The sequence below is a fragment of the Mercenaria mercenaria genome, chromosome 10, assembly GCF_021730395.1.
Source record: "Mercenaria mercenaria strain notata chromosome 10, MADL_Memer_1, whole genome shotgun sequence".
NCBI lineage: Eukaryota > Metazoa > Mollusca > Bivalvia > Venerida > Veneridae > Mercenaria > Mercenaria mercenaria.
In genome coordinates this window covers 31,744,219-31,796,739 of record NC_069370.1, presented here as the reverse complement: position 1 = coordinate 31,796,739, position 52,521 = coordinate 31,744,219, and the positions used below count along the sequence as shown (strand labels likewise).

Sequence of the window (52,521 nt, the reverse complement as noted above, 5' to 3'; positions counted from 1 at the left end):
CAATCAACATATTGAGCCGAATAAAATGATGTCCAAACTGGCTTAATTTTGAATACGCCCTATCAAAGTATAATTGAAAATGTGTTCAGAACTAGGCCCTACTCGAGATATTTGATTTTTTTTAAAGAACTATTAAATAAAAAGCTACATAAAACTTACATCGTTATCAGTCGGTAAGGCCTTCACAATAATTTCCACCGCGGTCATTCTACTTTTACACGAACTATCCATCGAATACCAAAGTACTATCATGAAACATATAAAACATTTAAATGGAATTAATTAAATCATTTTCTAACAATAGTAGTTGATGCATAATGTATAATATGTTGTTCATACCATGCATTACACTCAAGAGAAATGAAAACGCAACCGTGCATTTGTGCTTGCAATTTGTATGTAATATTGTGGTTTATTTTGTGACACTCGAAGAACGACCTTTGTCACAAGTGCACGTGGAGCTCGTGCTGTAGGTCATGTAAATACAGCATTCATAGGATGTATTTACAAAATGTATATGAATAATACTCGTTTACCAGCCGATATATCTTCAAAACTGGCCAACATACATTTCCAAAAACTACCGCATTTTATCAATATCGTTTTCTTTTAGTGTGTGTGTGTGTGTGTGTGTGTGTGTGTGTGTGTGTGTGTGTGTTCGGGTTTAACGTCTTTTTCTTTTTCGTTTTCTTTTAGATACGCCTCAAGACCAATTAACAACGGTGAAGTCTCAACAGGCTGTCACACAGGAAACCTCATGTGGCATCATTACGTCAACATTTTCCATTACGTCAACGTTATACGAAAGCATTTTGCAACGTAAAACAACTCGTACTTTTTGTAACTGAACATCTTAGTCATTTTAGACGGAAATTCGATATTCCATAGCGTCGATCGAATTTCTGTTTATTTAAACAGAATTCATTATTTAAGCTCCAACACGAGCTCCACGTGTCACACGTGGCAAAGATCATGTTTAACAAAACAAAAATGGATGTTACGTTTTTATTTTCCTTGAGTGTATATCATCATTCTGAATTTGCATCGATATACAATGACAGCTTAAACATGCAAACTGAGATGCATACGTTCACCCGGTATACAGCGCACGCTTCATAAAGCTAGTAAACGATCCATACTCTGCAACAGCTCGTTTCAAATTTCAAATTTATTTATTTGGTCATGACATATTACATGCATGAGACTATGACAACATAATACAAATAAAACAGCAATGCATATGGTTCCTACTCATAACATACAATTAGTATAAGTATTAACTATTTCAATCGCTTCAAATATTTATATTGATTTCAATGACTAGAAAGGTTGCAAGACGTGACATTGTCAGTAGGTAACAGTATCATTATGCTAGGGAGAATCCATGTCAGGGAACGTAATCTGGAATCTCGTAGAGGAGAGGCTCGTTTGCTACCCAAATTACGTTCCCTGAGATTTTCCCGTGCATAATGATACTAGCCGATAACACATTTGTATGTTAAAGTTTTACGTGTAGAATCTAAACTGTGCACTGTCACGTGCAATCTGATCACCTCGGCCTTAATGCTACACAATTATACGGAGAATACGGAAAAAGAATCTACCCAATATTTCACGAGCGCTGCCAAGTGATGACAGAATCTGATATGACGTTACAGGACCTGCAGTATCTCAGTACAGCATAGATACGGGTGACACTGACCTTCATTTTATGACAAGTACAGGAATTTTAGCAAGCAAGATACCGAAACGGACATTTGAACATTTCTGCTCAGTATTTTCAAAATATATTCTAATAGTGCTCGATCTCCGTGTTTTATGGTAGTTTTTCTTGACCACCTCTATATAGGTCCATTTAAGGAAGATCCTACGTAATGTTTTGCTCCATGTCGTCTGTAGCACTATAGCAGTAAAAAGTACTGGCCAGCCAAACACTGTAACTAATATATGTGATCGTTATGTCCCCTTGTAAATAGGTTTTCCATGTCTATGAAAATGCTTTAACTCCATTTAATTTGTACCCTGCTATATTTCTAAAATGGACTGGTCCATCCTTCAGTTTGTACGGAAGAGCATTAGTGGCAGGTGTATGTTATTAATTAACCCGAAATTTCGAGTTACTAACTCGACATTTCGAGATTAATGATTTCGAGACACGTAACTCGAAATTTCGACATAAGAACTACAAAGGTTTACGTTGATGTATAGGTCCTGGCCAAGATTAGGTACCTGGTGTATCCATCGGGTAGCCCTACAGGGTCATGCGGGCAGCGTTTGCTCATAAAATATATCATTATTTAAACCATGTTTAAGTCTGGAAGGTTTTCGACGTAATCTGAGCCCATATGGCAAGGAAATATAGAGATACCCTACATGAACGTGTAGTAATGAGTCTGACCAAGACTGGGTACCTGGATAGATCTAGATTTTGAGGCGAGGTCATAGAAGGTGATCGGAAAGTATTAAAACTTAGAATATTTCTCTTTTTTGACCATATCTGAAAGGTTTTCGACCTAGTTCAAGCCCCTACCACCTGAACATACTATACATGTAAATGAAGGTATATATCCTGGATACAGTTTGAAATCTGGAGTAGCTCTATAGGCTATGGGGTAGGTCATACATTGATGTATGGTAGTACATGTTCAAGTCGCTACTGTTGGGTACAATATATGGATGTGTAGATAGATGATTCCACTTCGAAGAGTCAAAAGTCGTCCACTACATTTTTGGCCTTTGACAGACAGACAGACGTTCAAATTTTGCGGATACGAAGTCGAAATTTCGTGTTATTAACTGGAAATTTTGAGTAACTTAATTCGAAATTTCGACTTATTAACTAGAAATTTCGAGAAACGTAACTCGAAATTTCGACTTAGTATCTTGAAATTTCGACTTAGTAACTCGAAATTTCGATATATTAACTCGAAATTTCGACTTTAGTAATTCGAAATTTCGAGTTGATTAATAATAACAAACCTGGCACTAATGCTCTTCCGTAAGTTTGGACATTACCACTTAAATTCAAATGTATGTTCACTGAAAATTTACTGACTGAATAGCGAACAGTGCAGACCATGATCAGCCTGCACACTTGACCTTGAACTAGACCACTATGTCTCAAACGCGGTATGTAATCACGCTATGGTAGACATATCAAGTTTGATGAAAATCCATTGAGCTGTTCATAAGGAAGTTGTTTTCTGACAGTCCCTTAAAGGTGTAAGGCGGGAACATTGAACAAAGTTCAAGGATGTTACAAAGTTTCCTAATAATCCATCAAGTTGTTCATGGGGAGTTTGTCTATTTTTAGCTCAACTCAAGGACTTGAGATGTCCATAAAAGGTTGATACAGACCAAGTCAATGGATTTATAACCAGTTGTTTCAAGAATTTTCTAGTTTCTCTGTCAGCCTCTAAACGGAATCTAGTGGAAATATTTAACGATCTCGTGAGGTCCATACAACGCAACCAAGTTTGACGAAGATCCATTGATCAAGCACTTCATGCCTTGCTTAAAAGTGGTTTGTTTTTTTTTTTCGTTTTTTTTTAGCTCTTGCAGCCTCTAAACGGGCTCAAGACTAACCGTTTGAATAAAGTGTTTTGTATAAGGATGCTACGGATCAAGTTTGTCAAAACTCCAGCGAGTGGTTCTTAAAGATTTCTATTTTCAGAGGTAGAGCGAAACCATTTAAACAAACGTGAGCAAGGTCTATGCCAGGGAGGGCGAGACAGATATTATGTTCAGTCACTTCAGTGTTACTCCAGCTAGTAGTTTCAATGTAACAAGAAGTCCAAATCGGCCTAAGTCGCTCACCTGGAGAAGACTGCTTCCGACAAAGTTTGGTGAACATCCTTTAAGAAGTTCATTGAAATTAAAGTTCGCCCGAAGGGTTATATCAGAAGATGGAAACAAAATTAAAAGAAAAAGCAAGGTTTAATGATTTTTTTCGTGGTGGTGGTGGTGGGGGGGGGGGGGTGCGAAGCAGGGTGTGTGTGCTGTAGCTGTAACAGGATACTAAAAGGCAAGAAACTAAATTAGTTTTTCCGGGGATGGGGGTGGGATGTGCATGGGTAATGTAGATTGTTGCAGTCTGCACATCATCTCATACCACCTGTCTATATTCAAAGTTTCGAATCAATACCTTCGATATTCTTTAGGCTATGCTATGCTTTGTACACCAAATATGATAGGCAGATTTGACTTTGACCTACCGCCCTCTGCATATTGTCTCATTACCACCTACCTACATCCCAAGTTTGAAGTAGACATCTTGAATGTGACATCAGATACTAAATATGTGTGACAGATCTGACCTCTTAGCTCCAGTTGTGACCTTGACCTTAAACCTACAGACCCCGTTCTAGACTGGCTCCCGTCCCTATGTTGGTCATATTTCTAATATATAAGGTTTCTTCATTAACAGTGGAACTAACTCCAGCAGGTCGTTTCTATATTTACATTTTATTGCCCCTGGCTCCGAACATAGGTTTAGCCATCTCTATTTTAGAGACTAAATTAACTCATACAAGAGGTTAATGATGACCCTATATCGCTCACCTGTTAAACTTGGCATTGGAATCATAAAGATAAACATTCTGACCAAGTTTCATGAAGATAGGGTCTACTGCGTTAACAAGCTTTTCCTTTGATTTGAGTGGTGACCTATTTTTTGACCCCACATGACCCATTTTCGAACTTGGCCTAGGAATCATCAAGATAAACATTCTTACAAAGTTTCATGAAGATACGGTCATAAATATGGCCTCTAGTGTTTACAAGCTTTTCCTTTGATTAGAGCGGGTGACCTAGTTGTTGACCCCACATGATCCAGTTTCGAACTTGGCCTAGGAATCATCAAGATAAACACTCTGACCAAGTTTCATGAAGATAGGGTCATGAATGTGGCCTCTGCAGTGTTAACAAGTTTTTCGTTTGATTTGAGTGGTGACCTAGTTCACGACCCAGTTTGGACCTTGGCATAGGAATCATCAAGATAAATATTCTGACCAAGTTTCTTGAAAATAAGGTCATAAATGTGGCCTCTAGGATGTTAAACAAGCTTTTCCTTTGCTTTGACTTGGTGACTTAAGTTTTTGAACGCACATGCCCCAGTTTCGAACTTGGCCTAGAGATCATCAAGACAAACATTCTGTGCAGGTTTGTATCAAATCAAAGCATAAATGAAACCCCTATAACGCTGAAATGACCAAGATAGAAAATGTCACCCCTTTCAGGAATAGTAACTCTAGAACCCATGACGGAATCTAGCCGGTTTTCGAAAGGAACCGAGATCTTATTGTGACTTAAGTTATTTGTAAGTGTGGTTAAAATCGAATGTAAAATGTCAATTCTATCGTGTTCACAAGGTAAAAATTAAGACATTTCGGCTCTTTCAGTGGTCAATCAGGGGCCATAACTCCGGAACCTATGACTGGAAATGACGATTAAATGGAATCCAAGATATATTGTTGTTAAAGATATTTTGCAAGTTTGTATGAAATCCAACCATAAAATGAAGTCTCTATAACATAAGTCTGCAAAAGTCAAAATAGCAAATTTTGGCCCTTCAAGGGGCCATAACTCTGGAACCCATGATGGGATCTGGCCAGTTTCCGATAGAAACCGAGATATTATGCCAAACAAGCTGTGTGCAAATTTGATTAAAATCAATTGCAAAAACAAGAGCTGTCGCAGGAGACAGCGCGCTCGACTATTTCGATGCTGGATAGTGAAAATGGGCACAGCTGAGGAAGCTGGAGCAGTCACTGGAGTGTTTAATGACTCCAATGTGGATGATGGTATTGGACAATAGCTTATGTTTGTGTCAAAACAAGTAAGTAATAAGAGAGATAAAGGTAAAGGTATCAAAACTTTAAATAAGTATAATTCTAAGCAAAAAGGGGGCATACTTCATGAAATATTAGTGCAAGAGTGATGCACCTTGTGTCATATGATGTGGATGATGATGTGTAACAACTACTTTAAGTTTGAATCAAATCCATTTAGTAACAAGAGCTAGTAGAACACGAAATGCCCCCCTTGATGCATTCAGTAATTGCACAAGGAACAGAAATGATTTGGTCACTGTACACAAAAGTTCTACTGTTCTGAGTCAATGTGACCTTTGACCTATTGACCTCAAAATCTTTAGGGGTCGTCTTCTGGTCATGATCAACCTCCCTATTAAGTTTCGTGGTCCTATGCCCAAGCATTCTCGAGTTATCGTCCGGAAACCGTTTAACTGTTCCAGGTTACTGTGACTTTGACCTACTGATCTCAAAATCAATAGGGGTCATCTGCTGGTCATAATAAACCTCCCTATCAATTTTCATGATCCTAGGCCCAAGTATTCTTGAATTATCATCCGGAAACCGTTTAACTGTTCCTGGTCACTGTGACCTTGACCTTTCACTCACTGACCTCAAAATCAATATGGGTCATCTGCTGGTCATGACCAACGTCCCTTTCAACTTTCATGATCCTAGCCTGAAGCATTCTTGAGATATCCGGAAACTGTTTAACTGTTCCGGGTCACTGTGACCTTAACCTGTGACCTACATATCTCAAAATCAATAGGGGTCTGCTCGTCATGCTCAACCTCCCTATCAACTTTCATGATCCTAGCTAGGCCCAAGGGTTCTTGAGTTATCACCCGGAAACGGTTTAACTGTTCCGAGTCACTGTGACCTTGACCTTTGACCTACTAATCTCAAAACCAATAGGGGTCAACTGCTGGTCATGACCAACCTCCCTACTAACTTTCATGATCCTAGGTCCAAGCGCTCTTGAGTTATCATCCGGAAACAGATTGGTCTACACACCGACTGACCGACAGACAGACCGACCGACATCTGCAAAACAATATACCCCTCCTTCTTCTTCGGAGGGGGGCGTAATAACTGAGACAGAAAAGAAAGTGCACCAAAACTTTAACCTGAAATTCTAAGTAAAAAGAGGAGATAATTCATGAAATACTGGTGCCAGAGTTATGGTCCTTGTGTTATATGATGTGAATGACGATGCTGAACAACTGTAATAACAGAGATATAGTGAAAATGCATCAAAATTAACCTAAATTCCAAGTAAAAGGGGGCATTATTCACGAAAAATTGGTGTCAGAGTTATGGACCTTGTGTCAAACGATGTGGGTGATAAGGTGGAACAACTATTTTAAGTTTGAATCAAATCCATTTAGTAATAACTGAGGAGTGAAACTGCTCCAAAACTTTAACGTGAATTTTTAAGTAAAAAGGGGGATAATTCATTAAATATTGGTGCAAGACTTATGGCCCTTGTGTCCTATGATGTGAATGATGATGTGGAACAATTATTTTAAGTTTGATTAAATTCCATTTAGTACCGTAATAACAGAGTGAGTGAAAATGCACCAAAACTTTAACCTGAAATTCTAAGTAAAAAGGGGGCATAATTCATGGAAAATTGGTTCCAGAGTTACGGACCTTGTGTCATATGATGTGGGTGATGATGTGAAACAACTATTTTAAATTTGTATCAAATCCATTCAGTGATAACTGAGATAAAGTGAAAGTGCACCAAAACTTTAACCTGAAATTCTAAGTCAAAGGGTGGGGGGGGGGGGGGAATAATTCATGAAATATTGGTGCAAGAGTTATGGCCCTTGTGCCATTTGATGTGGGTGATGATGAGGAATAACTATTTTAAGTTTGAAACAAATCCATCAAGTAATTACAGAGATAAAGAGAAAGTGCATCAAAATTTTAACCAAAGTGCAGACACAGAAGAACGCCGACACCGGGTATAGTAGGATAGCTCTCCAGACTTCGTATAGTCAAGCTTAAAATGTTTCGTGTTTCTAAGAAAATAACCATGCAGCCACGTTAACCCCGTTCATATTCTATGCACATCATCTCATCACCACCTACCTACATGATAAGTTTTAAGTCGATATCTTGAATGGTTAATTAGGTTATGCTCTGGACACGAAATATAATGGACAGTTTCAACCTTTGAGCTAAATTTGTGACCTTGACCTTAAACCTGCAGACCCCGTTCTAGACTGGCTCCCGTCCCTATGTTGGTCATATTTCTCATATATGTTTTCTTCATTAACAGCAGAACTAATTCCAGCAGGTTCTTTCTATATTAACATTTTTATTGCCCCTGGCCATCATCTCATCACTACCTACCAACAGGCCAAGTTTGAAGTCAATACTTTGAATGAACAAGTGAATGAAGTATTGACATGGAATGCACCTAATTTTCTCTACTGCAGTATAACATAATGAACTGATATTATGTCAATGATATATAAACAATATTGTACTACATGTATATATACAATATGTTATATCAAAACACTTGGATTAAAATTTGCATATATAAAAACCTACAGTTGTTTTCATATGGAATTTTTTGGCCGATTATAAAAAAGTTACCATGTAAGTTATTTATAGTAACAACAAAGGGAAATAAATCCTTAAAAAAAATCTATATGATGTAAGTCCACAAGAAACTCTTTACCAGGTAGAGATAGGTCAAAATACACCTAAAACTGGATGTAACATGCATGTTGTGCAAAAGTATTCTCGATTTTTCCCTACGACCAGAGTAATAAAACAGTTACAACATAATCTATTTATAGTAAAACAAGGGATGTAATTCTAAAAACAAAGGTGCCTCATCGTGGTGAATATTTGTGCCAAGTTACATCAAAATCTCTCCATGCATGAAGAAGAAATGCTCCGGACAAAGTCATTCTTGTATCTGACCTTTGGCATCTTAAGTGTGACCTTCACATTAGACCTAGGGACCTGGTACTTGCGCAATACACTCCGTCTCCTGGTGGTGAACATTTGTGCCAAGTAATATTAAAATCCTTTTAAGAATTGTTGAGTTACACACTGGACAGGAAAAAACCCTTTGGCCTTTGACTTCCAGTGTGACCTTGACCTTGCAGCTAGGGGCCCGGGTTTTGCGCATTACAAGACGTCTCATCCAGGGTAATATTTGTGCAAACTGATATTTAAATTCTGTTTTGCATGACAAAGTTATAGACCAGACAGGAAAAAAATCTTATTGACCTTTGATCTCCAAGTGTGACCTTGACCTTTAAGCTAGGGTTCTGGGTGTTGCGCACGACACATCGTCTCATCATGAGGAACGTTTATGCCAAGTAATATTGAATTCCCTTGATGGATGACAGTTCTGGACCGGACAGGAAAAAACCCTATTGACATTTGACCTCCAATTGTGACCTTGACTTTTTGAGCATGACACATTGTTTTATCATGGGGAACATTTGTGCCAAATAATATCAAAATCCCTTTTTGATTGGTAGAGTTATGGACCGGACAGGAAATGAGCTGTCGGAGGACAGCAACGCTGGACTATTCAACAGCGTTGTCAATTGAATGAATACAAGTCGAAAAAGGGGTATAATTTTGTAAAATTGCAAAACAGGGTTATGGAACCTGTAGAATGCATATCAGCTCATGACAATGAAAAAGTGTGTGAAGTTTCAATCCTTTCCCATTAGTGGGTACTGAGATACCAGCTTACATACAAAAACTTAACCAACTAGAGTTGTCAAAGGAGTGACGAAATTATACCCCCACAATATGGCCTTGTCACAGAACTAAGTCAATGTCAAAGCTGCACTTGCTTGACCTTTGACCTACTGACCTCAAAATCAATAAAGGTCATCTGCTGGTCATTATCAACCTCCCTATGAAGTTTCATGATCCTTGGCCCAAGCATTCTCAAGTTATTGTCTGGAAAAAGTTTAAATGTTCCAGGTCACTCTGACCTTTGACCTTTGGAACTCAAAATCAATACAGGTCATCTGCTGGTCATGACCAACCTCCTATTAAGTTTCGTGATCCTAGTCCCAAGCGTTCTGAAGTTATTGTCTGAAAACCATTTTAAATGTTCCATGTCACTGTGACCTTGACCTACAGACCTCAAAGTCAAACTTGACCTGTATTTCATGATGTTACACCTGTGTACCAAAATTTATGATCCTAGGCCAAAGCGTTCTCAAGTTATCATCCGGAAACCGTTTACCTGTTCCGAGTCACTGTGACATTGACCTTTGACCTACAGACCTCAAAGTCGAACTTGACCTGTATTTCATGATGTTACACATGTGTACCAAAATTTATGATCCTAGGCCCAAGCGTTCTCAAGTTATCATCCGGAAACCGTTTAACTGTTCAGGGTCACTGTGACCTTGACCTTTGACTACTGACCCCAAATTTGAACTTAACCTGTATTTTCTGATGTTACACCTGTGTACCAAAAATTATTTAAATCAGTCAAGCCTTTCATGAGTTATCATCCGGAAACCATGAAAACCAACGTTTTGTGGGGGTATAAAAACTGCTAAGTCGAAAAAGGGGCATGATTTTGTAAAAATGAAAAAAGTAGGTTAAGGAACATGTGCATTGCATGTCAGATCATCACAGTGAACAAGTGTGTGAAGTTTCAATCCATTCCCGTATGTGGGTACTGAGATACCAGCTTACATACAAAAACTTAACCAACAAGAGCTGTCACTAATGGTGACAAATGCCCCCGCAGCACCTTGACCTTTGACCTGGTGACCCCAAAGTCAGTAGGGGTGGTGTACTCAATAAGTACTATCAGCATGTGAAGATTGAAGGTCCTGGGTGAAGTGGTTCGCATGTAAAGTGCCTTCATGCAAAAAGTTAACGTTGGCCCCTGTGACCTTGACCTTTGACCTGGTGACCCCAGTCAGTAGGGTTGGTGTACTCATAAAGTACTAACAGCATGTAAAGTTTGAAGGTCCTGGGTGAAGTGGTTCGCGAGTAAAATGCCTTCATGCAACAAGAGATCACAGAGTGATCTTGGCGCCCACCAATGTGCCATTTTTGAGTGTTCCAATTTCAAGATTTATTGACTAGCTCAAGGTCAAATTTCATTTCCGTACACAACACTGTGCATGTGGTCCAAATTCGAAAGCTGTAGCTTGAGAAATGTGAAAGTAGGTCACTAGGTCAAAATCAAGGTCAAATTTTATTTCCGAATACAGAACTATGCATGTGGTCCAAATTTGAAGCCTGTACCTTCAAAAATGTGAAAGTAGGTCACTAGGTCAATGTAAAGGTCAACGTTTGTTTCGGTACATAAAACCATACATGTGGTCCAAATTTGAAGGCCTTAGCTTGAAAAATGTGAAAGTAGGTCACTGGGTCAAAATCAAGGTCAAATTTCATTTCGGAACACGAAACTATGCATGTGGTCCAAATTTGAAGCCTGTACCTTCAAAAATGTAAAAGTAGGTCACTAGGTCAATGTCAAAGTTTTTTTCAGTGCACAAAACTATGCATGTGGTCCAAATTTGAAGGTTGTAGCTACAGAAATGTGAAAGTAGGTCACTAGGTCAAAATCAAGGTCAACTCATGTCAAGGTTCATCTTGCCACTCAAAACCATACATGTGGTCCAAATTTGAATGTTGTAGGTTATTGACAAGAAGTTTTTAAAAGCTTTTCCCTATATAAGTCTTTATGAACCATGTGACCCCCAGGGCGGGGCCATATTTGACCCTAGGGGGATAATTTTAACAAACTTGGTAGAGAACCACTAGATGATGCTACATTACAAATATCAAAGCCCTAGGCTTTGTGGTTTGGACAAGAATATTTTCAAAGTTTTTCCCTATATAAGTCTATGTAAACCATGTGACCCCCGGGCGGGGCCATATTTGACCCTAGGGGGATAATTTGAACAATCTTAGTAGAAGACCACTAGATGATGTCACATACAAAATATCAAAGCCCTAGGCCCTGTGGTTTTGGACAAGAGGTTTTTCAAAGTTTTTCCCTATATAAGTCTATATAAACCATGTGACCCCCGGGTCGGGGCCATATTAGACCCCAGGGAAATAATTTGAATCATCTTGGTAGAGGACCACTAGATGATGCTTCATACCAAATATCAAAGCCCTAGGCTCTGTGGTTTTGGACAAGAAGATTTTCAAAGTTTTTCCCTATATAAATCTATAGATGTAAATTATAGAAATAAACAAAGGGCCATAACTTACTAAAAAACTGTTGAACCAGTCTGATTTTCAGGGGGACATAACTAGGGTACCAATACATCATTCTGACAAAGTTTGGTCAAAATCCCCCTGGTAGTTTCTGAGGAGATGCGATAACGAGAAATTGTAAACGGAAGGACAGACGGACGGACGACGGACACAGTGTTTTGAATAGCCCACCATCTGATGATGGTGGGCTAAAAAGTTAATGTTGGCCCCTGTGACCTTGACCTTTGACCTGGTGACCCCAAAATCAGTAGGAGTGGTGTACTCAATAAGTACTATCAGCATGTGAAGTTTGAAGGTCCTTGGGGCAGTGGTTCGCGAGTAAAGTGCCTTCATGCAAAAAGTTAACATTGGCCCCTGTGACCTTGACCTTTGACCTGGTGACCCCAAAGTCAGTAGGGGTGGTGTACTCAATAAGTACTATCAGTATGTGAAGTTTGAAGGTCCTGGGTGCAGTGGTTCGCGAGTAAAGTGCCTTCATGCAAAAAGTTAACGTTGTGACGAACGATAGAACTAACTAACGAACTAACGCACGAACGGACGGACAGTTGAAAACTAAAATGCCTCCGTTCCGGGGGCATAAAAACTGCTAAGTCGAAAAGGGGCATAATTTTGTTAAAGTACAAAGTAGAGTTATGGAACCTGTGCATTGCATGCCAGATCATCACCGTGAAGAAGTGCGTAAAGTTTCAATCCATTCCTATCAGTGGGTACTGGGATACCAGCTTACACTTAACCAAAAATTTCCAAGTCAAAAAAGGGGCATAATTTTGTAAAAAAAGCAAAATAGAGTTATGGAACCTATGCAATGTAAGTCAGTTTATCTCAGTAAATAATCGTGTGAAGTTTCAATCCATTCCCACAAGTGGTTACCAAGACACCACCTTATATACAAGAACTTAACCAAATGACGCGGACGCAACGCATGGGCGAGTCCAATAGCTCTACCTATTGTTTGAATAGTCGAGCTAAAAAGCCCTGTTGACCTTTGACCTCTCATTGTGACCTTGACCTTTGAGCAAAGGGTCTGGGATTTGCGCAAGACAAGTGATCTCATCATGGGGAACATTTGTGCCAAGTGATATTAAAATCCCTTCATGAATGACAGAGTTATGGGCCGGACACGAAACAGACCCTGTTCATGCTATGTTAACATTTGACTGTCAAGTGTGACCTTGACCTTTGAGCTAGGGGTCTGAAAGTAGTGCTTGACAAGTCTTATTATGAGGTACATTTGTGCCAAGGTCTCCTGTCCCATACTTGGCCATATACAGCAGAAAACCGAGAAACTGCAAGAAGTAGCCAGATCAACAGGGCTAGAGGTCAACGTCAACAAAACTAAATGCCTCAGGATTAACCCAGGCAGCATGCAAGGCATCCACATAGAAGGACAAGCCATTGAAGATGTTGACACCTTCACATATCTGGGCAGCATTGTCAGCAAGACAGGGGGTACAGAGGAAGACATCAAGGCCAGAATAGGAAAAGCCCGCCATGCGTTTGCAACACTGAGACCAGTGTGGAAAAATCACAAGATCCACCTGAAAACTAAGATCAGACTCTTCAACACAAACGTGAAGACAGTCTTCCTTTACGGTGCTGAAACCTGGAGGACGAAACGCCTGGACCAGAGTCTGCAAGTATTCATCAACTACTGCTTGAGACAAATCTTGCAGATACGAGTAAGGGACTAATAAAGTTTTGCTCCGGACACAAAATATAATGGAGTTTTGACCACTGAGCTCAATTTGTGACCTTGTACTTTGACTAAAAGAGCAGTTTCAATCGCTCTGCATACCGTCTCATCCCCATCTACCTATATGTCAAAACTCTAATGGTTATGAAGATATGCTCCGGACACAAATTATGACGGATGGACAGACACACATTTTGAAACGGGCGTACAAAAAATAAACACCGCCATCTACCTAATTAAAGAACATCAAATTGTGGATGTCAACATTCAATGTGCAATGACAATGTAACTTTAACCTGGACACTTTGTTACAGCATTAACAAGACAGACAGACAGATTTGTTTATTATTTTATTTTTTGTGTTTTTCAGAGCGGTCTCTTTCGAGTGTCTCTATCATATCACAGTTGAACACAAGAATATTATATTACAAAACATTTCTCAACCTTCTACCAGTATCATTACAACACATTTACCACTGATTAGTATTCTAGTCTCCTGGCTTAAAACATTACAAAGAATTGTTCTCAAACAACTTCATAGAGTCTATGAATAATTCATAAATATAAACCATGGTTACTTTGATATACTAGCAAACGGCATTAGCTTGAAAGCCTAAAGTAACAAAATCTTTTCTGTTTACATGTATTATAAGTTTTGAAGAAGAATTTAACAAAATAAAAATACTCAGATCTTATGTTTAGTCTCCAATGTATTTTGTGAAGGAGAACTAACACTTCTTTTGCTTACTCATCTTTCCCACAGTCAAGTATACTTCATTAGCTATAAACCAGAAGTAAATTTCATTAACAAATAATTTAAGATCTACAAATTATCATTTTTTTTTAAATTTAAATTCTTTCACACAAAAACTGGAAAACAAACTTCATTTTAAATTTCTATACTGATGTTAGTAATGGAATAACTACAGAATGTAATGTTTTTAGCAGGTGCAAATGTACATTTCTGTTACACTGACAAGATAATTAAATATGTGAAAATCTACATTTGTTTCACTTTTCTCAGTATTTCAGCCGTGGGCCTGTCATTGCTTCATGTTGTATACTGATGATAAAATACAGGCAAAAATATTCTCAAAGGCATTTGCATCTGAACTGTCACATAATTGTGTAATATTGGTAGAAATTGATCAGTATGGCCTTAATCATTAAAATATTAATCATAAACTCCTTCCATATACATCAAAACAAGTTTCTCATTTTAAACATGATTAAAATTCTAACATAACTCACTGAGAAACTGCTTATCATAGCTAAAAATAGATATGACAAATCTGGACAATGCTAGTTCAAGTCATACAAAGCAAACCATTTTACATCTCAAACAGTAAAATGTGGTTCATGAACACAATAGTGGTATAGATAAACATAGCATGCATACAATCATACAGGGTGACACGCGGGACTCTATATCTAATACACTGTTTGTAATTAGGCAAAACAAAATTTTAACTAGTATAGTTCTGGACACAGATTTTATGTTTTGCAGTTGATTTTTTTCTTTAAATTTACAGATTCTTGCTAAACAAAAGGGGCATGATAGCCCTTAATCACTCCCCTATAACCTTGTTAACTTAAATTATTCCAATTCATATTATGTATCCCCAACAAGTTTTACTTAATCAATGGCCATAACTCAACCGATATTTAATCAATCATTCCCATTCTTTATCTTGACAAAGAGTTTACAGCAAATTGACTATGAACATCTATAGTTTGTGCTCAGCTGAGCTAATAAATACACAATGTGTTTAAGCTATGACAGCTCTCGACTGCTCACTAGAATTACTGGAACTAAGTTGTCAAAAGTTATTTTTGCAAATGGTTGCCTTTAAATCAATAAGGCAAATTAATTTCTTTTGAATTTGCCAGTTTGTTTCAAGTTCTGTTCAAATTCCAATTTCGTTTTTGCCATTTCCAACGAAGTGTTGGTCTTTAAAATTGCTATTTTTGGCATAGTAATACTATATAATAAATAATTTTTAAAGGTTTGTTTCAACTACTAAACACTAGTCTAAGGGGGTGATTTTGGCTAGTTGTCAAAATTCTATAAAATACAACTCGGGCCAGGAATGGCATTGAACCCATTTAGATTTAACAAAACTTGTCTGCACTAGACTCTTTACTGATAACACAAGACTATAATTATACTATATGTGGACAAACTGGATAAGACTATATAAACGACCAGCAACATGTATAACCTATTTCTAGTATTACAAGAAATACAAATATATTGAACAAACATTTCTCCCACAAGATTTGTCAAAACTTTAAAAAAAGAAGACATTTATTAATGTCTTTTGTACTACTCCCACATTTTTTTGGTCAAAACTTTCAGAAAAAAGTCATGTCTTATGTACATCAAGAACCAATGGTCTTCTAACCATTTCAAGAGTTTCATACTAACTGTTCTACTTAAGTATATGCATATGTTTTTGTAACATCTATTATGCTGTAAAAGACTGGAAATCTCTTAGTCTCTCTTGAGGTAGTTATCTGTGCAAAATAATTGGAAAGGAATAGAAAAAGGCAACAATGTGAAATTAATGGCGACTTCCACAACTGCACACTTACACATTAGATTTCTTCAAGCAATGTGTATGCACATTTCCTCAATTATTCTTGGATATTTAATGGCAATTAATCAATATGGTCCCAGACTTTTTATCAATGAAAACTACCCTGTGTGGAAAACATACAAATAATTCACAGAACACATACAAACAATGATAATGATGAAAGTTGAAACTAAAAACTTCACAAACTCATACAAAATGTTATTGAAAGACTTTGGTTTAGAACAAGCGGATGACTGGTAAAAAATATGATAAACAACCATGTGAATTAATTAGAAGCTACAAAAATGACTATGATTTACTGAAGTTGATTAATATAGCTACCTATTACTACTACATCTTACAAGAAACATGCTCAAATCTTGAAAACAAACTCTTTAAACATTTTTCATTCAAGTACTGCTTTTCATAACGCTTTCTTGTAACTTGGGTGCAAATACAAATTTCATAAACAGTCAAAGATAAATCGGGCAATTCCAAAGCTGTAGATAAAATTTTCTAATCAAAAACCTTTCTAAATTGATACTGTATTACAATATTCATATATTTCCTTGCAAAGTGCCTTAAAATCTACATATATTAATTAGATTAGGTTGTAATTGTATTGTGATGAAAGGTAGTGACTTTAGTTTGAATCACTGTTATCTGCTTCCTGGAAAATAAAGTACTGGCGTCACACGAGGGGAGGCTGTGACACAAGTGAAGTATCAACCCACAATTTCTTGGTCAAACAGCCAATGTCTTTAACACAAACAATAACAAGAGCTCGTCGAACACGAAATGCCCCCCTTGATGCATTTAGTAATTGCACAAGGAACAGAAATTATATGCTCACTGTAAACAAAAGTACTACCATTCTGGTTTAATCTGACCTTGACCTTTAACCTATTAACCTAACAAGAGATTACAGATTGATCTTGGCGCCAGCCACTGAGCCATTTTTGAATGTTCCAAATTTCAAGACTAGCTCAAGGTCAAAATCAATGTCAAATTTCATTTAGGTACAAAACAATGTGTATGTGGTCCAAATTTGAAAGCGGTGGCTTGAGAAATGTGAAAGCAGGTCACTAGATCAATTTCAAGGTAAAGTTCATTTCGGTAAACAGAACTATGCATATGCTTCAAATTTGGAGGCTGTAGCTTGAGAAATGTGAAAGTAGGTAATAGATAAAAATCAATGTAAAATTTCAATTCAGAACACAAAAATATGCATGCAGTCCAAATTTGAAGCCTGTACCTTCAAAAATGTGAAAGTAGGTCACTAGGTCAATCTTAAGATCAAAGTTCATTTCGGTACACAAAACTATGCATGTGGTTCAAATTTGAAGGCTGTAGCTTGAGAAATGTGAAAGTAGGTCACTAGGTCAAAATCAAGGTCAAATTTTATTTCAGAACACAAAACTATGCAAGTGGTCCAAATTTGAAGTCTGTACCTTCAGAAATGTGAAAGTAGGTCACTAGGTCAATCTCAAGATCAAAGTTCATTTCAGTACACAAAAGTACGCTTGTGGTTCAAATTTGAAGGCTGTAGCTTGAGAAATGTGAAACTAGGTCACTAGGTCAAAATCAAGGTCAAATTTTATTTTGGAACAAAAAACTATGCATGTGGTCCAAATTTGAAACCTGTATCTTCAAAAATGTGGAAGTAGGTCACTAGGTCAATAACAAGGTCAAAGTTTTTTTCAGTACACAAACCTATGCATGTGGTCCAAATTTGAAGGCTGTAGGTACAAAAATGTGAAAGTAGGTCACTAGGTCAAGATCAAGGTCAACTCATGTCAAGGTTCATCTTGCCACTCAAAACTATACATGTGGTCCAAATTTGAATGATGTAAGTTATGGACATGAAGATTCTAAGTTTTTCCCTATATAAGTCTATATGATCCATTTGACCTCTGAGGCAGGGCCATATTTGACCCGAGAGGGATAACTTGAACAAACTTGGTAGAGAACCACTAAATGATGCTACATTACAAAATACCAAAGCCATAGACTGTGGTTTGGACAAGAAGATTTTCAAAGTTTTTCCCTATATAAGTATATGTAAACCATGTGACCCCCAGGGCGGAGCCATATTTGACCCTAGGGGAATAATTTGAATAATCTTAGTAGAGGATCACTAGATGATGTCATATACAAAATATCAAAGCCCTAGGCCCTGTGGTTTTGGACAAGAGGTTTTTCAAAGTTTTTTCCTATATAAGTCTATATAAACCATGTGACCCTAGGGGTGGGGCCATATTTGACCCCAGGGAAATAATCTGAACAATCTTGGTAGAGGACCACTAGATTTTGATACAAACCAAATATCAAAGCCCTAGGCCCTATGGTTTTGGACAAGAAGATCAGAAACCATTTAACTGTTCCTGGCCAATATGACCTTGACCGTTGACCTAATGACCTCAAAATCAATAGGGGTCATCTGCTGGTAATGGCCAACCTAACTATCAATTTTCCTGACAATAGACCCAAGCGTTTTTGAGTTATTGCCTGGAAACCATTTCACTGTTCCTGGTCACTGTGACCTTGACCTTTGACATACTGACCTCAAAATCAATAGGGGTCACCTGCTGGTCATGACCAACCTCCCTATCAATTTTCGTGACCCTAGGCCTAAGCGTTCTTGAGTTATCATCCGGAAACTGTTTTACTGTTCAGGGTCACTGTGACCTTGACCTTTAACATACTGACCTCAAAATCAATAGGGTTCATCTGCTGGTTATTACCAACCTCCCTATCAACTTTCATGATCCTAGGCCCAAGTGTTCTTGAGTTATCATCCGGAAACCGTTTTACTATTCAGGGTCACTGTGACCTTGACCTTTGACATACAGACCTCAAAATCAATAGGGGTCATCTACTGGTGATGACCAACCTCCCTATCAACTTTCATGATCCTAGGCCCAAGCGTTCTTGAGTTATCATCCGGAAACGGATAGGTCTACATTCCGACTGACCGACCGACCGACATCTGCAAAACAATATACCCCTCCTTTTTCAAAGGGGGGGCATAAAAATTGTTATTAAATCTGTGTATATTTCCTCTTTTTATGTTTATCAAGAACATTAATATTAGTATCATCCCTCTTAATCAGGATTACAAGACTGAACTTATCCGACAGGTAAAAGGGGTCCAGTAAAATATTAATGTCAAATCGCTCAGGCCTTCGCTGATTCACGTCTAATTACTATCTGTTAAAGCAACTAAACAGGAAACAGAAAGGTGTCATATCAGGTTGCAGCAATTCATTTAATTTTGCTGCTCAAGACAAGTATTTATAGCATTTTACTTCATTAACAAGTGGGGAAATATCTAGATTATCTTGCTAACAAGAATGCCATCATGACCCTTAAATTATTCTGAATTAAGGTCAGCAGTTCAGATCTTTCAAAAAATATTTTATCTTTAGATATTTACTTCAAATGTTTTAAATCCTCATCAAATTTGGTAGAGTCACCCAAAGAACACTTCAGTGAAACCGTTTCAAAATCGGCCAGCAGTTTCTGGGTAAAAGATTTTTTAAAGTTTTTCCATTTGGCTGCCAAGGCAACTAGAATTGTGCATGGATGACGAAGATTTGAAGGAACCTGAGAGAGAACCGACCCAGCAACATTCCTGTGAAGTCTGGCTGAAATTGACTTAGGTGGTTTAGGACATGTTCTTAAAAGAAAATGTGGAAAACCGACGGACAGACATTCAATGATCTCTGAAGCTCTGACACAGCACTTCATGCTCAGACGAGCACAAAATTTCTAAAAGTTATCTTATCGATTCTGTCAAAATTAACTTTGCTAAGTTGTGAAATTCTTGTTTATTAAGGCAGGAGAAAAAGACATGTTTAAGCAGGTTTTAGCTTTTTTTTAAAACATCTAACAATAAAATTACAGGTCAGCCCATCAAACTTTAACAACAAAGTTTAACTGTTATCAGAGGTCCGTAAAACCTGTTCAAACTAAAGCATTGGTACTCCATCGACAATAATAGGTATATAAATGGCATTTTACCCCCATCAACCTTTTTTGAACCAAAAAAAAGACCTTTAGTAATTCCCTATTAATATTTAAATCAGAGTAAAACTGACTACCCACGACATAAAAAATGGTAAGGTTCCTCTTATTCATAATGTAATGTATGATTCAACCTAAATAGCAATTTTTTGCAGTGAAAACCCAATAAGAAAATGCACCCTGTCCAAAACTAGCATTCAACATTGTTTAAACCTTCAGAGTTACAAAAGCATCCCAGTTTTTCAATCTCATAAAAAAATCCTTCTTTCTGTTAAGCTTCAGAGAGCTTAAGCACTCTACAGACTTGACAAACAAATCCCCTAATTACATACTTAGACAGGCCGAGATGTACTTCAAAACTGAATCAATCCCTTTTTAACAAAACAAAAGCCATATCTATCATTACACTACTTAAATACTTCGAACCAATAAGAATATTATAAAACTTTTCAAGTAACCCTCAAGAATTTCCATACAAATGATCCTGTGAATTTTAATACTGCAATTGAGCCTTCTCACACTTAGCCTTGAATTCTTCCATGGAACGTCCAAAAGGAATAAAACTATGTATGCTTCTAATACCAGTTTCAGATTGTTCGTATCCTCTCCTCTAACAGTGACAGCTTCGTGTATAGAGAATGGTTTATGTCCAGTAAGACGGACATGCAAGTTCATTTCTCACTATGAAATCATAGTGGACTGACTCGTCTCACGTTACATCCATTGGCAGGACTTTTTCAATATTGAGGTTATTCAGAGATTTGGCATCTTCATGATTCTGTCTGAAATACAAATACAATAATTTCTGATAAATACAAGCATCAATAAAGATTATACAGATCATACATTCAAGACGCAAATGACGAAGCTTACAAATGCGTAGGGCTTTGGTCAACAGTACTCTATCCGGAAAATGATAAATAACAGGATCATCTATTTTTTCACCTTAAGGTTTTACAAGTGCAAAAAAAATAGTATGTCTTGTAAACAAAAATGTATTTATTTACAAATAATTGGTTATTTCTGACAAAAATGTTCAAGACCAAACAAATATATTTTTTCTGTAAAATATTTCATTTTAAATGGAAAGCTCATCTATTAACAGAAAGGAAACATACTTGATAGATGTTTGTAGCACTGTGTTTTGTGAGGCAGCCAACTTGTACAGGTTGGCTGCTGTGAAGCTGTTCCTGCCAGCAAGGTTGTTGATAGTTGTGAGCACTGTACTTGCGGGGACGGTCGACGACAAACTTGGCGATGAAGACGACGATGAAAGACTAGAGGTGTGTGATGATATGGCAGTGTTAGATGTGGTGAGGGACGAGATGACAGTTGCTGGCAGCAGCTGATTGTTGTTGTTGTTCAATGGGAAGTTCAGCTGCAGAATGTTTGCTGCTGGAGAAGTTGAAAGCCCTTGTGATTTGTCTACAAGAAAAAATGTTGCATTATGTTAACCCAATATTTTTACTATCACTACATGCTCACACATCATCAGAGGTCTTTGTCCCAAGACAAACCACTGATTTCTTGTGTTTATTTTGGGTGCATGCATACTCATAATTACTACCCAGAGGGTTTCAGCCAATCAATATTGTCCTATATAGATTTTCAACCTGATAAGCAACATTTAAACAAAATACTTGCAGACACACAGTAGGATTCAAATCAATAAATATTTACGCTTCTTAATTGTCTTATTCAGAAATTTACTAATAGGAATAGTTTCTTTTTCTTATTTGTTGGGTTTAACGTCACACAGACACAATTATAGGTCAAATGGTACCTTTCCAGCCTTGATGGTGGAGGAAGACCCTGTGCATTATTTCATCATGAGCGGGCACCTGGGTAGAACCACCTACCTTCCGTAAGCAAGCTGAATGGCTTCCTCACATGAAGAATTCAATGCCCCGAGTGAGGCTCATTCCCACATCTATGAGGGGCAAGTGATTTGAAGTCAGCGACTTAAAACCACTCGGCCACGGAGGCCCCTACTAATAGAAAGAGCTGATGGTAAACTTGTATGCCTAAATGATGGTCTGTCTGATTTTCAGTCAATTCATCACTGTGGTCTTGACCTTTGACCTACTGACCCCCAACATAGGGTCAATCTAATAACCACAGGCAATCATCTTATGAAGGTTCAAGACTGTAGGCTTAACTTTTCTTCAGTTACCGAGCAAAAACTGGTTTCAGTCTAAACATCATTGTGACCTTAACTTTAACCTACTGACCCCCAAACAATATTTTTTTTATTTTGTTGGGTTTAACGTCGCACCGACACAATTTTAGGTCATATGGCGACTTTCCAGCTTTAATGGTGGAGGAAGACCCCAGGTGCCCCTCCGTGCACTATTTCATCACGAGCGGGCACCTGGGTAGAACCACCGACCTTCCGTAAGCCAGCTGGATGGCTTCCTCACGTGAAGAATTCTACGCCCCAAATGAGGTTTCGAACCCACATCGATGAGGGGCAAATGGTTTGAAGTCAACGACTCTAACCACTCGGCCACGGAGGCCCCTCCCAAACAATAGATTTCATCTACTGGCAACAGGCAATATTCTTCTGAAGCTTAAATGCAAAAGGCCGCGGGATTCTCAAGTTACTGAGAAACCACTTTCAGTCTCTAGGTCACTGTGACCTCGACCTACTAACCTAAAAACAACTGGGATGATCTACTGACAACAGATAATCATCCTATGAAGTTTGACAATAGTAGGCCAGTGTTCTTTCATTATCGAGTGAAAACCACTCTCAGTCTCCAGGTCAGTATTACTTTCACTTACTGACCCCCAAAACAGTTGGGGGTCATCTACCGACCACAGGCAGTCATCCTTTGAAGAATGAACATGTTAGGCAAAGCATTCTCCAGCTATTGGTAAAAAACCAATGTTCTTACATTGGTTTCTATCTACCAACAATGATCAAAACAATATATAGTATATAAAGGTGGTGTATAATTATTCCTTGTAATTAAATGTTGAAATTCAAATAGACATGGTAATCCTTTTCAAAGACGATTTTGATACAATCTTGAAGATCTGCAGCAAGACGGCACTAATTGACAAACTCAAAATAACTGTAAAATGTGCCAGAGGTTCAACCAAGGATGGCAGACCTCTGGTATCCAAGCATACCAACATTAAAATTAATCAAGATCTTCTCTCCTGAAGTGCAAGTTTAAACATTCTGAAAGCAAGACATTTGCTGTTTTTCTTTATTAAGAAGTAACAATTGATATCAATTTTTCACTCACTTCCAACTTCTGCTTAAAGGGAAACAACTTAATTTTTTCAAACCATCTTGTGTTGTGTTGAAAATAACTCCATCAATTAGCATATAAACTACAAATTTGATAGGAATAGGTATTTTTCTTCTAAATGTTTCCAGCAGACTGTAACAGCTTTGAACTTGGATACAAAGAAAATTAATATTTTTTCATTTACACGTTTCTCGCCAGGCTATTATCCCATGTAAACTGTGACATGCTTTCAGGTTGTATATTCAACATCCCTTACTATTCCAACCATCCTTAATTACCCGAGCACCATGCCATAAAGCACCTAATAATAAACATACCAACTAGTCTGATAATGTATTTAAAACATTGCCATGTACCACATGATGTTTAATGCCAGAGTGATGTCAGTTAAATTAAGAGACTTCAAATACGTAACGAGTGACGAAATTTATTGGTAGGACTATTTAACTTTTGTACCTGAAATTTTTGTACAAAATCTTGAACCTGAAATTCAGTCATTATTATCAGAGAAATGAAAATCATGTTTTCACTGACTGAATCAAGACAATACCAGATAATAAATAAAAATTACACATCAGTAACAATTTTTTGGACATGTTTTTTCTTATGTATTAATCATGTTTTTACAAGCCGAATCACGTAAACAATGGCATCTCGAGGTTTCTTGCAACATGCCTTTTAAAATCTTCTGGCTAGAACCTTGATTCATATCCCAATATATTCTTACCCTCTTTCTTCAAGCAAAACTTCAAAAACTCAGAAACTGTAAACTTTCAATAAAGCTAAACTAAAGCTTACTTTCTGTGATAGCATTAATTGGTCCATTCAATAAATTGACTGTTGAGGTTGCTATGGAACTAGCACCATTTATAGTAGCTGTGGAGGTTGCACTTTGTTGCTGTTGCACTTGTGTTGAGTTTATAACTGCCGACACGGCAAACTTGGCACTGGCAGTGTCAAGTGTGAACCTTGATGTAGGTTGAGAAGAGAAGGAATGTTCTAATGTAGGGTATGAAGTATCGAGATCACAGGTTTGGTGGCGGAGAAGCTGCTCTTGTTGTTCTCTCTGCATCTGAAGCAGTTGTTCCTGGTGCGATGTGAAATGATCCATGTTAAACTCACTGTCCTGCGATGACGTGAATGATGGAGGACCCAGAAGGTGACTCGAGTCTGTATCTGGAGGTGGTGAGTGTGGACGAAAATGTGATCTAAAAAGAAAAGAACTTTACATGAACATATATTTCTCTCTAAACATTTTAACTTACCATCTCAAACTGATGTGAATGTAACTGCACTGGAAGCTGGTCGGTATTGTTAACAAATCTGAAATTTTACACTCTTCTTGATTCTGAAACTTCCTCCATACATAAATCTAAATATCTAAAAGTCAATGCAGTATGAAGCAAGTCTCAGCAAAATTCACAAGAATTTATTTTGTCAAACTTGCGAGACATAGTTGTGATGGGAAAACAATCAGGTGGATAAAACAGACTAATGTTACTTCTCTACCAATTAAAGGGAAAAAATCCAGATTTATCAAAAAATCAAAAAAATAATATGCAAGTGTTGATTCGTAAGCAGAAAGAAAAATCTTGTAAAGTGTCTTACATGCAAGGGAAACTTACACTTTTTTATCTCGTATGTAAGTTACATAGTCTCCTAAAATTCCTGAATATGAACCAGATCCTGACAAATCCACTTGATGTAAACCATCGTCCCATGGAGAGAATCCTCGATCCAATAATATTCTGTAATGTAAAATTACACTTAATAAACTACTTCCTCTACAGACCAACAGTTATTGTTTTTACCTAAATAGCACAAACAGTAAAAGTTGGAACTCTCTTAACAGTTGAATTGTCTTACACAAGATAAAATAGGAATACCAAGCAAGGCATATGTTCAATTTAAATACTTTGGAATTATTTTTAAGTTACATGTATGTATCTAGAACTTGAACAGGTCTAAGTGTGTGCGAGTTAAAGTAATGTACAACTTGCCCAGTAAGCAACACTGTCTCAAGTTTAGGTCAAACACTGCATAACAGACTGCTGAAAAAACTACATTCCAACATTTTTACTGATAAAGCACAATGAAGAAACAAACGTTGGCTCATTTTATTCAAAGTGTAAATTCGAAAGTCTGAAAAAGACTTTGATAAATAAGTGAAGGTTTACTGCTATGTTATGTTTGATACATACAAAAAATTATTCCCTAATACTACTGTAAAATACATGCACACTTCAGCACTTCATCAACAATTATGTAGTACACTACTGATTATAGTTAGCTATGCAGAAACCTGCAATAAATTATCTTGGTTACAATATTTGATGAACAATTCCTTAGTGCCAGTTCCACAAAATTGGTTTGTAGCAAATAAAAAGGCCCTCAGCTCTCATAATCATTTATCATAGGTCGCGCCGTAGCACCTATCCTACACCTAGTAAAGATAGAAATCGAGAAGGGTGGGATTTGACACAAGAGGGTTGTAGGAAAGACAGAAGAATGAAAAGAAAAACAAGACAAGACAAAGATTCAAAAGATAAAGACTAGGTGATTAGATTTTGGCTACCCCAACCTCCGATTGTATTTTACATCATTGGGCACTGCATCACTGTAATACAACAAGAAAATCTTTGAATGAAGAAACAATGTGATCTAATTCTTGCAACACTAACCTTCCGCCTCTACCAACTCTCCGCCGAGCAAACCCTATACATCTCTGAGGTTGTGAAAGTGAGGTTAATGAATACCGGTATTGTTTATCTCCAAGACCACCCTCCTCTGGACTGCACCAAGGCCAGTTACCAAGGCGATCTAAAATTGGCTGCAAGAAAAATGAAAATTTGTATTATATGTGATCTTATTGTTTATATATGAAACTGGGTGAAGGGAGGTAATTTTGTGTGGACAATCACTAGAAGAAGCTGGGAGTTGACTTTTTTGAAATCGCCTACATGCTTCAAATACAGTGTACAGAATATACCAACAATACCACTATAAACTTTATTGCAAGTTTAAGGTAAATATTAAACAATATTTCAACTTTTGATTCCACACTGTTTCAAAATGATCTTTAACCATGCATAAAACTTTGACATCCTCTTACAACTTTTCAGAATTTGATAAAATAATTCTATGTTTGCTACATTAAGTATACTACTTTTGCCAAACACTTCCAGTAAATAAATATCTCCAGTTTGATTAAAATCTGTTGAAAAGTTCTGCTAATAAACTGGTTATTACTTACAGCATAATTATAACAGTTCTTTTTCCTCTTTAACTTTTCAGACTTTGATAAAATAGTTCTATGTTTGCTACATTAAGTATAATACTTTTTGCCAACAGAAGTGAAATTCTCTTCAATTATATAAATATGTCCAGTGTGATTAAAATCTGAAGTTCTCCGAACAAACTGGTTATCTCACTTACAGCGTAATATGAACAGTTCTTTTTCCTCTTGAAGGCAAACATACCATCAGGATCATTCTCATCTTCATGATCTGATGGAGACATCTGGAAAAGAAGAAATATTACTGCTCACTGATTCATTTAATGACTAAAGAATACTGTTTGTTTGCTTTTCAGATGGAAAACAACTCTGGACATTATTTCAGCAAAGACAGACACCTGGGTACACCTGACCAAACACCTTCCTAAGCCAGCAGGATATTTTCCTCACCAGACACTACAAGCTGGACTAAACCAAAGAGCAGTACAGCAAATGATTCAAAGCCTGTTATTATTTGCCTATAGAGTCCAAAAATATAGATTTTAGATTAATCAAGCTGATAATGGAACACCACAATTCAAGGTAAAGCCATTAATACCGATAGAGATCAAACTATTATACAAGACCTGAAGTTCTTGAAAAATTTTAAGGAATAAACTAGCTTACCGGAGAGAGAACATCCTCATCCGAACTGTACAGATCAGATTGCAGCATTCCCATGTGTTCTGTGTTATTATATACAGGTTGAGCATTGGTGTTCTGGTTTGGCTGTTGTGATGTGGATACTTTATGTTTACGTTTTCTATATTCCCGTTTCTTCTTGCTAACAGACACCTCTTCCTATTCAAAGATATCAATGCAAAACAAATTTTTGCCACAGCATCAAGTATAATGGACAGAAGATGGTCTTCCGGCCACGCTAACAATGACAATTCAGACTCACCTTTTTATCATGCAACTTCTTCTAGATATTATGGGTCATTAAACCTCTGTTGGTAAAAGCTCTATGTTTAAAGTACTGTTTCACAATTTCAATCTTTTGTTATCTTTCTAATAAATACACTTCCATAAAATGTGTTGAAATATTTTCTGCAAAAAACAACAACATCAATTCGTAAGCAAACTTACCCCTGTGCCCCAGTCTTTCCAAGTATAAGCAGAAACAAAGGGCGGTAACTTGTGTCTGATAGATTCTGCATCTGAGAGCATCTTTCCATCATAGTCCTCCAAGTTGTACCTGAAGTAAAATTATACATGATATACAGAGTTCTAAGAAATATTCAACATGAAGATTCACATCTAGTTAGCATAGTTCATAATGTAGTATGCAAGCCAAATATGGAAAAGCAAAACCTTAAAATTCCATTCTTAAGTTTTATTTTTATACATTTATAGATAGCTTAATATATTGCTCCTCTGGATACTGTTATTCCTAAAGCCAAGTTAGAGAACCTGCTTTAGATCAGAACACTGAAACATCTAGATTTGAATCCACATACCAAGTATGTGTTGTAACATTAAAGTTACAGCCCAGCAAGATGCATGTCAATTATTGTTTAACAATGTGTTCCTAAACAAATCTTACAAAACTGGCTCTTCAGCAAATAAAAAGGCCCTCAGCTCTCATAATCATTTATCATAGGTCGCGCTGTAGCACCTATCCTTCACCTAGTAAAGATAGAAATCAAGAAGGGTGGGATGTGACACAAGAGGGTTGTAGGATAGACAGAAGAATGAAAAGAAAAAACAAGAAAAGAAAAAGATTCAAAAGATAAAGACTAGGTGATCAGATTTTTGCTACCCCGACCTCCGATTGTATTTTACATCATTGGGCACTGCATTCATTTACTGTTATGAATAATCTGGTGTTGAAGGAAGGATTCAACAAATATGGGTTGGATAATGGTTAATCTGGCCCTAATTTCATGAAAAAACTTAATTAATTACTTTGTCAAGTTTGTTATTTTACAATCGTGCTTTTGCTTAAATTATAGTTATTTAATGTTGATTTTTTCTTTAACAACGTATTTATAGCTAAATTATACTATGGTTAGTAGTATTTGTTTGCAGTATTTATTTCCGTCATGCAGATATGATATCTTTATTCAATCACTATATAACAAACTTAAGTGTTTGCTTAAAGTATATTTCTTACTTCTATACAAGTCTGAATTGTTGTGATTTGATCTATGAAATAGTAATATATGGTTCTGATATAGATGAGAAAGTCAACATTTAAGGCACCTAAAGGGCAAAAACAAGCATTTGAAAGAACAGACTTAGCTAAGCAGTAACTTACCTATAAAATCAAGATTCACTGCTGTATGGCAATATACTTGCCAACTTGGATTGTATGTCAAAATATTCCCAAGATACTAAGCCGGTGCAGGTTTTGTACTGTCACTGTGACCTTGACCAAAATCAATAGTGGTCATTCACTGCCCAAAGACAGATAATATTTTTGTCAAGTTTCAGGACAGTAAATAGGATTTAATAATCAATTGGGATCATTCCTCTCGCCTTATGATGAGAAAATAAATGCCAAAACAAAACTCTAACCCTCTGGCACCCCAATATCTTTCCTACCTTTTCTCTGCAACTTCAATAGCTAACTGCAGCATCTCTTTCTTCATTTTCTCTCTGCGCTTCACAAATTCCAACAAAGTTCTGAAATAACATCAATGCATATTTGAATACACATCTTTAATGAGAAAGTCAGAAATATTTAGACTGCAATTTTAAATGGGTTATTCACTTTTCTTCATTCACTTTGCCTAGGTATAACTTCTATTAGGTACAGGACCTCAAGTTTACATGCTCTTTTGCAAATTCATAAAAAATACAAAAGTTCAATGGCCACAATTGATTTGATTCAGATATCACAGTCTTCCAACACAACTGAAGTCAAATTTCAGCAGTCAAAAGACCCCTGCACAGCAGACAAAGAATTTCAATACAAAATCTGTGGTCATACTTACCTACCTGAGACAAGTTGTTATAGACACTAGAGAATTGTTATGCCACATAGAGAGAAGAGAGGGCTTAAAGTGCTAAATCAGTGCCAATCTACACAGGTAATGACACTTACACTGCCCGACTGAGATCTCTACGCAGCTTCAACATCTTCTCGTAGGATGTTTCATCATTCTTGCGATTCTACAAGAGGAAAGTTAATCAGGTGTACACTGTTTCTATTTTCTACTTACAGTGTCCCAAAAAATGTCATTAGTAAACTTAATCAACTATCAGAAATCTAACATAAGGCCATAAACAGAACTCTTTGGTTCAATGAAATATTGCCTTCACTGCAATTTACACAATCCCTGACAATGTTTATCTTCTGAATTGATGTCAGAAACAATTCTCAAGCATAGTTTATATAGAACTTTACAAAGAACATTTTCAAGATCTAATATTATTTATGCTAGTCCCCAATTTATGTGTAACAGCCACAATACCTAATGAAACGAAGTCAACTCTGCTTCAAGTTTTGTATTTCAAGACATACAGACATACCTTTCTAGTCTGCATCTTCTCTGTTCGTCGTCGGAAAGCAACATATGGGTTGTTGGTGGTAGATCCATCTCTTTTTTCAGTCTTAACACTCAGTATCAAAGGATGTTGCTAAAATAATTTGACAAGTTTCAGATACTTTTTTAATTTAGGAAATTTTTCACAATCATATATAAACTTTTTGTAAATAATGAGAGTAAACTTACAAAAAAAAACTTGCTTGTTCATTTTGCTGAATCTGGACAAGTTGTTTCATAATATATATAGTCAATATATATAGTCAACTATAACACAGCACAACTAAATCAGTCTCCCTAAATAATTAACAATTTATGAAATGGCTAATTATTATATCACTTGCTTTATAGCATTAAAATTAAACAGATGATCTTTTTTCCGGGAATTTTACAGCTGCTAACTGCATGTCTGCAAATTTCGATACACTCTACACAAAAATAAAAATGACGGAGCAAAAAGGAAATTTAGCATTTTAAAGTCTAAGTCTAAATTTTAATCTTAAAATATTTTTGAATAGGCAACACAATCCCCTCCCTCCCCGAAGAACATGGGAAGATAATCTTACAGTTCTGAGTCTTTTGTTAAGCCAGTAGTCATAGACAGCTATAATGAGATCATCATCCTCTTTCAGCAGTAGTTTAGCCTCTCTTATAGTGACCACTTGTTGACCACTTCCTTTCTCAAGTCTGTCAAGCATCTCCTCAAATTTTACGGGAGTGATCTCCATCTTTTTGGTCTGTTCATTCAACCAGGCTTCATCCTCTGAGTCCATATCATAATCCGGGATTTCTTGGTCCATACCAAATGCTGTTTAACAAAATAAAAAAATTTAAGCTGTAAATTAGAGATTGCAGCATACAGTATGTCAGAGAGGAAAAGAGCATCAATATCTTGCTGAATAAAAAAACAACAACACAATATATACACATTTTACATAAATCATTTCACCAACCCCACTCAAATCCAAATTATCATAAATAAAAATACAAAGAATGGTCATTTTTTAAAAATGAAAAGTCACTTCATCTGTACAGATTTCTTACTCTTAAATTTTTTTCATATAAGTATTTTTTCTTGTTGGATTTCGAACAAAAGACTGGTCAGGTTTATGGAATCCAGCTATATTGCTGAATTACACATCTAAATGCAAACTGTATCCCATACCCTGTAAATGAATGAACTGTTTCGGCTGTTTAAAGTCACTCGGATATAGGCCATCATAACGTTCGGATGTATCATCAACATCAGGGATAGGAATAGTTAAAGACTCTGCAGTACCATACACTTGCTGTGCCGAGAGAGCTCGCTGTAGATGGTGCTCCTGAAATTACAACCAAAGTTATAATATTTTACTTAATTTAAATAAAAACACCCATGTTTTTTATTCACCCTGGAAATCCGATATCCTGGTCTATATTTTAGTCTCTGCTGTCAAGGAAGGTCACTTACATTCTGGATGATGAATTTAAAATCAAAATGTCACACAACAAACAAATATTTAATTACAGGGATCATCCTAAAAGGCGATTTGAGCGATATCGTCGCTTTAAAGTCGGCCTAATTATCGCCTCCGGGCGAAATCCGAATCGCCGAGTTTACTTAAAGTTGTAAAACTTGATGCATATTCTAGATTAAATTATCGATAAATCCATAGTCAACCCCGCCTTCTCGCCTGTCAAACTTCAGCCAACCGTAGCGTTAATATCCCCCAGTGTCAATCAATAATATTGTAAGCTGCCGACATTTTGAAAATTTTCAATCGGCGTGTAAAAGCCGATAAACTTAACGAGAGCATGATCTTACGCAACAATTGTATATTATTCTTTCATTTTATTAAAGATTACTTCAAAATTTATTTCAATTACCATGATTACGGTCAATTTCTGTAAATGAATTGCTCGGGTACTGTGGATCAAAAATGATTACGCGGACGTCAGAACTGCCGTACAAAATATTGTAAAAAGATTGCCATTACCTACGAGTTTGGTATTATTTTCGAAAAAATAAATAAATAATTAAATTAAATGTATAAATCTGAACAAGTTGATGCAAAAATCAGGCATTATAAAAGCACGAGAATCGAAACATGAATGAAAAATTTCACGGCGTTTTGATCGTGCACCTGTTAAATTTACGAGTTTCGGACATGTAAATTTCGGATAAAAATTTAAAGGCGACTTTTTCATAGCTAAGTTTATACTTTATTTAGAAATTCATGAAAATGATAATGCAAGAATCAATTTCCTTAAATAATTACTGTTTATAAGTTACAGCTAGACCCATAAAAAGTGGATATATATAGGCAGGAAACTGAATGCTATCATTTCTCCTTAAATTCCTCAACTTCTCCCTAAATTCTGTGGAGGGAGAAGTCACTTCTCCCTAAAATTTTGACCTAGGATCAGGGTTTTCCCTCGTGTTTTTTATTTGGGAGTCCATGGACTCCCATGGTTGCTAATTTAAGGGTCCCTAATAATTTTTGGGGGTCCACAAATTATTGATCTTGAAAATGGACATTATTACTATAAAAATTTACCCTAAAACCGAATGAACTTGTATCTTTTTAATTTAGATAGCAGCTGATTCAATATTTCGGAATGGTATCTTTCAAAATGGCATGAGCTCCTCAATTCAGACCGATAACAAAAGGTGTGATAGTCTTTTTGTTATGATCAAATAGCCAGTAATTACCGGCAATTAACGTGACACCTCGTGTCAATTATGTTGTTCACAGTTTGATCTCGGTTAAAGATAATACTCGATCCTTAATTAGTATCATAATTTTTGTGATTTATTAATATTTTTTCATCAAAATACTTTAAATTTATATGAAATTAATTTTGTTTAATAGAAAAATAAACCATTCGATCTTTTACGGAACGTAACGGCAATCTTAGATTTTAGCGGTGACAGTTAGCGCGGAGAGTAGTTTCCCTTTACCAAAATGGCGAACATCGGTAACAAAACTTGTTTTGAAGTTGGAAAATCGTCTATACCTGTTTATAATGAGCACCCACGATTCAGGGATGGTCCCGGTGTTAAAAAACTGCGCATTAATTTTACATGGGTATCTGCACAAAGGAGGCTTCAGTGCAAAGGAGTTTCGTGACCGATTTTGCGGGTCCAGTGGACGCAGAGGCACTAAAAAATGCGAGTTCAAAGCAGTAAAAGCGCGTCAGGGACGCAGAAAACCTGCGTCCGGGAAAACCCTGTAGGATGATCCCTGAATTAGTTAATTGTTTGTTCCCAGGGCTCACACTGGCCTCCAAAATAATAGCCAAAATTGATGCGGATCTTTGTGTGCAATTTTTATAAAAATAAAAATGATAAATTTTAACATATATATTTTCTTAATTGCTTTAAAAAGTAGTAGGCGCCAACTGGGGCTGTGGGAATCAGGGATTCATGGAAATTACCTCCTTATATTGGTGGTGGGGTCCCACTATTATAGCAGTTTTAAATGCTATATTCTGATGGATTTTGAAGGCATTTACAAGACACATATTTAGTTTGTGTAAGGCAGCTAAAATGTTTGATATTGACTGACATTATGGACTGAACAATGGCTCAATTTTCCCCATTCATGCACACACAATATGGACACAGTTGCACACAATGGAAAGTTTACCAGGTCTTTGAGTATCATTCATGTTTATACATTTTCTTTATAAAGAAGTGTTTTCATGATTCTTTTGACCATAACTGCACTTAAATTGCTCGAAAAGTACGAAGCACTCAGGTCGCGAAAATATGTGATATTTGGCATCTATGCACACTATTGAATTACAGCTTTTTGTCAACAAGTTTTTGATGCTTTGTTCAATAGATATACTATTTTTAAGTGTTTTTAGTGTTTTAGAATGTTTTAACTTACGCTAATTACAGTATGCAAGCAAATTTATTTGTTGATTTTTTTTAGTTGTCCGTATTGTCCATGTTTCTAAAAATAGAAACAGGACTGGTTTTTCCAATAATTTTTTAATTAATGTGCAAAACAAACATTAATTATGCCAGAGTTATCTTGGTAAAAAAATAGACTATTAAAAATATCTGGCATGTAATATTTCAACAAGTTTCGTTCTTTACAAATTCTGAAAATTCAGAAAAAAAATAAAATTTTCACTTCGAACAATTTCATTTTAGATCAAGTACTCAACTACCATATGTGCAAAAGAAGATAAGCGCTGACATTTTATTTCTATTGTCATAAAAGCAGTTCTGTTTTCAGTATCTAGGGCTGAAGTCAAGATGAACTATTGTAAATGTGTCCGTTGCCCATTTATAGTTCATCTTCAGCACTCTGTGCTAAGGTAAGGTGAAAATAAAAAGGTCATTATCAATTTCAGTATATGAAACAAACTTCAATAAAAGTAAAACGGTATTTGTAAACAACTTGACTTCAGCCCTAGATACTGAAAACAGAACTGCTTTTATGACAATAGAAATAAAATGTCAGCGCTCATCTTCTTTTGAACATATGGTAGTTGAGTACTTGATCTTTTTACATCAAAGTCACTTTAAAGTTTAATATGTAAATAATGTATTATTTAGATCAACAACAATGTCAGCCTTATTTTGATATTGGGTTTCAGTATCACCAATCGTATAAAAGAATGACCTCTACATTGATGAATTATTTTCATACAGATACAAACAAAGAAGTTAGGCAATCCAAATTCTGTGACAAATTTCACAAAATATCTGTGTAGACAATTATGTCATGCTTTCAACTGGATAAGGCAGGGCTCGACACTAACGCTGGTCCGAGACCAGTGCTTTTCAGGGAGGACCACTAACTTCTCGAATCTGTGTGGTCCGATGGACCACCGAAAATTACAAGCAAGTCATTTTTAAAATAAATTAATAAACATTGAATTGTTCACGGTACTGCAGTTTAAAAATAGAATTTGGTTTTCCCCGTGTATTTTTTCTTGAAATTTGGAATGCCCGGATGTAACGCTGGTACTAAAACCCGGGAACGGAACACGGTAACTTATCTATCTGCTTGAACTATTCATTTACGAACTATTGAGGTATCAGTACAGTATCCAGCGTTCGGTAGACCCGAGGTTCCGGATTTTGACCTGCGAAAATCGAGAAAAACTCGTATCTGACTCGCACAGAAAATGCCCCATGCGTCGGCGTGACCCACGGAAATTTTCTTTGATGCGTCTCGAGTTTGTAAGTTCTGCCCCTGTGCCAATCAAAATCCCAGTGAATTTAAATATTGTTTGCCGCCATAAGCGGAAGTATGGCAGTTGGCGGAGCGTCGTATATTAATTAGCTACTGACATATGTCAATTACGCCACGCGCCGACTGACACGTTGTCATCTCGCGGTTTGTATTTAGTACAATTATAATGCCCGTCATTAGCAAAAGTGTTTATTGATCAAAAAGTTAAAAGTTAATTGATAACAAAGCAGCCTATTATCGTGTTTGTACAACTTGTTAATTAGCGGTATACAGCTTATGCTGTATTGTTATGTCTTGCCGATTATTACTTAACAACAAATTCATTAAAATCATTTATTTTATGTGCTTGACACGTTTATATAAGCCGGTCGGCCGTTACGATCTATAGCATTTTATTTAATTTATTATCATTACCGAGGCTTTGTTTGGGCAAAAACAAATAACAAGAGATCAGAGTGATCTTGGCGCCCACCAATGTGCCATTTTTGAGTGTTCCAAATTTCAAGACTTACTGACTAGCTCAAGGTCAAATTTCATTTCCGTACACAACACTGTGCATGTGGTCCAAATTCGAAAGCTGTAGCTTGAGAAATGTGAAAGTAGGTCACTAGATCAATCTTAAGGTCAAAGTTTAATTCGGTACACAAAACTATGCAAGTGGTCCAAATTTGAAGGCTTAGCTTGAGAAATGTGTAAGTAGGTCACTAGGTCAAAATCAAGGGTCAAATTTCACTTCAGAACACAAATCTATGCACGTGGTCCAAATCTGAAGCCTGTACCTTCAAAAATGTGAAAGTAGGTCACTAGGTCAATGTCAAGGTCAAAGTTTGTTTCGGTACACAATCCTATGCATGTGGTCTAAATTTGAAGCCTGTAGCTACAGAAATGTGAAAGTAGGTCACTAGGTCAATCTTAAGGTCAAAGTTCATTTCGGTACACAAAACTATGCATGTGGTCCAAATTTGAAGGCTGTAGCTTGAGAAATGTGAAAGTAGGTCACTAGGTCAAAATCAAGGTCAAATTTTATTTCAGAATACAGAACTATGCATGTGGTCCAAATTTGAAGCTTGTACCTTCAAAAATGTGAAAGTAGGTCACTAGGTCAATGTAAAGGTCAAAGTTTGTTTCGGTACATAAAACCATGCATGTGGTCCAAATTTGAAGGCTGTAGCTTGAGAAATGAGAAAGTAGGTCACTGCGTCAAAATCAAGGTCAAATTTCATTTCGGAACACAAAACTAAGCATGTGGTCCAAATTTGAAGAATGTACCTTCAAAAATGTGAAAGTAGGTCACTAGGTCAAAATCAATGTCAAATTTCATTTTGAAACACAGAACTATGCATATGGTCCAAATTTGATACCTGTACCTTCAAAAATGTGAAAGTAGGTCACTAGGTCAAAATCAAGGTCAAAGTTTTTTCAAGTGCACAAAACTATGCATGTGGTCCAAATTTGAAGGCTGTAGCTACAGAAATGTGAAAGTAGGTCACTAGGTCAAAATCAAGGTCAACTCATGTCAAGGTTCATCTTGCCACTCAAAAATATACATGTGGTCCAAATTTGAATGTTGTAGTTATTGACAAGAAGATTTTAAAAGCTTTTCCCTATATAAGTCTATATGAACCATGTGACCCCTGGGGCGGGGCCATATTTGACCCTAGGGGGATAATTTGAACAAACTTCGTAGAGAACCACTAGATGATGCTACATTACAAGTATCAAAGCCCTAGGCTTTGTGGTTTGGACAAGAAGATTTTCAAAGTTTTTCCCTATATAAGTCTATGTAAACCATATGACCCCCAGGGTGGGGCCATATTTGACCCTAGGGGTATAATTTGAACAATCTTAGTTGAAGACCACTAGATGATGTCACATACAAAATATCAAAGCCCTAGGCCCTGTGGTTTTGGACAAGAGGTTTTTCAAAGTTTTTCCCTATATAAGTCTATATAAACCATGTGACCCCCAGGGTGGGGCCATATTTGACCCTAGGGGTATAATTTGAACAATCTTAGTTGAAGACCACTAGATGATGTCACATACAAAATATGGCCAACATTTTTTAATTTTCTGGTTTACGGGAGCGCCGACCCTAATTTTTGACAAAACAAAATAAAAATAAAAGTCATTTTCAGTACTTTTATTTTCATTTCATCCGCCGACCGTCCATAATTGCTGCTGCCAAAAATAAAAGTTTAACTGTAAGGTAGAGGTTTTTAATCAAGATCAGCAGACGCATGAAAAATGGCGGCCTACATGAATGTAAACTGTGTGAAATTAAATAGGAAAAATATACAAGTTAACAGACAATAATCTTTGGAATAAGTTTGCAGAGATAACAAGTATTGTAAGCAAATTGGATCTGAGTAGAAATTACGGAACATAAAGCTCAACATTAGGAATAATCACATACGAAAAATGACCTTCACTATCAACGCTGTCCAGATGTTGAAAAATCTGGCGTATCACATGTACGAGATTTGTTGTCTGTACTGGTACTGATGATAAACCCGGACAGATGATAAAGTCGACCACCTTGGAAATATTTTATTGCAATCGGTTATTTAAAAAATTGAACACACCATCTAATAGTTTCCATTTACAACACCAACTGGTGTAAATAAAAACAAAATTGGTAAATATTCTGTATAAATAAATGACTTACATTTATCTTTATAAAAATATTTATCCAAAATTACTGGGGAAGAGGGTGATTTTTTGCGCATGCTTACTGTTGCCACATGAAGGCCTGACATTGGGTCACTTTTCATTACTTGATCAGGAATGACTGTTGCAGCTTTTTGGGGAAAGTTTCAATATAATACTACAAAGAAAATTTTGTAAACGACAAAGTGTTCGGATTTATCATCAGTCAACCTGCTTTCAGTCCCCATTTTACTAACCCCTTTCATGGCCCCACTTTGTGTGAGTTTGCTAACTAAATATAAATTTAAATTATGCAAAGTTTTCAGCAAATGTTAAGCTTTATTTTGATATCAACCATTGATTACAAATTGCAGAAATTAAAAAGTTACAGGTAAAAACTCATTTCTGTTCGGTTTATCATCAGTACCAGTTTTAAATTGGACAACGATCAAATTCATGTGGGACTGTCAGAAATACCACACTGATAAAAGGAAAGAAACCAAAGAATGGCAAATGAAGAGCAAAAGTGAGTATCAGCTTGCTAAAATATTTTTTTCTTTCTTGCAGTCTTGGGGTTGGAGAAGAAAAAAATAATAATACCATAATTTTCAGTAGTTCTGTTCAAACAAAGTGCAATTCAATGTAAAATGACACATGTCCTGCAAATGCTTGATAAAGAACATGTGATAAAAATTCAAACTACATGTAGTCAAAATAATTGGACAGTCAGTTAATGGTTGTTTAATATTTTGTCAGCATCTAATCCGGTGAAGATATTGCTGGTATGAAAGTTATTCAATATTCAGATTGTGCAATTAGTTTGACTAAAGTCTAGCCAGGTACTGTAACTCAAAAGTAATTATCAAAGCATGAAACTCTCAGCAATATCTATAGTCCTGTGTCATTGAAGTATACTGTAAAACTCGTAAAGACCTTTGAAAGTATGTTTTGGACAACATTCAGACACTATATGTCACATGTGCTTGACACTGAGGAACATCTAAGAATATCGGAATAAAATTTTTTCGATTATACTTACTAAGTCCAGTTCCATTCCAGTGTAGAGTCTTATAATATCTGATACTGTTGTTTAACATCAGCGATAAGGGTTTTATATTTTGTACACATTTCAGTGAACAAAATTCAGATTGTTTTGACTTGTCGTACAATATAGGTGGCACTGACATGGCAAATAAAAACAATATTAAGCCCTGAAACTTACAAAGCCATTTAATTTTAAGCTGTTATCAATTGTAATTTGGCTTCTAGTATGACAATGCCTGTCTTTTAAGACTTTGAATCTAAGCCAATTAATATGCATGTATGCGGATGAGACCTATAAGTAGTCATGCATATCCCATTCTAATAGCAGTTTTATTCATGTTATGTAATAAAATGTGCATGTTTATAATGTCAATGTGGTACTGTTATTTTATTATAAAAACACAGTATATTTTTCTAAAATAGATCATCAAACACAAATAATACATATCTTGTGTGACTTAGAAATGCATTATTCATACACTGACACAAAGAAAACCAAGAGTATATGAGATAAATGAGATATAAACATGTTCAGATAGTCATTTGTGAGTTTATGCAATTTAGCTTGCAAGCTTTGTTTTGGGGTGTAAAAAAAAAAAATTAGTATCCTATTGGACGTTTTATTTTATTTATTGGTCACTGCTCAAAATGGATTTTTATTTTTATTTTTATTTGTCCCCCGACCAAACTTTTGATAAAATACATCGTAACCAGAAAATAAAAAACTCGGCTATCAAACTAGGCCCGTGGTTTTACAAGAGGTTTTCAAAGTTTTTCCTATTAAGTCTATTAAACCATGTGACCCCCAGGGCGGGGCATATTTGACCAGAAAAATATTGAATCATCTTGGTAGAGGACCACTAGATAATGCTTCAAACAAATATCAAAGCCCTAGCTCTGTGGTTCTGGACAAGAAGGTTTTCAAAGTTTTTCCCTATATAAATCTATGTAAATTATAGAAATAATCAAAGGGCCATAACTCACTGATAAATTGTTGAACCAGTCTGATTTTCAGGGGGACACAACTAGGGTACCAATACATCATTCTGACAAAGTTTGGTCAAAATCCCCCCAGTAGTTTCTGAGGAGATGCGATAACGAGAAATTGTTAACGGACGGACGGACGGAATGACGGACGGACAGACCACGGACGCAGAGTGATTTTAATAAAAATGCTTTTAATAAGCAGAAATTATAAGTATTCAATAGGTATAATGAAAAAAATAAGAAATTTATAGCATGTATTTTATCAAGATTTTAATGTACTTTCTTTTTCCAAATTTGTCACCCGTTTTCACGGCCGTGAGTTCCGGACATTTTTAACGAGATTTTCTAGTGCAATCTTAATGAAAAGTCAATAAAAAGTCTGCATTTAAGAAAAAATGACAACTGTTGCAAAAAAAAGCTCTTATTTTGAAGGTAAACCCCACCCACTTAAAATATGAATTGCTGAAAAAATCTTCTTTATTCACATCTTTATTTTAAATTTGATTTTCAAAATTATTTAATAATTAAATGGCAGATGTTTATCAAAATAATAATATAAAAATCACATGTTTTGCAGTGTTTGTAAAAAGTACTCCATGGAAGAAGAGGGGGTCTCAGTGTTCACGAAAGACCCTGAAAATTCACAGGACAGTCGGTCTGGTAAACATGATATTTTTACAGGACCGGATAATATTTTACCAGACCGATTTCTTTTTAATAAATTTGATATCTGATCTTTAAAACTTGTATTATACATAGTCTATATAGACAGCATTACACAAATTACATCCTTTAAGTTTATTTCCACGTCATATTAATTGAAACAGATTTCAGACATTAAGTTTTCAGGCTGTAAAAAATCTCCCTGTACTTGGATTCAGTGTTGTTATATTTTCTGGTCCTCTGGGACCATGGAGTCCATTCAACATATGTGTAATAGATCTAGAGTCCCGCTTAAGCCGTTGCTAGGGGGCGTGAGAGATGTTGCACATTTCATTACCTCAGCTGTCGCGAACAGACTCAGTCAACGAGTCTGTTGTTATTCTTCTTGGTTGCATTCTTTGCTTCCAAAGGATCTTTTAGTAATTTTACAGATTTTATTCATATTCATTTGCTATATCAACGCTGTTTTTTACCCCACAAGTCTATTGTTTGCACCGAGTCACGTTGATGTTGACATAAAGAGAATTTCTGGAAATTCCCGTCTGGTTCCCGCGTACATAAATCGAGTACCATCCACGATTAGTACGCATCCAATGATAACGCGCGTTCTTAGAATTGTCGTGACGTCGTGAGGGGTTTCCACTGTTTCTATTTTAAGTACCAATGAAACAGGCGCTTACTAAAATATAGTTTGACATCAATTTCTCGGGATTTCATTTTACAATTTAATGATGAAAGTCGAACTTTCGCGAAATCGTGGAGGACTTTCTTCTTATTTTATCATATTGACCTGCAATTTTTATCGGACACTCGGTCTTGTGAACTTGATATATCATGCCGGACCGGATCAAAATTTACCGGAAATGTCCGACGGCTTTCGCGACCTCTGGGGTCTCATATGTTACTGGTTCCGTTAACTTAGTAGTCTTGGTAGGGCCACCTGAAATTGTCGGACCATCAGTTTGCAAAAGCTGCTGGTCCTTCGGACCACCACTGTAAAAAAGTTAGTGTCTAGCCCTGTAAGGTGTTGGCCGCACAATCCAGGGGTCGTGGGTTAGAGCCCAAATGGGGGTCACAACCATGACATCTCATATGACGTATGAATTGTTATTTCCAGGAAGCTGACTAGAGAGTGGTTTCATTAAGCTTTCATCACAATTAAGCTAAAACTAGTTAGTATAACTAAATAATAATTTCTTGAGGAAGGGTACTATACTGGTACTGATGATAAACCCAGACAGATGATAAAGTCGACCACCTTGGAAATATTCGATTGCAATCGGTTATTTATAAAATTGAACACACCATCTAATAGTTTCCACTTACAACCCCAACTGGTGTAAACAAAAACAAAATTGGTAAACATTCTGTATAAATAAATGACTTACATAAATTTGTATAAAAAATATTTATCCAAAATTACTGGGGAAGAGGGTGTTTTTTTGCGCATGCTCACTGTCGAAACATGAAGGCCTGACATTTGTTAACTTTACATTACTTGATCAGGAATGACTGTTGCAGCTTTTTGGAGAAAGTTTCAATATAATAATACGAAGAAAATTTTGTAAATGACAAAGTGTTCGAATTAATCATCAGTCAACGTTCATTCAGTCCCCTTTTTACATACCCCTTTCAGACCCTCACTTCGTGTGAGTTTGCTTACTAAATATAAGTTTGAATTATGTAAAGCTTTCAGCAAAGGTTAAGCTTTATTTTGATATGGACCTTTGATTTCAATTTGCAGTACTTAATAAAAAAGTTACAGGTAAAAAACCTCATTTTCTGTTCGGGTTTATCATCAGTACCAGTACCCCTTTGCCAAACTGCTCATTTCAGGCAAATACTCAATTAAAATGAACTTGTATATTTCCTATTCAAGCTCATGGTTCTGGGAATAGGGCATGACATATACAATGCAAATTCTTTCCGGTCTCTGGTGCCAGTGAACTCATGTTTACACCGGGAAGGAAATTCATGTTCCCACGTGCTTTTATTTACAAGTTATTTCCCTTGACATCACGTGGGCTACAGTTTCTAAAAATAGAACATCTTCAATGCCCTTAAAGTAAGGACCATAATCTGATTTAAGGGGACTGTAACGTTCAAAAGCAGGTAAAATGCAAGTCTGATATCAAACCAAACATTTATGGCCTAGAATAAGATAAAATTTTGAAGTGCGTAAATGGCAGCGGCAAAATCCAAGATGGCGGCCAACCCTGCCCGGACTCGCGAGTGAAAGGCCGTACCGTTTCTTCTTCCTTTTCCATCCCTGTTGGCATTTGTGGCACAGATCTGTTGATTGTTGCAAAGTCTGGTAAGTCCGGTATGTCTTCTGCTTTATACACGGGCATCGGGCGGGCGGCGTCCAGCGCCCTAGCCCGAAAAGTTACTTTGCTCATCTTGGCTGACCTGAATTTATGCTAATGAGACGGTCACCCGCAAGTATTTTTCAAAAATATGAAAAATACAAGGTTCCGGAAGAACCTAAAATGTTTTAAATAATACCTTAAAGGGCCCACATTTGTATTTGATTCATTAAACATATACTTATCCAGTAATGAATTCACAGTAAGCGTTTGAAGTTTGAAATATTTCTGAAAATTTCGATTTTTTCATCATGGCGGACAATATGCCACTGAATAACTCCCATAATCCCGCTTTAGCCTTACTGCGCATGCTCGAAAATCGGAGAAGCGAAAAGCACGTGGTCAAGTTGCGGATTTATTTTTTCCAATTTTCTTGGAAAGACTTGACAAAATATTCAGACTTTAGTAAGAAAGTGTTTGAATTTGCTTTCTGTAATAAAAGATAAGAAAACTTTTCTGCCTGAATGTTATCGTAATAGTATGACTGTACACTTCTGCGTGATGATAGCTATATCTAACTCACTGATCAGCCAAGAACAACCAGACCTCAAGACTTCATGCAACATAACCTGGGCCAAAATTACCATCACTGGCCTTAAAGATACTTTTGTCGGAGCCTACTATAAACCCCAAGAATTAGATGCCGACTCCCTATCCCAACTCTGGTTATCCCTTAGTAAAATACCCAAGGGCAGTATAGTATGGCTACTTGGAGACTTCAATCTCCCCGACATTGACTGGTCAAAAGAGTCCCCTAAACAAACTTGTAAAAACAGATCCTTTTATGAAGAATTTATTGAAAGATATTCCCATTATAATCTTGAACAAATAGTTAAAATCCCAACTAGGTTATCCAACACCCTTGATCTCTTCTTTACAAACCATCCATCCCATGTTCACTTGGTTAAATCCCTACCGAGTCTAGCCACCTCGGATCATGATATTATATTTCATGAATTGAATCTTAATAGGGGCCGCCCAACCCAACCTAGACGCCCTATAAAACTCTACACGAAGGCTAATTGGGAAGGGCTAAAATCTGACATGAAGGCTTTTGGTGCTAGCTTTTTCACCGAAAACCATTCAGACCCTGAAGTAGCGTGGAATTCATTCAAGGACTGCCTTAATGAATCCCAGTCAAAACACATTCCATCTAAAATGTCTAAACCCCGTGCCGACTTGCCATGGTTAACCCCGAGAATTATCAGGCTTATACATAAGCGTGATAAACTGTACCAGAAACTACACAAATCTCCCTCCTCAGCCCGCCAACAAAGATTCAAATCCCTTAAGTCTTCTATCCAGAAGCAAATAAGAGCCCAATACTGGTCATATATGGAAAGTGTCATATTTGACCATGACTCACAACCTGGTAAAAACAAAAAGTTTTACAGCTTCATCAAGCACAACAAAAAAGAAAATGTCGGCATTGCCCCCCTTAAATCAGATGGTCTTACCTACACAGACCCCATCCAAAAGGCTACTATCTTAAACAAACAATTTGAATCTGTCTTTTCCCCTCCCCAGCCCTTAGTCTGAAGCATATATGTTCCAACGTCCTCTCATCCCCAGTCTCCATGATGAATAAGATCCAGGTCACCACTGAAGGTGTGGAAAAACTGCTCTATGGCCTATCCCCACATAAAGCCTCAGGACCTGATGAATTATCCCCACGCATCCTAAAAGAACTCCACCATGAAATTGCTCCTGTACTTGCCCATATATACAGGTTATCTCTCGAATCTGGCCTAGTACCCAGTGATTGGAAAAAAGCCACCGTAGCCCCCGTATTTAAAAAAGGTCCCAAGTCTAAACCTAGTAACTATCGCCCAATTTCCCTAACTTGCATTGCTTCCAAACTCCTTGAACACATTGTTGTTTCCAATCTTATGACCTATTTTGACAAGCATAAGCTACTTAGCCAGTTCCAGCACGGCTTTAGATCAGGTCACAGTTGTGAGACTCAGCTCATTAATTTCACTCAGGAACTTTACAATAACACTGAACAGGGTCAACAAACAGATGTTATTGTCATGGACTTCTCCAAGGCGTTTGACAAGGTCGATCACATTAGACTAATTTATAAACTACAAAGCCTTGGTGTCAACCCACAAATTACCAAATGGGTCAAATCTTTCCTGTCCAACCGCTCCCAGAAAGTCGCTGTTGATGGTCATTTTTCCAGTGAACTTCCTGTACTGTCTGGAGTTCCCCAGGGTCTGTTCTTGGGCCATGTCTCTTCCTGGTATATATCAATGACTTACCAGATTCCGTCAAATGTAACGCAAGAATGTTTGCAGATGACACCATAATATACCTTACCATCAACTCCATTTCAGATAGTATATCTCTGCAACAAGACCTGATTAGCTTAGAAACCTGGGAGAAGACATGGTCCATGGAGTTCAACCCGGACAAGTGTGAAGTCCTTAGAATTTTTAGAAAGAAAAATCCTGTAGTCTACCCCTACAAACTTCACAACATAGAGTTAAAAACTTGTGAGGCAGCTAAATACTTAGGCATAACCATTTCCAAAGATCTAAACTGGTCCAAACACATTGACAGTATCACTTCCAAAGCAACTTCCACTCTTCGCTTCATACAACGTAATGTCAAAACTGATAATAAAAAGGTCAAAATTGCTGCCTATAACACCTATGTCCGCCCTCAACTTGAGTACTGTTCAAGCGTCTGGCATCCTTGGCAAAAAACCCTCACTAGCAAAGTCGAAAATGTCCAAAGGTCAGCTGCTAGGTACGTCATGTATGACTACAGTTACACCAGTAGTGTTACACAAATGCTGAAAACCTTAGAATGGAATACACTCCAATATAGAAGGTTACACAATTCATTAGTAATGTTTTATAAAATAAGGACCCAGACAGTTGCAGTCGACCAATCTCATCTTATTCCAACTAGAAACCTAAATTACTTAATCCCCATGTCTCACACTCAGTACTTTTCTAACTCCTACTTCCCTAGGACCATCCGACTCTGGAACTCCCTACCAACTCATGTTAAATCTAGCCCCAGTCTCAGTATCTTTAGAGAGAGGCTGGCGGTGGTCAGTATGTAATTCTGTTGCCTCTGTCCCATTTTAACTGTAGCATACTGTCTTTTTTAGCTTTTATTCTTTTAACATTGTAACATATCAGTTCTTTAACAACTGTTTCTCTGACAGCGCCGCCCAGTGATAGTCGGAAATCGACGGTTGGGTGAAAGATGTAGATGTAGATGTAGATCGCAATTAAGTAGCCTATCTGAAATATGCTTGCAGCCTATATATAAAAGCAGGTTTCACTTTGAGTTGTTTCTTATTATAGTAACTCATGCAGAATAATTTGTGAGCAAATTTAAATAACATTTTATGACCCTTTTACATTTCGTATATTCTGTAAGGAACAAAAGACACGTTATATATAGAGCAAGACCCCTATTTTATAGAAATGTAGGCCCGATATTTTATTGTTTGCATTTGAAAAGAATACACACACCTATAGCTAGCTTACTGTGTTAGTATTGAAAAAAACAAAACCAAAAAAACACCTAAATATTTCTTTCGTTTTAGATATAATTTCAACTTTTACAATGGCATTTGATAAAATATTGAGTGCTTCAACAATCTGTTTTAATACTGCGTGCAGTTTCCAAATTCATTTAGCTAGCTTAGTTGATCTCTTGTGACATTCACGATATTCAGCTGAAGTATACAGATCTATAGGAAAACGGATATAACAATAATTTTACAAACTTGTATTTCTAATGAATTTCTGCTAACTATGTAATACTTTATGCCAGATGCTTCTTCATATAGAAAATAGGCCTAATCTAACCTGCCATGTATTCTGATATGAAGAAATAACATGATGCGATGGTGGAACTATTTAAAACTGTTTACTTTAAAATGTTTAAAAAGAGGCAAAAGTTATGTATTGAAGACACTTGGCCGTCTGAAGGTTGTATTCATCCATTTCCAAAACACAACGAAACGTTGAGCTCTCTATTTCAAGTAGTCAGAACTAACGCAACCGGCATTTGGCGTCTGGCAATAGAATGGCGGACTGTTCTTGCTTATATTTAAAAATAATGTCACTTTTTAAAGGTGGTACTTTATTATTTTCACCAAAAAAAGAAATAACAATCTTTCATGATCAAGATCGCATTTAAAGGTCAAGAGTGACCGTATTAAAATGCGATGAGAAAAGATTTAATTTAAATGTTAAGACAATGTCAATATCCTATATAAAGATGGACAAGATCGCTTTCAAGGCTAGTACTCATAAATCTGTAAAACTGATCCCCCAAAAGATGGTCGCTTTGTTCATTTTCACACAGTATTTTAAATAAACTAATTACACGTCCAGTATAGATGGCTTAACGCGTATACCCTTCCAAGTTCAAAGACAAAAAACATTCAAAGAAACTATGGTGGCATATTTCTGCCAAGAGATAGCTAGGTATAGCTATCACGATAATATTGTAAACATTCCAATCCAAGAATATGTGCATTTTTTCTGAAAACATTTTAGCAATGAATAATATTTTCTTGATATTATGTTTCCTGAAAATGTTTTGGTGCAAAATAATGCTTGAGACTGCCACAAGCGCAATAAATTATTTTTACTAGTTATATGCTTTTTGTTGTCAGGAATTTTTAGACTATTGAGGTCAACTTTTCCGAAAAGTTCGAAATATCAGGATAATTTCCAGAAGTACCGAGATAGCTGGCTAGCTATATATAACAAATGGCAGCTTTTGGCACTTACTTAAAACGTATCGAGATAATAAAGTAAACTATCGCAATAATATTTTCGGGAAACTTTGAACTTTATCGAGATAATCTTTTCAGAAAACTTCGCTTTATCAAGAAATATCTTTAAAGTAGCGCAATAGCAACGTAGGTAAATTGTGTTAGAAATATGCCTCCATTAGAAACAAAGCCAAAACGTTTTCCACTTTAAAAAAGAAAGTAAGCCTATAACCATACCATTTTTTTTTTAAGATAACATATGAAAGAATGATTGTGTTAAATTTTCTTAGCTTTTGTTATCCTTTTCACAGGTCAATGAAGCATATCGTCATTATTCCGGGGAATGGAGCAGGCGATGTCACGGCGGCCAACTGGTATGGCTGGGCCAAAAGAAAATTGGATGGCGTTGATGACGTGAAATGTGACTTGCGGAATATGCCGGACCCGGTTGTTGCTAGAGAATCAGTCTGGATTCCTTTTATGAGAGATGAGATGAAATGTGGCGAGGACACTGTAATTATCGGCCATAGCTCTGGTGCCGAAGCTGCTATGAGATTTGCGGAACGGTATAAAGTTAAGGGAATCGTTGTCGTCTCGGCATGTGTTACAGACCTTGGTGATGAAAATGAGAGAGCCAGCGGGTATTACAGCAGACCATGGAACTGGGACAGCATAAAGGCAAATGCGGACTGGCGGGTACAATTCGGGTCAACAGATGATCCGTTCATACCCTGGTCTGAACAGCAACAGGTAGCAAACGGCATGACATCAGAACTTTACAAGTTCGACAACAAAGGTCATTTCATGAACAGTTCTTTCCCGAAACTTATTGAAGTAATCAAACAAAAACTTAAGTAAAATTTCTATCAAAGATATCTCGTTTCTTGTAGTTATTTCCCCTGTCGCTCTGAGATGTACAGATATGAACTGTGTTCATGAAGAAGCATTCTCTGAATAATGTAGTATGCACGTTTTGCATGATCACATTGTCGTTTTTTTTACGAAAAGAACAGTGCGATAAAACCGTAATTAACGTTCTTGAGGTGTGTCATTCATTGCTAATGCACCCGTTGGACATACATGCAGCATTATCTTCAAAAGTAAAATTTGAAAATATGCAAAATCGTAAATCAAACGGTCATGACTACACTAGAAATCAGTTAAACAGAGCCTAAAAACGGCTTAGTTTACATACATACATACATACATACATAGGCCTGCATGTCACAAGAAATCTAAGTTTTGTTTGTTTTGGGTTTGACGCCGTTTTTTCAACAGTATTTCAGTAATGTAACGGCGGGCAGTTAACCTAACCAATGTTCCTGGATTCTGTACCAGTACAAACCTGTTCTCCGCAAGTAACTGCCAACTTCCCCACATAACTTATCAGAGGTGGAGTACGAATGATATCAGACACAATGTCTTTTATCAAATCATCACGGAGAACATACGCCCCGCCCGAGGATCGAAGTCGCGACCCGGCGATCCGTAGACCAATGCTCTCCCTACTGAACTAACTTGCGGCGGGCGTACTTGCAGTTTATGCCGTTTCCTATCTTTCTTCCATTCGATCGATAACTTTGCATAATTTACATCTACAACATTCACAGAGAAAGAACGTCTAATTTAATGGTTTGCTTTGTGCCTTCTATTTTCTAATTTTTACTCTTCAACGACATTTTAGATCTTTTGGAGGCCAAACATATATATAAATGTCGTTTGTGAAATAAAACTGGATTTCTTCCCGCTAACCATCAACATTATGATTATGCAAAAACACGAACGCAGGAATCATGTCTATAGACCGAAATCTTTCCCGACTTTCATCAGAAATCATTTAAATACTGAATACCACGGTGACTTGGCTTCATTTGGACTGACTCAGATCTTGGATAATTTACTAATTCAGATAATCGTCCGAGATTTGATTCCGGTACAGTTTAAAGTGTTTGGTCAAAAGACGTTTTCATGCTACATGTTAGCATTTACCTTGATCTTTGACTAACTGACCCGAAAATCAGTACGCAGTAGTATTCAGTTACGTAATCAAAACTTTTATACTGGCTGTAATCACAGAGATACGGTAAAACCAAGTACTCGGACTCTTATGATAAACCAAGGATGAGACGGTGGTTCCAATTCTTTTCATACAGAAGTTGTGAAATGTATTTGAATCACTGTCTTTCCCGTGCATGGACATAAGAGGCGACTTACAGGGCCTCAACATTTCATTTAGCTATCTTTGTGTTTTCAGCAGGTATAATATTTTGATTCAATGAGATGTGAAACCAAAATTTTCAGTCAAGTTCTGCGCAATGCCAGTAACTTGATGATGTATAACGATTATCTTTGGTCACAAAATGATCCTTATCGTTTTTATGTTTATGGGATCATATCATTGGCCAAGGTCACAATGATCTGGAAACCGAAGATGGTTTCCGATCACTGACTGGATAATGCATGAACCTATACGGATGTCAAACTCCGTATGTTGGTTAAATTTCATTGTTTGCCCGTAGTCTAGATTAGCTCTTTTGTTTGGGTCAGTTGTTAAAACTGAAAGGTCAAGGTCACAGTGATCGTTCATTTGGGGATACAACCTCCATAGTATGACTGAAATGGTTAATAAACGGCGGGGGAAAGGGCGGGTATGTCAGTTCAAAGGGCACAGAGTACATGAATATTACTCGTACAGTTTTCCCATACAGGCCATCTTTTGGGGCGTACGTGTGTTACTATAAATCCATATTAAACACAGAGTTTCTGATTCAGACCTCAAGTCTTCGGACTTCAAATTCCACGTTATGGTCACTGTGACCATGACCTTTAAATTACTGACCCCAAAACGCCAGGAATAATCTCTTTCGTACAATAACCACATAAAGTAGGTTGGCTGCAGAACAGTGTTTTTATTAATTATAACCAGCAAAACTGCTACACTAATTTGCTTCTCACCAGATCGCTTTATGATTTTTAGCTCACCCGAGCACCTAACCTGATCACTGTCATTGTCATTGTCCTGTGTTCGTTGACCGCTGTCATTGCAATCATTTTGTCTGTAAACACTTAAGATGTCACAATTTTGACCTGATTTTAATAAAACTTGGTCAGAACATTGCCCTCCAGAAAATCTAGGATGTGTTTTTAACTGGATCATCTGAAACCAAAAACTAGGTCACTAGGACAAAAGGAAATCCTTTCTATCTTATCTTCATGAAACTGTCTGGCAGAATGTTTTTCACCATGAAATTTAGGTCAAGTTTGAAACTTGGATATTTAAGGTAAACAAGGCCCCAAGTCAAATCATAGGGAAACGTGAGTATACTAAGATGTCCAAAGTATCAAACCCAAATTTTCCTCTTGATCTTCTTGAAACTTTGTCAGGATGTTTATCACTATTAAATCTAGGTCCAGTTTAAAACTGTTTTTCACAGGTCATAAACTAGATCACTAGGGCAACTGTTAACACTGTAGAGGTCTAATTTTCTACCTTACCTTCAAAAATCAAACAAAAACATTGTCAGAATTATGTTTGTCTAGGTCATGCATTTGAGGTGAGAAACTAGGTACTCCGGTTAAATCACAGAAAAACTGTTAAAACTGTAAAGGCCATATTTTCCATTTGATTTCCATGAAACATTGTCTGAATATTTGATTCTGTAAAATATGGTTATTAGTAAAATTGAGGTATTAACTAGGTTACAATGTCAAATCATAGAAAAACCTTAGCATTTAAGAGACCTTTTTTCTACATGACCTTCATAAAACTTTGTAAGAATGTTTGTCTCTATCAAATACACCTCAAATTCAAAGCTAGGTCAACTGAGGTTTTAAACTAGGTCACTCAGGCAGACACTTATTATCACACTTGAGAGGTTGGAATGTCCTTCACATGAAATCAGCATCTGTTTACCAGTCAATCACCAAGAATTTTTCATGAAGTAGGAACAAGTTTTTTTCCAGGTTTAATGGATGCCATTTTTACGCCTCCTTCACTTGAAATAATATTCTGCGTCATGGTCTATGTGACCTTGATCTTTGACTCCTAATTTCAAAACATCAGACTAAACCTGGCCACAGTTACTATAGAGATGGTTATAGCTCAGCATTATCCATTTATGACCTCAGCTCACGTCCATTTACGACCTTAACCCTAAACAAGAGGGTCATTATGGCTCTAGGTCACTCTAGAAGCTAATTACATCAATAAGTGTGGCAGATGACAAGAAAGTTCAAACACTATATGCTCCTTATGTCTTTAAAATTGGGTGGAAAAAAATCACACACAACAGGAGCACTGAGGGTGTTTTGGAAGAAATTTTTGTTTACTAGTATCTTGCAACCTATAGTTCATGAAAAGAAATTATTGAACTGAAGATGTTTTATATTTTGCTCTAGTGGCTCCTAAAAGGGAGACAGCAACCCAGTATCTACAAGATGTGGATCTAAAAATGAGAGGACCAAACAGACCAAAATTTTTAAAATTCATCAAGC

At 36.7% G+C, this 52,521-nt stretch overlaps 3 protein-coding genes across 6 annotated transcripts; 2 read left to right on the top strand and 1 right to left on the bottom strand.

The window, feature by feature from the left end:
* The first annotated feature begins 13,273 nt into the window (after nt 1–13,273).
* LOC123560851 (uncharacterized) lies at nt 13,274–13,744 on the top strand. The gene has a single exon (XM_045353007.2). The coding sequence runs from the start codon at nt 13,274–13,276 to the stop codon at nt 13,742–13,744; it is 471 nt and encodes a 156-aa protein (XP_045208942.1).
* A 329-nt stretch (nt 13,745–14,073) lies between these two features.
* On the bottom strand, nt 14,074–43,545 carry LOC123559498 (enhancer of polycomb homolog 1-like). Its single transcript, XM_045351370.2, has 14 exons — nt 43,158–43,545; nt 31,542–31,698; nt 30,943–31,184; nt 30,363–30,470; nt 29,935–30,002; nt 29,433–29,513; nt 27,975–28,083; nt 27,513–27,686; nt 27,047–27,130; nt 26,293–26,441; nt 25,237–25,359; nt 24,410–24,819; nt 21,470–21,776; nt 14,074–21,133 (listed from the first exon to the last, which is right to left on the bottom strand). The coding sequence occupies exons 1-14, from the start codon at nt 43,308–43,310 to the stop codon at nt 21,061–21,063; spliced, it is 2,238 nt and encodes a 745-aa protein (XP_045207305.1). The 5' UTR covers nt 43,311–43,545; the 3' UTR covers nt 14,074–21,060.
* LOC123559499 (serine hydrolase RBBP9-like) lies at nt 42,912–48,902 on the top strand. 4 transcript variants are annotated; one of them, XM_045351376.2, is made up of 2 exons: nt 42,912–43,023; nt 48,339–48,902. In XM_045351376.2, exon 2 carries the CDS (start codon nt 48,343–48,345, stop codon nt 48,883–48,885), a length of 543 nt encoding a protein of 180 aa, XP_045207311.1. In that variant the 5' UTR covers nt 42,912–43,023; nt 48,339–48,342; the 3' UTR covers nt 48,886–48,902. The 4 variants fall into 4 exon arrangements, with proteins under 4 accessions (XP_045207311.1, XP_045207306.1, XP_045207307.1 ...); XM_045351371.1 differs by lacking the exon at nt 42,912–43,023 and adding an exon at nt 43,072–43,225; XM_045351372.2 differs by lacking the exon at nt 42,912–43,023 and adding an exon at nt 43,087–43,234.
* The last annotated feature ends 3,619 nt before the right edge of the window (nt 48,903–52,521 follow it).

Coding starts and splice junctions, on each gene's coding strand:
- LOC123560851 (XM_045353007.2), top strand. CDS start 13,274: ATGAGGTACATTTGTGCCAAGGTCTCCTGTCCCATACTTGGCCATATA.
- LOC123559498 (XM_045351370.2), bottom strand. CDS start 43,310: ATGAGCAAAGTAACTTTTCGGGCTAGGGCGCTGGACGCCGCCCGCCCG. Junction 25,360..26,292: donor AGAGTTGGTAGAGGCGGAAG/GTTAGTGTTGCA, acceptor TTTACATTACAG/AATATTATTGGATCGAGGAT. Junction 21,777..24,409: donor AATTAATGCTATCACAGAAA/GTAAGCTTTAGT, acceptor TTTTTCTTGTAG/ACAAATCACAAGGGCTTTCA.
- LOC123559499 (XM_045351376.2), top strand. CDS start 48,343: ATGAAGCATATCGTCATTATTCCGGGGAATGGAGCAGGCGATGTCACG.